The sequence below is a fragment of the Scyliorhinus torazame genome, chromosome 24, assembly GCF_047496885.1.
Source record: "Scyliorhinus torazame isolate Kashiwa2021f chromosome 24, sScyTor2.1, whole genome shotgun sequence".
NCBI lineage: Eukaryota > Metazoa > Chordata > Chondrichthyes > Carcharhiniformes > Scyliorhinidae > Scyliorhinus > Scyliorhinus torazame.
This window is the reverse complement of record NC_092730.1, coordinates 27331973-27402933: the sequence shown is the minus strand read 5'-3', so window position 1 is coordinate 27402933 and position 70961 is coordinate 27331973.

Sequence of the window (70961 nt, the reverse complement as noted above, 5' to 3'; positions counted from 1 at the left end):
AGTGTTTGATGGGGACAGTGTAGAGGGAGCATTACTCTGTATCCAACCCCGTGCTGTACCTGTCCTGGGAGTGTTTGATGGGGACAGTGTAGTGGGAGCTTTGTTCTGTATCTAACCCCGTGCTGTACCTATCCTGGGAGTGTTTGATCGGGAAAGTGTAGAGGGAGCTTTGTTCTGTATCTAACCCCGTGCTGTACCTATCCTGGGAGTGTTTAATGGAGACAGTGTAGAGGGAGCTTTACTCTGTATCTACCCCGTGCTGTACCTGTCCTGGGAGTGTTTGATGGGGGACAGTGTCGAGGGAGCTTTGCTCTGTATGTAACCCAGTGCTGTACCGTCCTGGGAGTGTTTGATGGGGACAGTGTAGAGGGAGCTTTACTCTGTATCTAATCCCGTGCTGTTTCTGTCCCAGGAGTGTTTGATGGGGACAGTGTAGAGGCAGCTTTACTCTGTATCTAACCCCGTGCTGGACCTGTCCTGGGAGTGTCTGATGGGGGACAGCGTAGAGGGAGCTTTACTCTGTATCTAACCCAGTGCTGTACCTATCCTGGGAGTGTTTGATGGGGACAGTGTAGAGGGAGCTTTACTCTGTATCTAACCCCGTGCTGTGACTGTCCCAGGAGTGTTTGAATGGGCAGTGTAGAGGGAGCTTTACTCTGTATCTAACCCAGTGCTGTACCTGTCCTGAGAGTGTTTGATGGGGACAGTGCAGAGGGAGCTTTACTCTGTATCTAACCCCGTGCTGTACCTGTCCTGGGAGTGTCTGATGGGGGACAGCACAGAGTGAGCTTTACTCTGTATCTAACCCCATGCTGTACCTGCCTTGGAGTGTTTGATGGGGCAGTGTCGAGGGAGCTTTATTCTGTATCGAACCCTGTGCTGTACCTGTCCTGGGAGTGTTTGATGGGGACAGGTTAGAGGGAGCTTTAATCTGTATCGAACCCTGTGCTGTACCTGTCCTGGGAGTGTTTGATGGGGAGAGTGTAGAGGGAGCTTTATTCTGTCTCGAACCCTGTGCTGTACCTGTCCTGGGAGTGTTTGATGGGGACAGTGTAGAGGGAGCTTTACTCTGTATCTACTCCCGTGCTGTACCTGTCCTGGGAGTGTTAGATGGGGACAGTGTAGTAGGTGCTTTACTCTGTATCTAACCCCTTGCTGTACCTGCCCTGGGAGTGTTTGATGGGGACAGTGTAGAGGGAGCATTACTCTGTATCTAACCCCGTGCTGTACCTGTCCTGGGAGTGTTTAATGGAGACAGTGTAGAGGGAGCTTTGCTCTGTATCTAACCCAGTGCTGTACCGTCCTGGGAGTGTTTGATGCGGACAGTGTAGAGGGAGCTTTACTCTGTATCTAACCCCTTGCTGTCACTGTCCCAGGAGTGTTTGATGGGGACAGTGTAGTGGGAGCTTTGTTCTGTATGTAACCCCGTGCTGTACCTATCCTGGGAGTGTTTGATCGGGATAGTGTAGAGGGAGCTTGACTCTGTATCTAACCCCGTGCTGTAACTGTCCTGGGAGTGTTTAATGGAGACAGTGTAGAGGGAGCTTTACTCTGTATCTACCCCCGTGCTGTACCTGTCCTGTGAGTGTTTGATGGGGGACAGTGTAGAGGGAGCTTTGCTCTGTATCTAACCCAGTGTTGTACCTGTCCTGGGAGTGTTTGATGGAGACAGTGTAGAGGGAGCTTTACTCTGTATCTACCCCCGTGCTGTACCTGTCCTGGGAGTGTTTGATGGGGGACAGTGTAGAGGAAGCTTTGCTCTGTATCTAACCCCGTGCTGTGACTGTCCCAGGAGTGTTTAATGGATACAGTGTAGAGGGAGCTTTACTCTGTATCTACCCCCGTGCTGTACCTGTCCTGGGAGTGTTTGATGGGGACAGTGTAGAGGGGGCTTTGCTCTGTATCTAAGCCAGTGCTGTACCGTCCTGGGAGTGTTTGATGCGGACAGTGTAGAGGGAGCTTTACTCTGTATCTAACCCCGTGCTGTCACTGTCCCAGGAGTGTTTGATGGGGACAGTGTAGTGGGAACTTTACTCTGTGTCTAACCCCGTGCTGTACCTGTCCTGGGAGTGTTTGATGGGGACAGTGTAGAGGGAGCTTCACTCTGTATCTAACCCCATGCTGTACCTGTCGATGGAGTGTTTGATGGGGCAGTGTAGAGCGAGCTTTATTCTGTATCGAACCCTGTGCTGTACCTGTCCTGGGAGTGTTTGATGGGGACAGTGTAGAGGGAGCTTTATTCTGTATCGAAGCCTGTGCTGTACCTGTCCTGGGAATGTTTGATGGGGACAGTGTAGAGGGAGCTTTATTCTGTATCTAACCCCGTGCTGTACCTGTCCTGGGAGTGTTTGATGGGGACAGTGTAGAGGGAGCTTTACTCTGTATCTACCCCCGTGCTGTACCTGTCCTGGGAGTGTTTGATGGGGACAGTGTAGAGGGGGCATTGCTCTGTATCTAACCCAGTGCTGTACCGTGCTGGGAGTGTTTGATGGGGACAGTGTAGAGGGAGCTTTACTCTGTATCTAACCCCGTGCTGTACCTATCCTGGGAGTGTTTGATCGGGACAGTGTAGAGGGAGCTTTACTCTGTATCTAACCCCGTGCAGTAACTGCCCTGAGAGTGTTTAATGGAGACAGTGTGGAGGGAGCTTTACTCTGTATCTACCCCCGTGCTGTACCTGTCCTGGGAGTGTTTGATGGGGGACAGTGTAGAATGAGCTATGCTCTGCATCTAACCCAGTGCTGTACCGTCCTGGGAGTGTTTGATGCGGACAGTGTAGAGGGAGCTTTACTCTGTATCTAACCCCGTGCTGTCACTGTCCCAGGAGTGTTTGATGGGGACAGTGTAGTGGGAGCTTTACTCTGTTTCCATCCCCGTGCTGTACCTGTCCTGGGAGTGTTTGATGGGGACAGTGTAGAGGGAGTTTTATTCTGTATCGAACCCTGTGCTGTACCTGTCCTGGGAGTGTTTGATGGGGACAGTGTAGAGGGAGCTTTATTCTGTATCGAACCCTGTGCTGTACCTGTCCTGGGAGTGTTTGATGGGGACAGTGTAGAGGGAGCTTTACTCTGTATCTAACCCCGTGCTGTAACTGTCCTGGGAGTGTTTAATGGAGACAGTGTAGAGGGAGCTTTACTCTGTATCTACCCCCGTGCTGTACCTGTCCTGTGAGTGTTTGATGGGGGACAGTGTAGAGGGAGCTTTGCTCTGTATCTAACCCAGTGCTGTACCTGTCCTGGGAGTGTTTGATGGAGACAGTGTAGAGGGAGCTTTACTCTGAATCTACTCCCGTGCTGTACCTGTCCTGGGAGTGTTAGATGGGGACAGTGTAGAGGGAGCTTTACTCTGTATCTAACCCCGTGCTGTACCTGCCCTGGGAGTGTTTGATGGGGACAGTGTTGAGGCAGCTTTACTCTGTATCTAACCCAGTGCTGTACCTGTCCTGGGAGTGTTTGATGGGGACAGTGTAGAGGGAGCATTACTCTGTATCCAACCCCGTGCTGTACCTGTCCTGGGAGTGTTTGATGGGGACAGTGTAGTGGGAGCTTTGTTCTGTATCTAACCCCGTGCTGTACCTATCCTGGGAGTGTTTGATCGGGAAAGTGTAGAGGGAGCTTTGTTCTGTATCTAACCCCGTGCTGTACCTATCCTGGGAGTGTTTAATGGAGACAGTGTAGAGGGAGCTTTACTCTGTATCTACCCCGTGCTGTACCTGTCCTGGGAGTGTTTGATGGGGGACAGTGTCGAGGGAGCTTTGCTCTGTATGTAACCCAGTGCTGTACCGTCCTGGGAGTGTTTGATGGGGACAGTGTAGAGGGAGCTTTACTCTGTATCTAACCCCGTGCTGTTTCTGTCCCAGGAGTGTTTGATGGGGACAGTGTAGAGGCAGCTTTACTCTGTATCTAACCCCGTGCTGTACCTGTCCTGGGAGTGTCTGATGGGGGACAGCGTAGAGGGAGCTTTACTCTGTATCTAACCCAGTGCTGTACCTATCCTGGGAGTGTTTGATGGGGACAGTGTAGAGGGAGCTTTACTCTGTATCTAACCCCGTGCTGTGACTGTCCCAGGAGTGTTTGAATGGGCAGTGTAGAGGGAGCTTTACTCTGTATCTAACCCAGTGCTGTACCTGTCCTGAGAGTGTTTGATGGGGACAGTGCAGAGGGAGCTTTACTCTGTATCTAACCCCGTGCTGTACCTGTCCTGGGAGTGTCTGATGGGGGACAGCACAGAGTGAGCTTTACTCTGTATCTAACCCCATGCTGTACCTGCCTTGGAGTGTTTGATGGGGCAGTGTCGAGGGAGCTTTATTCTGTATCGAACCCTGTGCTGTACCTGTCCTGGGAGTGTTTGATGGGGACAGGTTAGAGGGAGCTTTAATCTGTATCGAACCCTGTGCTGTACCTGTCCTGGGAGTGTTTGATGGGGAGAGTGTAGAGGGAGCTTTATTCTGTCTCGAACCCTGTGCTGTACCTGTCCTGGGAGTGTTTGATGGGGACAGTGTAGAGGGAGCTTTACTCTGTATCTACTCCCGTGCTGTACCTGTCCTGGGAGTGTTAGATGGGGACAGTGTAGTAGGTGCTTTACTCTGTATCTAACCCCTTGCTGTACCTGCCCTGGGAGTGTTTGATGGGGACAGTGTAGAGGGAGCATTACTCTGTATCTAACCCCGTGCTGTACCTGTCCTGGGAGTGTTTAATGGAGACAGTGTAGAGGGAGCTTTGCTCTGTATCTAACCCAGTGCTGTACCGTCCTGGGAGTGTTTGATGCGGACAGTGTAGAGGGAGCTTTACTCTGTATCTAACCCCTTGCTGTCACTGTCCCAGGAGTGTTTGATGGGGACAGTGTAGTGGGAGCTTTGTTCTGTATGTAACCCCGTGCTGTACCTATCCTGGGAGTGTTTGATCGGGATAGTGTAGAGGGAGCTTGACTCTGTATCTAACCCCGTGCTGTAACTGTCCTGTGAGTGTTTGATGGGGGACAGTGTAGAGGGAGCTTTGCTCTGTATCTAACCCAGTGTTGTACCTGTCCTGGGAGTGTTTGATGGAGACAGTGTAGAGGGAGCTTTACTCTGTATCTACCCCCGTGCTGTACCTGTCCTGGGAGTGTTTGATGGGGGACAGTGTAGAGGAAGCTTTGCTCTGTATCTAACCCCGTGCTGTGACTGTCCCAGGAGTGTTTAATGGATACAGTGTAGAGGGAGCTTTACTCTGTATCTACCCCCGTGCTGTACCTGTCCTGGGAGTGTTTGATGGGGACAGTGTAGAGGGGGCTTTGCTCTGTATCTAAGCCAGTGCTGTACCGTCCTGGGAGTGTTTGATGCGGACAGTGTAGAGGGAGCTTTACTCTGTATCTAACCCCGTGCTGTCACTGTCCCAGGTGTGTTTGATGGGGACAGTGTAGTGGGAACTTTACTCTGTGTCTAACCCCGTGCTGTACCTGTCCTGGGAGTGTTTGATGGGGACAGTGTAGAGGGAGCTTCACTCTGTATCTAACCCCATGCTGTACCTGTCGATGGAGTGTTTGATGGGGCAGTGTAGAGCGAGCTTTATTCTGTATCGAACCCTGTGCTGTACCTGTCCTGGGAGTGTTTGATGGGGACAGTGTAGAGGGAGCTTTATTCTGTATCGAAGCCTGTGCTGTACCTGTCCTGGGAGTGTTTGATGGGGACAGTGTAGAGGGAGCTTTATTCTGTATCTAACCCCGTGCTGTACCTGTCCTGGGAGTGTTTGATGGGGACAGTGTAGAGGGAGCTTTACTCTGTATCTACCCCCGTGCTGTACCTGTCCTGGGAGTGTTTGATGGGGACAGTGTAGAGGGGGCATTGCTCTGTATCTAACCCAGTGCTGTACCGTGCTGGGAGTGTTTGATGGGGACAGTGTAGAGGGAGCTTTACTCTGTATCTAACCCCGTGCTGTACCTATCCTGGGAGTGTTTGATCGGGACAGTGTAGAGGGAGCTTTACTCTGTATCTAACCCCGTGCAGTAACTGCCCTGAGAGTGTTTAATGGAGACAGTGTGGAGGGAGCTTTACTCTGTATCTACCCCCGTGCTGTACCTGTCCTGGGAGTGTTTGATGGGGGACAGTGTAGAATGAGCTATGCTCTGCATCTAACCCAGTGCTGTACCGTCCTGGGAGTGTTTGATGCGGACAGTGTAGAGGGAGCTTTACTCTGTATCTAACGCCGTGCTGTCACTGTCCCAGGAGTGTTTGATGGGGACAGTGTAGTGGGAGCTTTACTCTGTGTCTAACCACGTGCTGTACCTGTCCTGGGAGTGTTTGATGGGGACAGTGTAGAGGGAGCTTCACTCTGTATCTAACCCCATGCTGTACCTGTCCCTGGAGTGTTTGATGGGGCAGTGTAGAGGGAGTTTTATTCTGTATCGAACCCTGTGCTGTACCTGTCCTGGGAGTGTTTGATGGGGACAGTGTAGAGGGAGCTTTATTCTGTATCGAACCCTGTGCTGTACCTGTCCTGGGAGTGTTTGATGGGGACAGTGTAGAGGGAGCTTTATTCTGTATCGAACCCTGTGCTGTACCTGTCCTGGGAGTGTTTGATGGGGGCAGTGTAGAGGGAGCTTTACTCTGTATCTAACCCAGTGCTGTACCTGTCCTGAGAGTGTTTGATGGGGACAGTGCAGAGGGAGCTTTACTCTGTATCTAACCCCGTGCTGTACCTGTCCTGGGAGTGTCTGATGGGGGACAGCACAGAGTGAGCTTTACTCTGTATCTAACCCCATGCTGTACCTGCCTTGGAGTGTTTGATGGGGCAGTGTCGAGGGAGCTTTATTCTGTATCGAACCCTGTGCTGTACCTGTCCTGGGAGTGTTTGATGGGGAGAGTGTAGAAGGAGCTTTATTCTGTCTCGAACCCTGTGCTGTACCTGTCCTGGGAGTGTTTGATGGGGACAGTGTAGAGGGAGCTTTACTCTGTATCTCCTCCCGTGCTGTACCTGTCCTGGGAGTGTTGGATGGGGACAGTGTAGTAGGTGCTTTACTCTGTATCTAACCCCGTGCTGTACCTGCCCTGGGAGTGTTTGATGGGGACAGTGTAGAGGGAGCATTACTCTGTCTCTAACCCCGTGCTGTACCTGTCCTGGGAGTGTTTAATGGAGACAGTGTAGAGGGAGCTTTGCTCTGTATCTAACCCAGTGCTGTACCGTCCTGGGAGTGTTTGATGCGGACAGTGTAGAGGGAGCTTTACTCTGTATCTAACCCCTTGCTGTCACTGTCCCAGGAGTGTTTGATGGGGACAGTGTAGTGGGAGCTTTGTTCTGTATGTAACCCCGTGCGGTACCTATCCTGGGAGTGTTTGATCGGGATAGTGTAGAGGGAGCTTGACTCTGTATCTAACCCCGTGCTGTAACTGTCCTGGGAGTGTTTAATGGAGACAGTGTAGAGGGAGCTTTACTCTGTATCTACCCCCGTGCTGTACCTGTCCTGTGAGTGTTTGATGGGGGACAGTGTAGAGGGAGCTTTGCTCTGTATCTAACCCAGTGTTGTACCTGTCCTGGGAGTGTTTGATGGAGACAGTGTAGAGGGAGCTTTACTCTGTATCTACCCCCGTGCTGTACCTGTCCTGGGAGTGTTTGATGGGGGACAGTGTAGAGGAAGCTTTGCTCTGTATCTAACCCCGTGCTGTGACTGTCCCAGGAGTGTTTAATGGATACAGTGTAGTGGGAGCTTTACTCTGTATCTACCCCCGTGCTGTACCTGTCCTGGGAGTGTTTGATGGGGACAGTGTAGAGGGGGCTTTGCTCTGTATCTAACCCAGTGCTGTACCGTCCTGGGAGTGTTTGATGCGGACAGTGTAGAGGGAGCTTTACTCGGTATCTAACCCCGTGCTGTACCTGTCGATGGAGTGTTTGATGGGGCAGTGTAGAGCGAGCTTTATTCTGTATCGAACCCTGTGCTGTACCTGTCCTGGGAGTGTTTGATGGGGACAGTGTAGAGGGAGCTTTATTCTGTATCGAAGCCTGTGCTGTACCTGTCCTGGGAGTGTTTGATGGGGACAGTGTAGAGGGAGCTTTATTCTGTATCTAACCCCGTGCTGTACCTGTCCTGGGAGTGTTTGATGGGGACAGTGTAGAGGGAGCTTTACTCTGTATCTACCCCCGTGCTGTACCTGTCCTGGGAGTGTTTGATGGGGACAGTGTAGAGGGGGCTTTGCTCTGTATCTAACCCAGTGCTGTACCGTGCTGGGAGTGTTTGATGGGGACAGTGTAGAGGGAGCTTTACTCTGTATCTAACCCCGTGCTGTACCTATCCTGGGAGTGTTTGATCGGGACAGTGTAGAGGGAGCTTTACTCTGTATCTAACCCCGTGCAGTAACTGTCCTGAGAGTGTTTAATGGAGACAGTGTAGAGGGAGCTTTACTCTGTATCTACCCCCGTGCTGTACCTGTCCTGGGAGTGTTTGATGGGGGACAGTGTAGAATGAGCTATGCTCTGCATCTAACCCAGTGCTGTACCGTCCTGGGAGTGTTTGATGCGGACAGTGTAGAGGGAGCTTTACTCTGTATCTAACCCCGTGCTGTAACTGTCCTGGGAGTGTTTAATGGAGACAGTGTAGAGGGAACTTTACTCTGTATCTACCCCCGTGCTGTACCTGTCCTGTGAGTGTTTGATGGGGGACAGTGTAGAGGGAGCTTTGCTCTGTATCTAACCCAGTGCTGTACCTGTCCTGGGAGTGTTTGATGGGGACAGTGTAGAGGGAGCTTTACTCTGTATCTAACCCCGTGCTGTAACTGTCCTGGGAGTGTTTAATGGAGACAGTGTAGAGGGAACTTTACTCTGTATCTACCCCCGTGCTGTACCTGTCCTGTGAGTGTTTGATGGGGGACAGTGTAGAGGGAGCTTTGCTCTGTATCTAACCCCGTGCTGTAACTGTCCTGGGAGTGTTTAATGGAGACAGTGTAGAGGGAACTTTACTCTGTATCTACCCCCGTGCTGTACCTGTCCTGTGAGTGTTTGATGGGGGACAGTGTAGAGGGAGCTTTGCTCTGTATCTAACCCAGTGCTGTACCTGTCCTGGGAGTGTTTGATGGAGACAGTGTAGAGGGAGCTTTACTCTGAATCTACTCCCGTGCTGTACCTGTCCTGGGAGTGTTAGATGGGGACAGTGTAGAGGGAGCTTTACTCTGTATCTAACCCCGTGCTGTACCTGCCCTGGGAGTGTTTGATGGGGACAGTGTTGAGGCAGCTTTACTCTGTATCTAACCCAGTGCTGTACCTGTCCTGGGAGTGTTTGATGGGGACAGTGTAGAGGGAGCATTACTCTGTATCTAACCCCGTGCTGTACCTGTCCTGGGAGTGTTTGATGGGGACAGTGTAGTGGGAGCTTTGTTCCGTATCTAACCCCGTGCTGTACCTATCCTGGGAGTGTTTGATCGGGAAAGTGTAGAGGGAGCTTTGTTCTGTATCTAACCCCGTGCTGTACCTATCCTGGGAGTGTTTGATCGGGACAGTGTAGAGGGAGCTTTACTCTGTTTCTAACCCCGTGCTGTAACTGTCCTGGGAGTGTTTAATGGAGACAGTGTAGAGGGAGCTTTACTCTGTATCTACCCCGTGCTGTACCTGTCCTGGGAGTGTTTGATGGGGGACAGTGTCGAGGGAGCTTTGCTCTGTATGTAACCCAGTGCTGTACCGTCCTGGGAGTGTTTGATGGGGACAGTGTAGAGGGAGCTTTACTCTGTATCTAACCCCGTGCTGCTTCTGTCCCAGGAGTGTTTGATGGGGACAGTGTAGAGGCAGCTTTACTCTGTATCTAACCCCGTGCTGTACCTGTCCTGGGAGTGTCTGATGGGGGACAGCGTAGAGGGAGCTTTACTCTGTCTCTAACCCAGTGCTGTACCTATCCTGGGAGTGTTTGATGGGGACAGTGTAGAGGGAGATTTACTCTGTATCTAACCCCGTGCTGTGACTGTCCCAGGAGTGTTTGAATGGGCAGTGTAGAGGGAGCTTTACTCTGTATCTAACCCAGTGCTGTACCTGTCCTGAGAGTGTTTGATGGGGACAGTGCAGAGGGAGCTTTACTCTGTATCTAACCCCGTGCTGTACCTGTCCTGGGAGTGTCTGATGGGGGACAGCACAGAGTGAGCTTTACTCTGTATCTAACCCCATGCTGTACCTGCCTTGGAGTGTTTGATGGGGCAGTGTCGAGGGAGCTTTATTCTGTATCGAACCCTGTGCTGTACCTGTCCTGGGAGTGTTTGATGGGGACAGTGTAGAGGGAGCTTTAATCTGTATCGAACCCTGTGCTGTACCTGTCCTGGGAGTGTTTGATGGGGAGAGTGTAGAGGGAGCTTTATTCTGTCTCGAACCCTGTGCTGTACCTGTCCTGGGAGTGTTTGATGGGGACAGTGTAGAGGGAGCTTTACTCTGTATCTACTCCCGTGCTGTACCTGTCCTGGGAGTGTTAGATGGGGACAGTGTAGTAGGTGCTTTACTCTGTATCTAACCCCTTGCTGTACCTGCCCTGGGAGTGTTTGATGGGGACAGTGTAGAGGGAGCATTACTCTGTATCTAACCCCGTGCTGTACCTGTCCTGGGAGTGTTTAATGGAGACAGTGTAGAGGGAGCTTTGCTCTGTATCTAACCCAGTGTTGTACCGTCCTGGGAGTGTTTGATGCGGACAGTGTAGAGGGAGCTTTACTCTGTATCTAACCCCTTGCTGTCACTGTCCCAGGAGTGTTTGATGGGGACAGTGTAGTGGGAGCTTTGTTCTGTATGTAACCCCGTGCTGTACCTATCCTGGGAGTGTTTGATCGGGATAGTGTAGAGGGAGCTTGACTCTGTATCTAACCCCGTGCTGTAACTGTCCTGGGAGTGTTTAATGGAGACAGTGTAGAGGGAGCTTTACTCTGTATCTACCCCCGTGCTGTACCTGTCCTGTGAGTGTTTGATGGGGGACAGTGTAGAGGGAGCTTTGCTCTGTATCTAACCCAGTGTTGTACCTGTCCTGGGAGTGTTTGATGGAGACAGTGTAGAGAGAGCTTTACTCTGTATCTACCCCCGTGCTTTACCTGTCCTGGGAGTGTTTGATGAGGGACAGTGTAGAGGAAGCTTTGCTCTGTATCTAACCCCGTGCTGTGACTGTCCCAGGAGTGTTTAATGGATACAGTGTAGAGGGAGCTTTACTCTGTATCTACCCCCGTGCTGTACCTGTCCTGGGAGTGTTTGATGGGGACAGTGTAGAGGGGGCTTTGCTCTGTATCTAACCCAGTGCTGTACCGTCCTGGGAGTGTTTGATGCGGACAGTGTAGAGGGAGCTTTACTCTGTATCTAACCCCGTGCTGTCACTGTCCCAGGAGTGTTTGATGGGGACAGTGTAGTGGGAACTTTACTCTGTGTCTAACCCCGTGCTGTACCTGTCCTGGGAGTGTTTGATGGGGACAGTGTAGAGGGAGCTTCACTCTGTATCTAACCCCATGCTGTACCTGTCGATGGAGTGTTTGATGGGGCAGTGTAGAGCGAGCTTTATTCTGTATCGAACCCTGTGCTGTACCTGTCCTGGGAGTGTTTGATGGGGACAGTGTAGAGGGAGCTTTATTCTGTATCGAAGCCTGTGCTGTACCTGTCCTGGGAGTGTTTGATGGGGACAGTGTAGAGGGAGCTTTATTCTGTATCTAACCCCGTGCTGTACCTGTCCTGGGAGTGTTTGATGGGGACAGTGTAGAGGGAGCTTTACTCTGTATCTACCCCCGTGCTGTACCTGTCCTGGGAGTGTTTGATGGGGACAGTGTAGAGGGGGCTTTGCTCTGTATCTAACCCAGTGCTGTACCGTGCTGGGACTGTTTGATGGGGACAGTGTAGAGGGAGCTTTACTCTGTATCTAACCCCGTGCTGTACCTATCCTGGGAGTGTTTGATCGGGACAGTGTAGAGGGAGCTTTACTCTGTATCTAACCCCGTGCAGTAACTGTCCTGAGAGTGTTTAATGGAGACAGTGTGGAGGGAGCTTTACTCTGTATCTACCCCCGTGCTGTACCTGTCCTGGGAGTGTTTGATGGGGGACAGTGTAGAATGAGCTATGCTCTGCATCTAACCCAGTGCTGTACCGTCCTGGGAGTGTTTGATGCGGACAGTGTAGAGGGAGCTTTACTCTGTATCTAACCCCGTGCTGTCACTGTCCCAGGACTGTTTGATGGGGACAGTGTAGTGGGAGCTTTACTCTGTGTCTAACCCCGTGCTGTACCTGTCCTGGGAGTGTTTGATGGGGACAGTGTAGAGGGAGCTTCACTCTAAATCTAACCTCATGCTGTACCTGTCCCTGGAGTGTTTGATGGGGCAGTGTAGAGGGAGTTTTATTCTGTATCGAACCCTGTGCTGTACCTGTCCTGGGAGTGTTTGATGGGGACAGTGTAGAGGGAGCTTTATTCTGTATCGAACCCTGTGCTGTACCTGTCCTGGGAGTGTTTGATGGGGGCAGTGTAGAGGGAGCTTTACTCTGTATCTAACCCAGTGCTGTACCTGTCCTGAGAGTGTTTGATGGGGACAGTGCAGAGGGAGCTTTACTCTGTATCTAACCCCGTGCTGTACCTGTCCTGGGAGTGTCTGATGGGGGACAGCACAGAGTGAGCTTTACTCTGTATCTAACCCCATGCTGTACCTGCCTTGGAGTGTTTGATGGGGCAGTGTCGAGGGAGCTTTATTCTGTATCGAACCCTGTGCTGTACCTGTCCTGGGAGTGTTTGATGGGGACAGTGTAGAGGGAGCTTTAATCTGTATCGAACCCTGTGCTGTACCTGTCCTGGGAGTGTTTGATGGGGACAGTGTAGAGGGAGCTTTACTCTGTAATTACTCCCGTGCTGTACCTGTCCTGGGAGTGTTAGATGGGGACAGTGTAGTAGTTGCTTTACTCTGTATCTAACCCCGTGCTGTACCTGCCCTGGGAGTGTTTGATGGGGACAGTGTAGAGGGAGCATTACTCTGTATCTAACCCCGTGCTGTACCTGTCCTGGGAGTGTTTAATGGAGACAGTGTAGAGGGAGCTTTGCTCTGTATCTAACCCAGTGCTGTACCGTCCTGGGAGTGTTTGATGCGGACAGTGTAGAGGGAGCTTTACTCTGTATCTAACCCCTTGCTGTCACTGTCCCAGGAGTGTTTGATGGGGACAGTGTAGTGGGAACTTTACTCTGTGTCTAACCCCGTGCTGTACCTGTCCTGGGAGTGTTTGATGGGGACAGTGTAGAGGGAGCTTCACTCTGTATCTAACCCCATGCTGTACCTGTCGATGGAGTGTTTGATGGGGCAGTGTAGAGCGAGCTTTATTCTGTATCGAACCCTGTGCTGTACCTGTCCTGGGAGTGTTTGATGGGGACAGTGTAGAGGGAGCTTTATTCTGTATCGAAGCCTGTGCTGTACCTGTCCTGGGAGTGTTTGATGGGGACAGTGTAGAGGGAGCTTTATTCTGTAACTAACCCCGTGCTGTACCTGTCCTGGGAGTGTTTGATGGGGACAGTGTAGAGGGAGCTTTACTCTGTATCTACCCCCGTGCTGTACCTGTCCTGGGAGTGTTTGATGGGGACAGTGTAGAGGGGGCTTTGCTCTGTATCTAACCCAGTGCTGTACCGTGCTGGGAGTGTTTGATGGGGACAGTGTAGAGGGAGCTTTACTCTGTATCTAACCCCGTGCTGTACCTATCCTGGGAGTGTTTGATCGGGACAGTGTAGAGGGAGCTTTACTCTGTATCTAACCCCGTGCAGTAACTGTCCTGAGAGTGTTTAATGGAGACAGTGTGGAGGGAGCTTTACTCTGTATCTACCCCCGTGCTGTACCTGTCCTGGGAGTGTTTGATGGGGGACAGTGTAGAATGAGCTATGCTCTGCATCTAACCCAGTGCTGTACCGTCCTGGGAGTGTTTGATGCGGACAGTGTAGAGGGAGCTTTACTCTGTATCTAACCCCGTGCTGTCACTGTCCCAGGAGTGTTTGATGGGGACAGTGTAGTGGGAGCTTTACTCTGTGTCTAACCCCGTGCTGTACCTGTCCTGGGAGTGTTTGATGGGGACAGTGTAGAGGGAGTTTTATTCTGTATCGAACCCTGTGCTGTACCTGTCCTGGGAGTGTTTGATGGGGACAGTGTAGAGGGAGCTTTATTCTGTATCGAACCCTGTGCTGTACCTGTCCTGGGAGTGTTTGATGGGGACAGTGTAGAGGGAGCTTTATTCTGTATCGAACCCTGTGCTGTACCTGTCCTGGGAGTGTTTGATGGGGGCAGTGTAGAGGGAGCTTTACTCTGTATCTAACCCAGTGCTGTACCTGTCCTGAGAGTGTTTGATGGGGACAGTGCAGAGGGAGCTTTACTCTGTATCTAACCCCGTGCTGTACCTGTCCTGGGAGTGTCTGATGGGGGACAGCACAGAGTGAGCTTTACTCTGTATCTAACCCCATGCTGTACCTGCCTTGGAGTGTTTGATGGGGCAGTGTCGAGGGAGCTTTATTCTGTATCGAACCCTGTGCTGTACCTGTCCTGGGAGTGTTTGATGGGGACAGTGTAGAGGGAGCTTTAATCTGTATCGAACCCTGTGCTGTACCTGTCCTGGGAGTGTTTGATGGGGAGAGTGTAGAAGGAGCTTTATTCTGTCTAGAACCCTGTGCTGTACCTGTCCTGGGAGTGTTTGATGGGGACAGTGTAGAGGGAGCTTTACTCTGTATCTACTCCCGTGCTGTACCTGTCCTGGGAGTGTTAGATGGGGACAGTGTAGTCGGTGCTTTACTCTGTATCTAACCCCGTGCTGTACCTGCCCTGGGAGTGTTTGATGGGGACAGTGTAGAGGGAGCATTACTCTGTATCTAACCCCGTGCTGTACCTGTCCTGGGAGTGTTTAATGGAGACAGTGTAGAGGGAGCTTTGCTCTGTATCTAACCCAGTGCTGTACCGTCCTGGGAGTGTTTGATGCGGACAGTGTAGAGGGAGCTTTACTCTGTATCTAACCCCTTGCTGTCACTGTCCCAGGAGTGTTTGATGGGGACAGTGTAGTGGGAGCTTTGTTCTGTATGTAACCCCGTGCTGTACCTATCCTGGGAGTGTTTGATCGGGATAGTGTAGAGGGAGCTTGACTCTGTATCTAACCCCGTGCTGTAACTGTCCTGGGAGTGTTTAATGGAGACAGTGTAGAGGGAGCTTTACTCTGTATCTACCCCCGTGCTGTACCTGTCCTGTGAGTGTTTGATGGGGGACAGTGTAGAGGGAGCTTTGCTCTGTATCTAACCCAGTGTTGTACCTGTCCTGGGAGTGTTTGATGGAGACAGTGTAGAGGGAGCTTTACTCTGTATCTACCCCCGTGCTGTACCTGTCCTGGGAGTGTTTGATGGGGACAGTGTAGAGGGGGCTTTGCTCTGTATCTAACCCAGTGCTGTACCGTCCTGGGAGTGTTTGATGCGGACAGTGTAGAGCGAGCTTTATTCTGTATCGAACCCTGTGCTGTACCTGTCCTGGGAGTGTTTGATGGGGACAGTGTAGAGGGAGCTTTATTCTGTCTCGAACCCTGTGCTGTACCTGTCCTGGGATTGTTTGATGGGGACAGTGTAGAGGGAGCTTTACTCTGTATCTACTCCCGTGCTGTACCTGTCCTGGGAGTGTTAGATGGGGACAGTGTAGAGGGAGCTTTACTCTGTATCTACCCCCGTGCTGTACCTGTCCTGGGAGTGTTTGATGGGGGACTGTGTAGAGGGAGCTTTCCTCTGTATCTAACCCAGTGCTGTACCGTCCTGGGAGTGTTTGATGCGGACAGTGTAGAGGGAGCTTTACTCTGTATCTAACCCCGTGCTGTCACTGTCCCAGGTGTGTTTGATGGGGACAGCGTAGAGGGAGCTTTACTCTGTATCTAACCCCGTGCTGTACCTATCCTGGGAGTGTTTGATCGGGACAGTGTAGAGGGAGCTTTACTCTCTATCTAACCCCGTGCTGTAACTGTCCTGGGAGTGTTTAATGGAGACAGTGTAGAGGGAGCTTTACTCTGTATCTACCCCCGTGCTGTACCTGTCCTGGGAGTGTTTGATGGGGACAGTGTAGAGGGAGCTTTATTCTGTATCGAACCCTGTGCTGTACCTGTCCTGGGAGTGTTTGATGGGGGCAGTGTAGAGGGAGCTTTACTCTGTATCTAACCCAGTGCTGTACCTGTCCTGAGAGTGTTTGATGGGGACAGTGCAGAGGGAGCTTTACTCTGTATCTAACCCCGTGCTGTACCTGTCCTGGGAGTGTCTGATGGGGGACAGCACAGAGTGAGCTTTACTCTGTATCTAACCCCATGCTGTACCTGCCTTGGAGTGTTTGATGGGGCAGTGTCGAGGGAGCTTTATTCTGTATCGAACCCTGTGCTGTACCTGTCCTGGGAGTGTTTGATGGGGACAGTGTAGAGGGAGCTTTAATCTGTATCGAACCCTGTGCTGTACCTGTCCTGGGAGTGTTTGATGGGGACAGTGTAGAGGGAGCTTTACTCTGTAATTACTCCCGTGCTGTACCTGTCCTGGGAGTGTTAGATGGGGACAGTGTAGTAGGTGCTTTACTCTGTATCTAACCCCGTGCTGTACCTGCCCTGGGAGTGTTTGATGGGGACAGTGTAGAGGGAGCATTACTCTGTATCTAACCCCGTGCTGTACCTGTCCTGGGAGTGTTTAATGGAGACAGTGTAGAGGGAGCTTTACTCTGTATCTAACCCCTTGCTGTCACTGTCCCAGGAGTGTTTGATGGGGACAGTGTAGTGGGAACTTTACTCTGTGTCTAACCCCGTGCTGTACCTGTCCTGGGAGTGTTTGATGGGGACAGTGTAGAGGGAGCTTCACTCTGTATCTAACCCCATGCTGTACCTGTCGATGGAGTGTTTGATGGGGCAGTGTAGAGCGAGCTTTATTCTGTATCGAACCCTGTGCTGTACCTGTCCTGGGAGTGTTTGATGGGGACAGTGTAGAGGGAGCTTTATTCTGTATCGAAGCCTGTGCTGTACCTGTCCTGGGAGTGTTTGATGGGGACAGTGTAGAGGGAGCTTTATTCTGTAACTAACCCCGTGCTGTACCTGTCCTGGGAGTGTTTGATGGGGACAGTGTAGAGGGAGCTTTACTCTGTATCTACCCCCGTGCTGTACCTGTCCTGGGAGTGTTTGATGGGGACAGTGTAGAGGGGGCTTTGCTCTGTATCTAACCCAGTGCTGTACCGTGCTGGGAGTGTTTGATGGGGACAGTGTAGAGGGAGCTTTACTCTGTATCTAACCCCGTGCTGTACCTATCCTGGGAGTGTTTGATCGGGACAGTGTAGAGGGAGCTTTACTCTGTATCTAACCCCGTGCAGTAACTGTCCTGAGAGTGTTTAATGGAGACAGTGTGGAGGGAGCTTTACTCTGTATCTACCCCCGTGCTGTACCTGTCCTGGGAGTGTTTGATGGGGGACAGTGTAGAATGAGCTATGCTCTGCATCTAACCCAGTGCTGTACCGTCCTGGGAGTGTTTGATGCGGACAGTGTAGAGGGAGCTTTACTCTGTATCTAACCCCGTGCTGTCACTGTCCCAGGAGTGTTTGATGGGGCAGTGTAGAGGGAGTTTTATTCTGTATCGAACCCTGTGCTGTACCTGTCCTGGGAGTGTTTGATGGGGACAGTGTAGAGGGAGCTTTACTCTGTATCTAACCCTGTGCTGTACCTGTCCTGGGAGTGTTTGATGGGGACAGTGTAGAGGGAGCTTTACTCTGTATCGAACCCTGTGCTGTACCTGTCCCTGGAGTGTTTGATGGGGCAGTGTAGAGGGAGTTTTATTCTGTATCGAACCCTGTGCTGTACCTGTCCTGGGAGTGTTTGATGGGGACAGTGTAGAGGGAGCTTTATTCTGTATCGAACCCTGTGCTGTACCTGTCCTGGGAGTGTTTGATGGGGGCAGTGTAGAGGGAGCTTTACTCTGTATCTAACCCCGTGCTGGACCTGTCCTGGGAGTGTTTGATGGGGACAGTGCAGAGGGAGCTTTACTCTGTATCTAACCCCGTGCTGTACCTGTCCTGGGAGTGTTTGATGGGGACAGTGCAGAGGGAGCTTTACTCTGTATCTAACCCCGTGCTGTACCTGTCCTGGGAGTGTCTGATGGGGGACAGCACAGAGTGAGCTTTACTCTGTATCTAACCCCATGCTGTACCTGCCTTGGAGTGTTTGATGGGGCAGTGTCGAGGGAGCTTTATTCTGTATCGAACCCTGTGCTGTACCTGTCCTGGGAGTGTTTGATGGGGACAGTGTAGAGGGAGCTTTAATCTGTATCGAACCCTGTGCTGTACCTGTCCTGGGAGTGTTTGATGGGGAGAGTGTAGAAGGAGCTTTATTCTGTCTAGAACCCTGTGCTGTACCTGTCCTGGGAGTGTTTGATGGGGACAGTGTAGAGGGAGCTTTACTCTGTATCTACTCCCGTGCTGTACCTGTCCTGGGAGTGTTAGATGGGGACAGTGTAGTCGGTGCTTTACTCTGTATCTAACCCCGTGCTGTACCTGCCCTGGGAGTGTTTGATGGGGACAGTGTAGAGGGAGCATTACTCTGTATCTAACCCCGTGCTGTACCTGTCCTGGGAGTGTTTAATGGAGACAGTGTAGAGGGAGCTTTGCTCTGTATCTAACCCAGTGCTGTACCTGTCCTGTGAGTGTTTGATGGGGGACAGTGTAGAGGGAGCTTTGCTCTGTATCTAACCCAGTGTTGTACCTGTCCTGGGAGTGTTTGATGGAGACAGTGTAGAGGGAGCTTTACTCTGTATCTACCCCCGTGCTGTACCTGTCCTGGGAGTGTTTGATGGGGACAGTGTAGAGGGGGCTTTGCTCTGTATCTAACCCAGTGCTGTACCGTCCTGGGAGTGTTTGATGCGGACAGTGTAGAGCGAGCTTTATTCTGTATCGAACCCTGTGCTGTACCTGTCCTGGGAGTGTTTGATGGGGACAGTGTAGAGGGAGCTTTATTCTGTATCGAACCCTGTGCTGTACCTGTCCTGGGAGTGTTTGATGGGGAGAGTGTAGAGGGAGCTTTATTCTGTCTCGAACCCTGTGCTGTACCTGTCCTGGGAGTGTTTGATGGGGACAGTGTAGAGGGAGCTTTACTCTGTATCTACTCCCGTGCTGTACCTGTCCTGGGAGTGTTATATGGGGACAGTGTAGAGGGAGCTTTACTCTGTATCTACCCCCGTGCTGTACCTGTCCTGGGAGTGTTTGATGGGGGACTGTGTAGAGGGAGCTTTCCTCTGTATCTAACCCAGTGCTGTACCGTCCTGGGAGTGTTTGATGCGGACAGTGTAGAGGGAGCTTTACTCTGTATCTAACCCCGTGCTGTCACTGTCCCAGGTGTGTTTGATGGGGACAGCGTAGAGGGAGCTTTACTCTGTATCTAACCCCGTGCTGTACCTATCCTGGGAGTGTTTGATCGGGACAGTGTAGAGGGAGCTTTACTCTCTATCTAACCCCGTGCTGTAACTGTCCTGGGAGTGTTTAATGGAGACAGTGTAGAGGGAGCTTTACTCTGTATCTACCCCCGTGCTGTACCTGTCCTGGGAGTGTTTGATGGGGGACAGTTTAGAGGGAGCTTTGCTCTGTATCTAACCCAGTGCTGTACCTTTCCTGGGAGTGTTTGATGGGAACAGTGTAGAGGGAGCATTACTCTGTATCAAAGCCCGTGCTCTACCTGTCCTGCGAGTGTTTAATGGAGAAAGTGTAGAGGGAGCTTTACTCTGTATCTACCCCCGTGCTGTACCTGTCCTGGGAGTGTTTGATGGGGGACAGTGTAGAGGGAGCATTCCTCTGTATCGAACCCTGTGCTGTATCTGTCCTGGGAGTGTTTGATGGGGAGAGTGTAGAGGGAGCTTTATTCTGTCTTGAACCCTGTGCTGTACCTATCCTGGGAGTGTTTGATGGGGACAGTGTAGAGGGAGCTTTACTCTGTATCTACTCCCGTGCTGTACTGTCCTGGGAGTTTTAGATGGGGACAGTGTAGTGGGAACTTTACTCTGTATCCAACCCCGTGCTGTACCTGCCCTGGGAGTGTTTGATGGGGACAGTGTTGAGGCAGCTTTACACTGTATCTAACCCAGTGCTGTACCTGTCCTGGGAGTGTTTGATGGGGACAGTGTAGAGGGAGCACTACTCTGTATCTAACCCTGTGCTGTACCTGTCCTGGGAGTGTTTAATGTAGACAGTGTAGAGGGAGCTTTACTCTGTATCTACCCGCGTGCTGTACCTGTCCTGGGAGTGTTTGATGGGGGACAGTGTAGCGTGAGCTTTGCTCTGTATCTAACCCAGTGCTGTACCGTCCTGGGAGTGTTTGATGCGGACAGTGTAGAGGGAGCTTTACTCTGTATCTAACCCCGTGCTGTCACTGTCCCAGGAGTGTTTGATGTGGACAGTGTAGTGGGAGCTTTGTCCTGTATCTAACCCCGTGCTGTACCTATCCTGGGAGTGTTTGATCGGGACAGTGTAGAGGGAGCTTCACTCTGAATCTAACCCCATGCTGTACCTGTCCCTGGAGTGTTTGATGGGGCAGTGTAGAGGGAGTTTTATTCTGTTACGAACCCTGTGCTGTACCTGTCCTGGGAGTGTTTGATGGGGACAGTGTAGAGGGAGCTTTATTCTGTATCGAACTCTGTGCTGTACCTGTCCTGGGAGTGTTTGATGGGGACAGTGTTGAGGGAGCTTTATTCTGTATCGAACCCTGTGCTGTACCTGTCCTGGGAGTGTTTGATGGGGACAGTGTAGAGGGAGCTTTACTCTGTATCCACTCCCGTGCTGTACCTGTCCTGGGAGTGTTAGATGGGGACAGTGTAGAGGGAGCCTTACTCTGTATCTAACCCCGTGCTGTACCTGCCCTGGGAGTGTTTGATGGGGACAGTGTAGAGGGAGCATTACTCTGTATCTAACCCCGTGCTGTACCTGTCCTGGGAGTGTTTGATGGGGACAGTGTAGAGGGAGCTTTACTCTGTATCTAACCCCGTGCTGTACCTGTCCTGGGAGAGTCTGATGGGGGACAGCATAGAGTGAGCTTTACTCTGTATCTAACCCCATGCTGTACCTGTCCTTGGAGTGTTTGATGGGGCAGTGTAGAGGGAGCTTTATTCTGTATCGAACCCAGTGCTGTACATGTCCTGGGAGTATTTGATGGGGACAGTGTAGAGGGAGCTTTATTCTGTATCGAACCCTTAGCTGTACCTGTCCTGGGAGTGTTTGATGGGGAGAGTGTAGAGGGAGCTTTATTCTGTCTCGAACCCTGTGCTGTACCTGTCCTGGGAGTGTTTGATGGGGACAGTGTAGAGGGAGCTTTACTCTGTATCTACTCCCGTGCTGTACCTGTCCTGGGAGTGTTAGATGGGGACAGTGTAGAGGGAGCTTTACTCTGTATCTACCCCCGTGCTGTACCTCTCCTGGGAGTGTTTGATGGGGGACTGTGTAGAGGGAGCTTTGCTCTGTATCTAACCCAGTGCTGTACCGTCCTGGGAGTGTTTGATGCGGACAGTGTAGAGGGAGCTTTACTCTGTATCTAACCCCGTGCTGTACCTGTCCCAGGTGTGTTTGATGGGGAGAGTGTAGTGGGAGCTTTGTTCTGTATCTAACCCCGTGCTGTACCTATCCTGGGAGTGTTTGATCGGGACAGTGTAGAGGGAGCTTTACTCTCTATCTAACCCCGTGCTGTAACTGTCCTGGGAGTGTTTAATGGAGACAGTGTAGAGGGAGCTTTACTCTGTATCTACCCCCGTGCTGTACCTGTCCTGGGAGTGTTTGATGGGGGACAGTGTAGAGGGAGCTTTGTTCTGTATCTAACCCCGTGCTGTACCTATCTTGGGAGTGTTTGATCGGGACAGTGTAGAGCGAGCTTTACTCTGTATCTACCCCCGTTCTGTACCTGTCCTGGGAGTGTTTGATGGGGACAGTGTAGAGGGAGCTTTATTCTGTATCGAACCCTGTGCTGTATCTGTCCTGGGAGTGTTTGATGGGGAGAGTGTAGAGGGAGCTTTATTCTGTCTTGAACCCTGTGCTGTACCTATCCTGGGAGTGTTTGATGGGGACAGTGTAGAGGGAGCTTTACTCTGTATCTACTCCCGTGCTGTACTGTCCTGGGAGTGTTAGATGGGGACAGTGTAGAGGGAGCTTTACTCTGTATCCAACCCCGTGCTGTACCTGCCCTGGGAGTGTTTGATGGGGACAGTGTTGAGGCAGCTTTACTCTGTAACTAACCCAGTGCTGTACCTGTCCTGGGAGTGTTTGATGGGGACAGTGTAGAGGGCGCACTACTCTGTATCTAACCCTGTGCTGTACCTGTCCTGGGAGTGTTTAATGGAGACAGTGTAGAGGGAGCTTTACTCTGTATCTACCCGCGTGCTGTACCTGTCCTGGGAGTGTTTGATGGGGGACAGTGTAGAGGGAGCTTTGCTCTGTATCTAACCCAGTGCTGTACCGTCCTGGGAGTGTTTGATGCGGACAGTGTAGAGGGAGCTTTACTCTGTATCTAACCCCATGCTGTCACTGTCCCAGGAGTGTTTGATGGGGACAGTGTAGTGGGAGCTTTGTCCTGTATCTAACCCCGTGCTGTACCTATCCTGGGAGTGTTTGATCGGGACAGTGTAGAGGGAGCTTTACTCTCTATCTAACCCCGTGCTGTAACTGTTCTGGGAGTGTTTATTGGAGACGGTGGAGAGGGAGCTTTATTCTGTATCTACCCCCGTGCTGTACCTGTCCTGGGAGTGTTTGATGGGGGACAGTGTAGAGGGAGCTTTGCTCTGTATCTAACCCAGTGCTGTACCAGTCCTGGGAGTGTTTGATGGGGACAGTGTAGAGGGAGCATTACTCTGTGTCTAACCCCGTGCTGTACCTGTCCTGGGAGTGTTTAATGGAGACAGTGTAGAGGGAGCTTTACTCTGTATCTACCCCCGTGCTGTACCTGTCCTGGGAGTGTTTGATGGGGGACAGTGTAGAGGGAGCATTACTCTGTATCTAACCCCGTGCTGTACCTGTCCTGGGAGTGTTTGATGGAGACAGTGTAGAGGGAGCTTTGTTCTGTATCTAACCCCGTGCTGTACCTGTCCTGGGAGTGTTTGATGGGGACAGTGTAGAGGGAGCTTTACTCTGTATCTAACCCCGTCCTGTACCTGTCCTGGGAGTATTTGATGGGGACAGTGTAGATGGAGCTTTTCTCTGTGTCTAACCCCGTACTGTATCTGTCCTGGGAGTGTTTGTTGGGTAGAGTGTAGAGGCAGCTTTACTCTGTATCTAACCGTGTGCTGTACCTGTCCTGGGAGTGTTTGATGGGGACAGTGTAGAGGGAGCTTTACTCTGTATCTTATCCCGTGCTGTACCTGTCCTGGGAGTGTTTGATGGGGACAGTGTAGAGGGAGCTTTACTCTGTATCTAACCCCGTGCTGTACCTGTCCTGGGAGTGTTTGATGGGGACAGTGTAGAGGGAGCTTTACTCTGTATCTAATCCCGTGCTGTACCTGTCCTGGGAGTGTTTGACGGGGACAGTGTAGAGGGAGCTTTACTATGTATCTAACCCCGTGCTGTACCTGTCCTGGGAGTGTTTGCTGGGGACAGTGTAGAGGGAGCTTTACTGTGTATCTAACCCCGTGCTGTAACTGTCCTGGGAGTGTTTGATGGGGACAGTGTAGAGGGAGCTTTACTCGGTATCTAACCGTGTGCTGTACCTGTCCTGGGAGTGTTTGATGGGGAAAGTGTAGAGGGAGCTTTACTCCGTATCTAACCCCATGCTGTACCTGTCCTGGGAATGTTTGATGGGGACAGTGTAGAGCGAGGTTTACTCTGTATCTAACCCCGTGCTGTATTTGTCCTGGGAGTGTTTGATGGGGAGAGTGTAGAGGCAGCTTTACTCTGTATCTAACCGTGTGCTGTACTTGTCCTGGGAGTGTTTGATGGGGACAGTGTAGAGGGAGCTTTACTCTGTATCTAACCCCATGCTGTACCTGTCCTGTGAATGTTTGATGGGGACAGTGTACAGGCAGCTTTACTCTGTATCTAACCCCGTGCTGTACTTGTCCTGGGAGTGTTTAATGGGGGACAGTGTAGAGGGTGCTTTACCCTGTATCTAACCCTGTGCTGTACCTGTCCTGGGAGTGTTTGATGGGGACAGTGTAGAGGGAGCTTTACTCTGTATCTAACCCCGTGCTGTACCTGTCCTGGGAGTGTTTGATGGGGACAGTGTAGAGGGAGCTTTACTCTGTATCTAATCCCGTGCTGTGCCTGTCCTGGGAGTGTTTGACGGGGACAGTGTAGAGGGAGCTTTACTCTGTATCTAACCCCGTGCTGTACCTGTCCTGGGAGTGTTTGCTGGGGACAGTGTAGAGGGAGCTTTACTCTGTATCTAACCCCGTGCTTTACCTGTCCTGGGAGTGTTTGATGGGCACAGTGTAGAGGGAGCTTTACTCTGTATCTTACCCCGTGCTGTACCTGTCCTGGGAGTGTTTGATGGGGACAGTGTAGAGGGAGCTTCACTCTGTATCTAACCCCGTGCAGTACCTGTCCTGGGAGTGTTTGACGGGGACAGTGTAGAGGGAGCTTTACTCTGTATCTAACCCCGTGCTGTACCTGTCCTGGGAGTGTTTGATGGGGACAGTGTAGAGGGAGCTTTACTCTGTATCTAACCCCGTGCTGTACCTGTCCTGGGAGTGTTTGATGGGGACAGTGTAGAGGGAGCTTTACTCTGTATCTAACCCCGTGCTGTATCTGTCCTGGGAGTGTTTGATGGGACAGTGTAGAGGCAGCTTTACGCTGTATCTAACCCTGTGCTGTACCTGTCCTGGGAGTGTTTGATGGGGACAGTGTAGAGGGAGCTTTACTCTGTATCTAACCCTGTGCTGCACCTGTCCTGGGAGTGTTTGATGGGGACAGTGTAGAGGGAGCTTTACTCTGTATTTAACCCGGTGCTGTACCTGTCCTGGGAGTGTTTGATGGGGACAGTGCAGAGGGAGCTTTACTCTTTATCTAACCCCGTGCTGTACCTGTCCTGGGAGTGTTTGATGGGGACAGTGTTGAGGGAGCTTTACTCTGTATCTAACCGTGTGCTGTACCTGTCCTGGGAGTGTTTGATGGGGGACTGTGTAGAGGGAGCTTTGCTCTGTATCTAACCCAGTGCTGTACCGTCCTGGGAGTGTTTGATGCGGACAGTGTAGAGGGAGCTTTACTCTGTATCTAACCCCGTGCTGTACCTGTCCCAGGTGTGTTTGATGGGGAGAGTGTAGTGGGAGCTTTGTTCTGTATCTAACCCCGTGCTGTACCTATCCTGGGAGTGTTTGATCGGGACAGTGTAGAGGGAGCTTTACTCTCTATCTAACCCCGTGCTGTAACTGTCCTGGGAGTGTTTAATGGAGACAGTGTAGAGGGAGCTTTACTCTGTATCTACCCCCGTGCTGTACCTGTCCTGGGAGTGTTTGATGGGGGACAGTGTAGAGGGAGCTTTGTTCTGTATCTAACCCCGTGCTGTACCTATCTTGGGAGTGTTTGATCGGGACAGTGTAGAGCGAGCTTTACTCTGTATCTACCCCCGTTCTGTACCTGTCCTGGGAGTGTTTGATGGGGACAGTGTAGAGGGAGCTTTATTCTGTATCGAACCCTGTGCTGTATCTGTCCTGGGAGTGTTTGATGGGGAGAGTGTAGAGGGAGCTTTATTCTGTCTTGAACCCTGTGCTGTACCTATCCTGGGAGTGTTTGATGGGGACAGTGTAGAGGGAGCTTTACTCTGTATCTACTCCCGTGCTGTACTGTCCTGGGAGTGTTAGATGGGGACAGTGTAGAGGGAGCTTTACTCTGTATCCAACCCCGTGCTGTACCTGCCCTGGGAGTGTTTGATGGGGACAGTGTTGAGGCAGCTTTACTCTGTAACTAACCCAGTGCTGTACCTGTCCTGGGAGTGTTTGATGGGGACAGTGTAGAGGGCGCACTACTCTGTATCTAACCCTGTGCTGTACCTGTCCTGGGAGTGTTTAATGGAGACAGTGTAGAGGGAGCTTTACTCTGTATCTACCCGCGTGCTGTACCTGTCCTGGGAGTGTTTGATGGGGGACAGTGTAGAGGGAGCTTTGCTCTGTATCTAACCCAGTGCTGTACCGTCCTGGGAGTGTTTGATGCGGACAGTGTAGAGGGAGCTTTACTCTGTATCTAACCCCATGCTGTCACTGTCCCAGGAGTGTTTGATGGGGACAGTGTAGTGGGAGCTTTGTCCTGTATCTAACCCCGTGCTGTACCTATCCTGGGAGTGTTTGATCGGGACAGTGTAGAGGGAGCTTTACTCTCTATCTAACCCCGTGCTGTAACTGTTCTGGGAGTGTTTATTGGAGACGGTGGAGAGGGAGCTTTATTCTGTATCTACCCCCGTGCTGTACCTGTCCTGGGAGTGTTTGATGGGGGACAGTGTAGAGGGAGCTTTGCTCTGTATCTAACCCAGTGCTGTACCAGTCCTGGGAGTGTTTGATGGGGACAGTGTAGAGGGAGCATTACTCTGTGTCTAACCCCGTGCTGTACCTGTCCTGGGAGTGTTTAATGGAGACAGTGTAGAGGGAGCTTTACTCTGTATCTACCCCCGTGCTGTACCTGTCCTGGGAGTGTTTGATGGGGGACAGTGTAGAGGGAGCATTACTCTGTATCTAACCCCGTGCTGTACCTGTCCTGGGAGTGTTTGATGGAGACAGTGTAGAGGGAGCTTTGTTCTGTATCTAACCCCGTGCTGTACCTGTCCTGGGAGTGTTTGATGGGGACAGTGTAGAGGGAGCTTTACTCTGTATCTAACCCCGTCCTGTACCTGTCCTGGGAGTATTTGATGGGGACAGTGTAGATGGAGCTTTTCTCTGTGTCTAACCCCGTACTGTATCTGTCCTGGGAGTGTTTGTTGGGTAGAGTGTAGAGGCAGCTTTACTCTGTATCTAACCGTGTGCTGTACCTGTCCTGGGAGTGTTTGATGGGGACAGTGTAGAGGGAGCTTTACTCTGTATCTTATCCCGTGCTGTACCTGTCCTGGGAGTGTTTGATGGGGACAGTGTAGAGGGAGCTTTACTCTGTATCTAACCCCGTGCTGTACCTGTCCTGGGAGTGTTTGATGGGGACAGTGTAGAGGGAGCTTTACTCTGTATCTAATCCCGTGCTGTACCTGTCCTGGGAGTGTTTGACGGGGACAGTGTAGAGGGAGCTTTACTATGTATCTAACCCCGTGCTGTACCTGTCCTGGGAGTGTTTGCTGGGGACAGTGTAGAGGGAGCTTTACTGTGTATCTAACCCCGTGCTGTAACTGTCCTGGGAGTGTTTGATGGGGACAGTGTAGAGGGAGCTTTACTCGGTATCTAACCGTGTGCTGTACCTGTCCTGGGAGTGTTTGATGGGGAAAGTGTAGAGGGAGCTTTACTCCGTATCTAACCCCATGCTGTACCTGTCCTGGGAATGTTTGATGGGGACAGTGTAGAGCGAGGTTTACTCTGTATCTAACCCCGTGCTGTATTTGTCCTGGGAGTGTTTGATGGGGAGAGTGTAGAGGCAGCTTTACTCTGTATCTAACCGTGTGCTGTACTTGTCCTGGGAGTGTTTGATGGGGACAGTGTAGAGGGAGCTTTACTCTGTATCTAACCCCATGCTGTACCTGTCCTGGGAATGTTTGATGGGGACAGTGTACAGGCAGCTTTACTCTGTATCTAACCCCGTGCTGTACTTGTCCTGGGAGTGTTTAATGGGGGACAGTGTAGAGGGTGCTTTACCCTGTATCTAACCCTGTGCTGTACCTGTCCTGGGAGTGTTTGATGGGGACAGTGTAGAGGGAGCTTTACTCTGTATCTAACCCCGTGCTGTACCTGTCCTGGGAGTGTTTGATGGGGACAGTGTAGAGGGAGCTTTACTCTGTATCTAATCCCGTGCTGTGCCTGTCCTGGGAGTGTTTGACGGGGACAGTGTAGAGGGAGCTTTACTCTGTATCTAACCCCGTGCTGTACCTGTCCTGGGAGTGTTTGCTGGGGACAGTGTAGAGGGAGCTTTACTCTGTATCTAACCCCGTGCTGTACCTGTCCTGGGAGTGTTTGATGGGCACAGTGTAGAGGGAGCTTTACTCTGTATCTTACCCCGTGCTGTACCTGTCCTGGGAGTGTTTGATGGGGACAGTGTAGAGGGAGCTTCACTCTGTATCTAACCCCGTGCAGTACCTGTCCTGGGAGTGTTTGACGGGGACAGTGTAGAGGGAGCTTTACTCTGTATCTAACCCCGTGCTGTACCTGTCCTGGGAGTGTTTGATGGGGACAGTGTAGAGGGAGCTTTACTCTGTATCTAACCCCGTGCTGTACCTGTCCTGGGAGTGTTTGATGGGGACAGTGTAGAGGGAGCTTTACTCTGTATCTAACCCCGTGCTGTATCTGTCCTGGGAGTGTTTGATGGGACAGTGTAGAGGCAGCTTTACGCTGTATCTAACCCTGTGCTGTACCTGTCCTGGGAGTGTTTGATGGGGACAGTGTAGAGGGAGCTTTACTCTGTATCTAACCCTGTGCTGCACCTGTCCTGGGAGTGTTTGATGGGGACAGTGTAGAGGGAGCTTTACTCTGTATTTAACCCGGTGCTGTACCTGTCCTGGGAGTGTTTGATGGGGACAGTGCAGAGGGAGCTTTACTCTTTATCTAACCCCGTGCTGTACCTGTCCTGGGAGTGTTTGATGGGGACAGTGTTGAGGGAGCTTTACTCTGTATCTAACCGTGTGCTGTACCTGTCCTGGGAGTGTTTGATGGGGACAGTGTAGAGGGAGCTTTACTCTGTATCTAACCCCGTCCTGTACCTATCCTGGGAGTATTTGATGGGGACAGTGTAGATGGAGCTTTTCTCTGTGTCTAACCCCGTGCTGTATCTGTCCTGGGAGTGTTTGTTGGGTAGCGTGTAGAGGCAGCTTTACTCTGTATCTCACCGTGTGCTGTACCAGTCCTGGGAGTGTTTGATGGGGACAGTGTAGAGGGAGCTTTACTCTGTATCTAACCCCATGCTGTACCTGTCCTGGGAATGTTTGATGGGGACAGTGTACAGCGAGCTTTACTCTGTATCTAACCCCGTCCTGTACCTGTCCTGGGAGTGTTTGATGGGGACAGTGTAGATGGAGCTTTACTCTGTGTCTAACCCCGTGCTGTATCTGTCCTGGGAGTGTTTGATGGGGAGAGTGTAGAGGGAGCTTTACTCTGTATCTAATCGTGTGCTGTATCTGTCCTGGGAGTGTTTGATGGGGACAGTGTAGAGGGAGCTTTACTCTGTATCTAACCCCGTCCTGTACCTGTCCTGGGAGTGTTTGATGGAGGCAGTGTAGAGGGAGCTTTACTCTGCATCTAATCCCGTGCTGTACCTGTCCTGGGAGTGTTTGATGGGGGCAGTGTAGAGGGAGCTTTACTCTGTATCTAACCCCGTGCTGTACTTGTCCTGGGAGTGTTTAATGGAGGACAGTGTAGAGGGTGCTTTACCCTGTATCTAATCCCATGCTGTACGTGTCCTGGGAGTGTTTGATGGGTGCATTGTAGAGGGAGCATTACGCTGTATCTAACCCCGTGCTGTACCTGTGCTGGGAGTGTTTGATGGGGACAGTGTAGAGGGAGCTTTACTCTGTATCTAACCCCGTGCTGTACCTGTCCTGGGAGTGTTTGATGGGGACAGTGTAGAGGGAGCTTTAGTCTGTATCTAATCCCGTGCTGTACATGTCCTGGGAGTGTTTGATGGGGGCATTGTAGAGGTAGCATTACGCTGTATCTAACCCCGTGCTGTACCTGTCCTGGGAGTGCTTGATGGGGACAGTGTAGAGGGAGCTTTACTCTGAATCTAACCCCGTGCTGTATCTGTCCTGGGAGTGTTTGATGGGGACAGTGTAGAGGGAGCTTTACTCTGTATGTAACCCCATGCTATACCTGTCCTGGGAATGTTTGATGGGGACAGTGCAGAGCGAGCTTTACTCTGTATCTAACCCCGTCCTGTACCTGTCCTGGGAGTGTTTGATGGGGACAGTGTAGATGGAGCTTTACTCTGTGTCTAACCCCGTGCTGTATCTGTCCTGGGAGTGTTTGATGGGGAGAGTGTAGAGGGAGCTTTACTCTGTATCTAACCGTGTGCTGTACCTGTCCTGGGAGTGTTTGATGGGGACAGTGTAGAGGGAGCTTTACTCTGTATCTAACCCCGTCCTGTACCTGTCCTGGGAGTATTTGATGGGGACAGTGTAGATGGAGCTTTACTCTGTGTCTAACCCCGTGCTGTATCTGTCCTGGGAGTGTTTGTTGGGGAGAGTGTAGAGGCAGCTTTACTCTGTATCTAACCCCGTGCTGTACTTGTCCTGGGAGTGTTTAATGGGGGACAGTGTAGAGGGTGCTTTACTCTGTATCTAACCCTGTGCTGTACCTGTCCTGGGAATGTCTGATGGGAACAGTGTAGAGGGAGCTTTACTCTGTATCTAACCCCGTGCTGTACCTGTCCTGGGAGTGTTTGATGGGGACAGTGTAGAGGGAGCTTTACTCTGTATCTAATCCCGTGCTGTACCTTTCCTGGGAGTGTTTGATGGGGGCAGTGTAGAGGGAGCATTACGCTGTATCTAACCCCGTGCTGTACCTGTCCTGGGAGTGTTTGATGGGGACAGTGTAGAGGGAGCTTTACTCTGTATCTAACCCCGTGCTGTACCTGTCCTGGGAGTGTTTGATGGGGACAGTGTAAAGGCAGCTTCACTCTGTATCTTACCCCGTGCTGTACCTGTCCTGGGAGTGTTTGACGGGGACAGTGTAGAGGGAGCTTTACTCTGTATCAAAGCCCGTGCTCTACCTGTCCTGGGAGTGTTTGCTGGGGACAGTGTAGAGGGAGCTTTACTCTGTATCTAACCGTGTGCTGTACCTTTCCTGGGAGTGTTTGATGGGGACAGTGTAGAGGGAGCTTTACTCTGTATCTAACCGTGTGCTGTACCTGTCCTGGGAGTGTTTGATGGAGACAGTGTAGAGGGAGCTTTACTCTGTATCTAACCCCGTGCTGTACCTGTCCTGGGAGTGTTTGATGGGGGCAGTGTAGAGGGAGCATTACGCTGTATCTAAACCCGTGCTGTACCTGTCCTGGGAATGTTTGATGGGTACAGTGTAGAGGGAGCTATACTCTGTATCTAACCCCGTGCTGGACCTGTCCTTGGAGTGTTTGATGGGGACAGTGTAGAGGGAGCTTTACTCTGTATCTAATCCCGTGCTGTACCTGTCCTGGGAGTGTTTGCTGGGGGCAGTGTAGAGGGAGCATTACGCTGTATCTAACCCCGTGCTGTACCTGTCCTGGGAGTGTTTGATGGGGACAGTGTAGAGGGAGCTTTACTCTGTATCTAACCCCGTGCTGTACCTGTCCTGGGAGTGTTTGATGGGGACAGTGTAGAGGGAGCTTTACTCTGTATCTAACCCCGTGCTGTACCTGTCCTGGGAGTGTTTGATGGGGACAGTGTAGTGGGAGCTTTACTCTGTATCTAACCCCGTGCTGTACCTGTCCTGGGAGTGTTTGATGGGGATAGTGTCGAGGGAGCTTTACTCTGTATCTGACCCCGTGCTGTACCTGTCCTGGGAGTGTTTGATGGGCACAGTGTAGAGGGAGCTTTACTCTGTATCTAACCCCGTGCTGTACCTGTCCTGGGAGTGTTTGATGGGGACAGTGTAGAGGGAGCTTTACTCTGTATCTAATCCCGTGCTGTACCTGTCCTGGGAGTGTTTGATGCAGGCAGTGTAGAGGCAGCATTACGCTGTATCTAACCCCGTGCTGTTCCTGTCCTGGGAGTGTTTGATGGGGACAGTGTTGAGGGAGCTTTACTCTGTATCTTACCCCGTGCTGTACCTGTCCTGGGAGTGTTTGATGGGGACAGTGTAGAGGGAGCTTTGCTCTGTATCTAACCCCGTGCTGTACCTGTCCTGGGAGTGTTTGACGGGAACAGTGTAGAGGGAGCTTTACTCTGTATCTAACCCCGTGCTGTACCTGTCCTGGGAGTGTTTGATGGGGACAGTGTAGAGGGAGCTTTACTCTGTATTCAACCCCGTGCTGTATCTGTCCTGGGAGTGTTTGATGGGGACAGTGTAGTGGGAGCTTTACTCTGTATCTAACCCCGTGCTGTACCTGTCCTGGGAGTGTTTGATGGGGACAGCGTCGAGGGAGCTTTACTCTGTATCTAACCCCGTGCTGTACCTGTCCTGGGAGTGTTTGATGGGGACAGTGTAGAGGGAGCTTTACTCTGTATCTAACCCCGTGCTGTATCTGTCCTGGGAGTGTTTGATGGGGACTGTGTAGAGGGAGCTTTACTCTGTATCTAACCCCGTGCTACACCTGTCCTGGGAGTGTTTGATGGGGACAGTGTAGAGGGAGCTTTACTCTGTATCTAACCCCGTGCTATACCTGTCCTGGGAGTGTTTGATGGGGACAATGTAGATGGAGCTTTACTCTGTATCTAACCCCGTGCTGTACCTGTCCTGGGAGTGTTTGATGGGGGACTGTGTAGAGGGAGCTTTACTCTGTATCTCACCCCGTGCTGTACCTGTCCTGGGAGTTTTTGATGGGGACAGTGTAGAGGGAGCCTTACCCTGTATCTAACCCCGTGCTGTACCTGTCCTGGGAGTGTGTGATGGGGACAGTGTAGAGGGAGCTTTACTCTGTTTCTAACCCCGTGCTGTACCTGTCCTGGGAATGTTTGATGGGGACAGTGTAGAGGGAGCTTTACTCTGTATCTAGTCCCGTGCTGTACCTGTCCTGGGAGTGTTTGATGGGGGCAATGTAGAGGAAGCTTTACGCTGTATCTAACCCTGTGCTATACCTGTCCTGGGAGTGTTTGATGGGGACAATGTAGATGGAGCTTTACTCTGTATCTAACCCCGTGCTGTATCTGTCCTGGGAGTGTTTGATGGGGACAGAGTAGAGGGAGCTTCACTCTCTATCTAGCCCCATGCTGTACCTGTCCTGAGAGTGTTTGATGGGGACAGTGTAGAGGGAGCTTTACTCTGTATCTAACCCGGTGCTGTACCTGTCCTCGGAGTGTGTGATGGGGACAGTGCAGAGGGAACTTTACTCTGTATCTAACCCCGTGCTGTACCTGTCCTGGGAGTGTTTGATGGGGACAGTGTAGAGGGAGCTTTACTCAGTATCTAACCGTGTGCTGTCCTTGTTCTGGGAGTGTTTGATGATGACAGTGTAGAGGGAGCTTTACTCTGTACCTCACCCCATGCTGTACCTGGCCTGGGAATGTTTGATGGGGACAGTGTAGAGTGAGCTTTACTCTGTATCTAACCCCGTCCAGTACCTGTCCTGGGAGTATTTGATGGGGACAGTGTAGATGGAGCTTTACTCTGTGTCTCACCCCATGCTGTATCTGTCCTGGGAGTGTTTGATGGGGAGAGTGTAGAGGCAGTTACTCTGTATCTAACCCCGTGCTGTACTTGTCCTGTGAGTGTTTAATGGGGGACAGTGTAGAGGGTGCTTTACCCTGTATCTAACCCCGTGCTTTACCTGTCCTGGGAGTGTTTGATGGGGACAGTGTAGAGGGTGCTATACTCTGTATCTAACCCCGTGCTGTACCTGCCCTGGGAGTGTTTGATGGGGACAGTGTTGAGGGAGCTTCACTCTGTATCTAGCCCCATGCGGTACCTGTCCTGGGAGTGTTTGATGGGGACAGTGTAGATGGAGCTTTACTCTGTATCTAACCCCGTGCTGTACCTGTCCTGGGAGTGTTTGATGGGGACAGTGTAGAGGGAGCCTTACCCTGTATCTAACCCCGTGCTGTACCTGTCCTGGGAGTGTGTGATGGGGACAGTGTAGAGGGAGCTTTACTCTGTTTCTAACCCCGTGCTGTACCTGTCCTGGGAATGTTTGATGGGGACAGTGTAGAGGGAGCTTTACTCTGTATCTAATCCCGTGCTGTACCTGTCCTGGGAGTGTTTGATGGGGGCAATGTAGAGGAAGCTTTACGCTGTATCTAACCCTGTGCTATACCTGTCCTGGGAGTGTTTGATGGGGACAATGTAGATGGAGCTTTACTCTGTATCTAACCCCGTGCTGTATCTGTCCTGGGAGTGTTTGATGGGGACAGAGTAGAGGGAGCTTCACTCTGTATCTAGCCCCATGCTGTACCTGTCCTGAGAGTGTTTGATGGGGACAGTGTAGAGGGAGCTTTACTCTGTATCTAACCCGGTGCTGTACCTGTCCTCGGAGTGTTTGATGGGGACAGTGCAGAGGGAACTTTACTCTGTATCTAACCCCGTGCTGTACCTGTCCTGGGAGTGTTTGATGGGGACAGTGTGGAGGGAGCTTTACTCAGTATCTAACCGTGTGCTGTCCTTGTTCTGGGAGTGTTTGATGATGACAGTGTAGAGGGAGCTTTACTCTGTATCTCACCCCGTCCAGTACCTGTCCTGGGAGTATTTGATGGGGACAGTGTAGATGGAGCTTTACTCTGTGTCTCACCCCATGCTGTATCTGTCCTGGGAGTGTTTGATGGGGAGAGTGTAGAGGCAGTTACTCTGTATCTAACCCCGTGCTGTACTTGTCCTGTGAGTGTTTAATGGGGGACAGTGTAGAGGGTGCTTTACCCTGTATCTAACCCCGTGCTTTACCTGTCCTGGGAGTGTTTGATGGGGACAGTGTAGAGGGAGCTATACTCTGTATCTAACCCCGTGCTGTACCTGCCCTGGGAGTGTTTGATGGGGACAGTGTTGAGGGAGCTTCACTCTGTATCTAGCCCCATGCGGTACCTGTCCTGGGAGTGTTTGATGGGGACAGTGTAGATGGAGCTTTACTCTGTATCTAACCCCGTGCTGTACTTGTCCTGGGAGTGTTTAATGGAGGACAGTGTAGAGGGTGATTTACCCTGTATCTAACCCCGTGCTGTACCTGTCATGGGAGTGTTTGATGGGGACAGTGTAGAGGGAGCTTTACTCTGTATCTAACCCCGTGCTGTACCTGTCCTGGGAGTGTTTGATGTGGACAGTGTAGAGGGAGCTTTACTCTGTATCTAATCCCGTGCTGTACCTGTCCTGGGAGTGTTTGATGGGGGCAGTGTAGAGGGAGCATTACGCTGTATCTAACCCCGTGCTGTACCTGTCCTGGGAGTGTTTGATGGGGACTGTGTAGAGGGAGCTTTACTCTGTATCTAACCCCGTGCTGTACCTGTCCTGGGAGTGTTTGATGGGGACAGTGTAGAGGGAGCTTTAGTCTGTATCTAATCCCGTGCTGTACGTGTCCTGGGAGTGTTTGATGGGGGCATTGTAGAGGGAGCATTACGCTGTATCTAACCCCGTGCTGTACCTGTCCTGGGAGTGCTTGATGGGGACAGTGTAGAGGGAGCTTTACTCTGAATCTAACCCCGTGCTGGACCTGTCCTGGGAGTGTTTGATGGGGACAGTGTAGAGGGAGCTTTACTCTGTATCTTACCCCGTGCTGTACCTGTCCTGGGAGTGTTTGACGGGGACAGTGTAGAGGGAGCTTTACTCTGTATCTAACCCCGTGCTGTACCTGTCCTGGGAGTGTTTGATGGGGACAGTGTAGAGGGAGCTTTACTCTGTATCTAACCCCATGCTGTACCTGTCCTGGGAGTGTTTGATGGGGACAGTGTAGAGGGAGCTTTACTCTGTATCTAACCCCGTGCTGTACCTGTCCTGGGAGTGTTTGATGGGGACAGTGTAGTGGGAGCTTTACTCTGTATCTAACTCCGTGCTGTACTTATCCTGGGAGTGTTTGGTGGGGACAGTGTAGAGGGAGCTTTACTCTGTATCTAACATCGTGCTGTACCTGTCCTGGGAGTGTTTGATGGGTACAGTGTAGAGGGAGCTTTACTCTGTATCTAACCGTGTGCTGTCCCTGTTCTGGGAGTGTTTGATGATGACAGTGTAGAGGGAGCTTTACTCTGTATCTAACCCCATGCTGTACCTGGCCTGGGAATGTTTGATGGGGACAGTGTAGAGTGAGCTTTACTCTGTATCTAACCCCGTCCTGTACCTGTCCTGGGAGTATTTGATGGGGACAGTGTAGATGGAGCTTTACTCTGTGTCTAACCCCATGCTGTATCTGTCCTGGGAGTGTTTGATGGGGAGAGTGTAGAGGCAGCTTTACTCTGTATCTAACCCCGTGCTGTACTTGTCCTGGGAGTGTTTAATGGGGGACAGTGTAGAGGGTGCTTTACTCTGTATCTAACCCTGTGCTGTACCTGTCCTGGGAATGTTTGATGGGAACAGTGTAGAGGGAGCTTTACTCTGTATCTAACCCCGTGCTGTACCTGTCCTGGGAGTGTTTGATGGGGACAGTGTAGAGGGAGCTTTACTCTGTATCTAATCCCGTGCTGTACCTTTCCTGGGAGTGTTTGATGGGGGCAGTGTAGAGGGAGCATTACGCTGTATCTAACCCCGTGCTGTACCTGTCCTGGGAGTGTTTGATGGGGACAGTGCAGAGGGAGCTTTACTCTGTATCTAACCCCGTGCTGTACCTGTCCTGGGAGTGTTTGATGGGGACAGTGTAAAGGTAGCTTCACTCTGTATCTTACCCCGTGCTGTACCTGTCCTGGGAGTGTTTGATGGGGACAGTGTAGAGGGAGCTTTACTCTGTATCTAACCCCGTGCTGTACCTGTCCTGGGAGTGTTTGCTGGGGACAGTGTAGAGGGAGCTTTACTCTGTATCTAACCCCGTGCTGTACCTGTCCTGGGAGTGTTTGATGGGGGCAGTGTAGAGGGAGCATTACGCTGTATCTAACCCCGTGCTGTACCTGTCCTGGGAATGTTTGATGGGTACAGTGTTGAGGGAGCTATACTCTGTGTCTAACCCCGTGCTGGACCTGTCCTGGGAGTGTTTGATGGGGACAGTGTAGAGGGAGCTTTACTCTGTATCTAATCCCGTGCTGTACCTGTCCTGGGAGTGTTTGCTGGGGGCAGTGTAGAGGGAGCATTACGCTGTATCTAACCCCGTGCTGTACCTGTCCTGGGAGTGTTTGATGGGGACAGTGTAGAGGGAGCTTTACTCTGTATCTAACCCCGTGCTGTACCTGTCCTGGGAGTGTTTGATGGGGACAGTGTAGAGGGAGCTTTACTCTGTATCTAACCCCGTGCTGTACCTGTCCTGGGAGTGTTTGATGGGGACAGTGTAGTGGGAGCTTTACTCTGTATCTAACCCCGTGCTGTACCTGTCCTGGGAGTGTTTGATGGGGATAGTGTCGAGGGAGCTTTACTCTGTATCTGACCCCGTGCTGTACCTGTCCTGGGAGTGTTTGATGGGCACAGTGTAGAGGGAGCTTTACTCTGTATCTAACCCCGTGCTGTACCTGTCCTGGGAGTGTTTGATGGGGACAGTGTAGAGGGAGCTTTACTCTGTATCTAATCCCGTGCTGTACCTGTCCTGGGAGTGTTTGATGCAGGCAGTGTAGAGGCAGCATTACGCTGTATCTAACCCCGTGCTGTTCCTGTCCTGGGAGTGTTTGATGGGGACAGTGTAGAGGGAGCTTTACTCTGTATCTTACCCCGTGCTGTACCTGTCCTGGGAGTGTTTGATGGGGACAGTGTAGAGGGAGCTTTGCTCTGTATCTAACCCCGTGCTGTACCTGTCCTGGGAGTGTTTGACGGGAACAGTGTAGAGGGAGCTTTACTCTGTATCTAACCCCGTGCTGTACCTGTCCTGGGAGTGTTTGATGGGGACAGTGTAGAGGGAGCTTTACTCTGTATTCAACCCCGTGCTGTATCTGTCCTGGGAGTGTTTGATGGGGACAGTGTAGTGGGAGCTTTACTCTGTATCTAACCCCGTGCTGTACCTGTCCTGGGAGTGTTTGATGGGGACAGCGTCGAGGGAGCTTTACTCTGTATCTAACCCCGTGCTGTACCTGTCCTGGGAGTGTTTGATGGGGACAGTGTAGAGGGAGCTTTACTCTGTATCTAACCCCGTGCTGTACCTGTCCTGGGAGTGTTTGATGGGGACTGTGTAGAGGGAGCTTTACTCTGTATCTAACCCCGTGCTACACCTGTCCTGGGAGTGTTTGATGGGGACAGTGTAGAGGGAGCTTTACTCTGTATCTAACCCCGTGCTATACCTGTCCTGGGAGTGTTTGATGGGGACAATGTAGATGGAGCTTTACTCTGTATCTAACCCCGTGCTGTACCTGTCCTGGGAGTGTTTGATGGGGGACTGTGTAGAGGGAGCTTTACTCTGTATCTCACCCCGTGCTGTACCTGTCCTGGGAGTGTTTTATGGGGACAGTGTAGAGGGAGCCTTACCCTGTATCTAACCCCGTGCTGTACCTGTCCTGGGAGTGTGTGATGGGGACAGTGTAGAGGGAGCTTTACTCTGTTTCTAACCCCGTGCTGTACCTGTCCTGGGAATGTTTGATGGGGACAGTGTAGAGGGAGCTTTACTCTGTATCTAATCCCGTGCTGTACCTGTCCTGGGAGTGTTTGATGGGGGCAATGTAGAGGAAGCTTTACGCTGTATCTAACCCTGTGCTATACCTGTCCTGGGAGTGTTTGATGGGGACAATGTAGATGGAGCTTTACTCTGTATCTAACCCCGTGCTGTATCTGTCCTGGGAGTGTTTGATGGGGACAGAGTAGAGGGAGCTTCACTCTGTATCTAGCCCCATGCTGTACCTGTCCTGAGAGTGTTTGATGGGGACAGTGTAGAGGGAGCTTTACTCTGTATCTAACCCGGTGCTGTACCTGCCCTGAGAGTGTTTGATGGGGACAGTGTTGAGGGAGCTTCACTCTGTATCTAGCCCCATGCGGTACCTGTCCTAGGAGTGTTTGATGGGGACAGTGTAGAGTGAGCTTTACTCTGTATCTAACCCCGTCCTGTACCTGTCCTGGGAGTATTTGATGGGGACAATGTAGATGGAGCTTTACTCTGTGTCTCACCCCGTGCTTTACCTGTCCTGGGAGTGTTTGATGGGGACAGTGTAGAGGGAGCTTCACTCTGTATCTAGCCCCATGCGGTACCTGTCCTGGGAGTGTTTGATGGGGACAGTGTAGATGGAGCTTTACTCTGTATCTGACCCCGTGCTGTACCTGTCCTGGGAGTGTTTGATGGGCACAGTGTAGAGGGAGCTTTACTCTGTATCTAACCCCGTGCTGTACCTGTCCTGGGAGTGTTTGATGGGGACAGTGTAGAGGGAGCTTTACTCTGTATCTAATCCCGTGCTGTACCTGTCCTGGGAGTGTTTGATGCAGGCAGTGTAGAGGGAGCATTACGATGTATCTAACCCCGTGCTGTTCCTGTCCTGGGAGTGTTTGATGGGGACAGTGTAGAGGGAGCTTTACTCTGTATCTTACCCCGTGCTGTACCTGTCCTGGGAGTGTTTGATGGGGACAGTGTAGAGGCAGTTACTCTGTATCTAACCCCGTGCTGTACTTGTCCTGTGAGTGTTTAATGGGGGACAGTGTAGAGGGTGCTTTACCCTGTATCTAACCCCGTGCTTTACCTGTCCTGGGAGTGTTTGATGGGGACAGTGTAGAGGGAGCTATACTCTGTATCTAACCCCGTGCTGTACCTGCCCTGGGAGTGTTTGATGGGGACAGTGTTGAGGGAGCTTCACTCTGTATCTAGCCCCATGCGGTACCTGTCCTGGGAGTGTTTGATGGGGACAGTGTAGATGGAGCTTTACTCTGTATCTAACCCCGTGCTGTACCTGTCCTGGGAGTGTTTAATGGAGGACAGTGTAGAGGGAGCTTTACTCTGTACCTAACCCCGTGCTGTACCTGTCCTGGGAGTGTTTGATGTGGACAGTGTAGAGGGAGCTTTACTCTGTATCTAATCCCGTGCTGTACCTGTCCTGGGAGTGTTTGATGGGGACAGTGTAGAGGGAGCTTTACTCTGTATCTAACCGTGTGCTGTACCTGTCCTGGGAGTGTTTGATGGAGACAGTGTAGAGGGAGCTTTACTCTGTATCTCACCCCGTGCTGTACCTGTCCTGGGAGTGTTTGATGGGGACAGTGTAGAGGGAGCTTTACTCTGTATCTAACCCCGTGCTGTACCTGTCCTGGGAGTGTTTGATGGGGACAGTGTAAAGGGAGCTTTACTCTGTATCTTACCCCGTGCTGTACCTGTCCTGGGAGTGTTTGACGGGGACAGTGTAGAGGGAGCTTTACTCTGTATCTAACCCCGTGCTGTACCTGTCCTGGGAGTGTTTGCTGGGGACAGTGTAGAGGGAGCTTTACTCTGTATCTAACCGTGTGCTGTACCTGTCCTGGGAGTGTTTGATGGGGACAGTGTAGAGGGAGCTTTACTCTGTATCTAACCGTGTGCTGTACCTGTCCTGGGAGTGTTTGATGGAGACAGTGTAGAGGGAGGTTTACTCTGTATCTAACCCCGTGCTGTACCTGTCCTGGGAGTGTTTGATGGGGGCAGTGTAGAGGGAGCATTACGCTGTATCTAACCCCGTGCTGTAGCTGTCCTGGGAATGTTTGATGGGTCCAGTGTGGAGGGAGCTATGCTCTGTATCTAACCCCGTGCTGGACCTGTCCTGGGAGTGTTTGATGGGGACAGTGTAGAGGGAGCTTTACTCTGTATCTAATCCCGTGCTGTACCTGTCCTGGGAGTGTTTGCTGGGGGCAGTGTAGAGGGAGCATTACGCTGTATCTAACCCCGTGCTGTACCTGGCCTGGGAGTGTTTGATGGGGACAGTGTAGAGGGAGCTTTACTCTGTATCTAACCCCGTGCTGTACCTGTCCTGGGAGTGTTTGATGGGGACAGTGTAGAGGGAGCTTTACTCTGTATCTAACCCCGTGCTGTACCTGTCCTGGGAGTGTTTGATGGGGACAGTGTAGTGGGAGCTTTACTCTGTATCTAACCCCGTGCTGTACCTGTCCTGGGAGTGTTTGATGGGGATAGTGTCGAGGGAGCTTTACTCTGTATCTGACCCCGTGCTGTACCTGTCCTGGGAGTGTTTGATGGGCACAGTGTAGAGGGAGCTTTACTCTGTATCTAACCCCGTGCTGCACCTGTCCTGGGAGTGTTTGATGGGGACAGTGTAGAGGGAGCTTTACTCTGTATCTAATCCCGTGCTGTACCTGTCCTGGGAGTGTTTGATGCAGGCAGTGGAGAGGGAGCATTACGCTGTATCTAACCCCGTGCTGTTCCTGTCCTGGGAGTGTTTGATGGGGACAGTGTAGAGGGAGCTTTACTCTGTATCTTACCCCGTGCTGTACCTGTCCTGGGAGTGTTTGATGGGGAAAGTGTAGAGGGAGCTTTGCTCTGTATCTAACCCCGTGCTGTACCTGTCCTCGGAGTGTTTGATGGGGACAGTGCAGAGGGAACTTTACTCTGTATCTAACCCCGTGCTGTACCTGTCCTGGGAGTGTTTGATGGGGACAGTGTAGAGGGAGCTTTACTCAGTATCTAACCGTGTGCTGTCCTTGTTCTGGGAGTGTTTGATGATGACAGTGTAGAGGGAGCTTTACTCTGTATCTAACCCCATGCTGTACCTGGCCTGGGAATGTTTGATGGGGACAGTGTAGAGTGAGCTTTACTCTGTATCTAACCCCGTCCAGTACCTGTCCTGGGAGTATTTGATGGGGACAGTGTAGATGGAGCTTTACTCTGTGTCTCACCCCATGCTGTATCTGTCCTGGGAGTGTTTGATGGGGAGAGTGTAGAGGCAGTTACTCTGTATCTAACCCCGTGCTGTACTTGTCCTGTGAGTGTTTAATGGGGGACAGTGTAGAGGGTGCTTTACCCTGTATCTAACCCCGTGCTGTACCTGTCCTGGGAGTGTTTGATGGGGACAGTGTAGAGGGAGCTATACTCTGTATCTAACCCCGTGCTGTACCTGCCCTGGGAGTGTTTGATGGGGACAGTGTTGAGGGAGCTTCACTCTGTATCTAGCCCCATGCGGTACCTGTCCTGGGAGTGTTTGATGGGGACAGTGTAGATGGAGCTTTACTCTGTATCTAACCCCGTGCTGTACTTGTCCTGGGAGTGTTTAATGGAGGACAGTGTAGAGGGTGATTTACCCTGTATCTAACCCCGTGCTGTACCTGTCATGGGAGTGTTTGATGGGGACAGTGTAGAGGGAGCTTTACTCTGTATCTAACCCCGTGCTGTACCTGTCCTGGGAGTGTTTGATGTGGACAGTGTAGAGGGAGCTTTACTCTGTATCTAATCCCGTGCTGTACCTGTCCTGGGAGTGTTTGATGGGGGCAGTGTAGAGGGAGCATTACGCTGTATCTAACCCCGTGCTGTACCTGTCCTGGGAGTGTTTGATGGGGACTGTGTAGAGGGAGCTTTACTCTGTATCTAACCCCGTGCTGTACCTGTCCTGGGAGTGTTTGATGGGGACAGTGTAGAGGGAGCTTTAGTCTGTATCTAATCCCGTGCTGTACGTGTCCTGGGAGTGTTTGATGGGGACAGTGTAGAGGGAGCTTTACTCTGTATCTAATCCCGTGCTGTACCTGTCCTGGGAGTGTATGATGCAGGCAGTGTAGAGGGAGCATTACGCTGTATCTAACCCCGTGCTGTTCCTGTCCTGGGAGTGTTTGATGGGGACAGTGTAGAGGGAGCTTTACTCTGTATCTTACCCCGTGCTGTACCTGTCCTGGGAGTGTTTGATGGGGACAGTGTAGAGGGAGCTTTGCTCTGTATCTAACCCCGTGCTGTACCTGTCCTCGGAGTGTTTGATGGGGACAGTGCAGAGGGAACTTTACTCTGTATCTAACCCCGTGCTGTACCTGTCCTGGGAGTGTTTGATGGGGACAGTGTAGAGGGAGCTTTACTCAGTATCTAACCGTGTGCTGTCCTTGTTCTCGGAGTGTTTGATGATGACAGTGTAGAGGGAGCTTTACTCTGTATCTAACCCCATGCTGTACCTGGCCTGGGAATGTTTGATGGGGACAGTGTAGAGTGAGCTTTACTCTGTATCTAACCCCGTCCAGTACCTGTCCTGGGAGTATTTGATGGGGACAGTGTAGATGGAGCTTTTCTCTGTGTCTCACCCCATGCTGTATCTGTCCTGGGAGTGTTTGATGGGGAGAGTGTAGAGGCAGTTACTCTGTATCTAACCCTGTGCTGTACCTGTCCTGGGAGTGTTTGATGTGGATGTCATGATATTCAAACACACACATCATGATGGACACACTAACAGGCAAATCAGAGTACACAACACCACAACCAATCACAGACAAGAACACCAACCACATAAAAAGCACGAGCACGACACCTGGAGGTCAGTAGGTCTGGGGAGAAGGAAGCATGAAAGAGCTGTTGAAACACCACAAGCAGGGAGCCCCCCACGTGCAGAGTGCAAAGACCAAGTTGTAAATAGTGAGTTTAAATAAACAAGCGTTGTACCATATGCAACTGTGTTGGCTCTTCTGTGTGTTAGAACACCCAACACCACATGGTACAGGAGTGGATCGATACCTGCCTACCAACCTGCCATTCTGGACATGGACCACACCGGCAAACCGCAGCCGATGCAAGTCACGGGGAACCTAGGCACCAACTGGAAGCTCTACAGGCAGCGATTTGACCTGTACATCCGTGCCACCGAAAAACAGAATGTCTCGGATGATTCGAAGATTGCAATGCTCCTCTTCTACGCAGGCCCCCACCCAAATGATGTCTTTAATTCACTGGTGTTCGAGGAAGGCGAAAACCAGGCCAAATATGACACGGTCATCCTCAAAATGGACCAGCACTTTCAAACTGAAGTAAACGAAACTTTCGAAAGATACATCTTTCAGCAACGCCTGCAAGGTAAGGAGGAGCTTTTTCAACCCTTTTTGACGCACCTCCGGATTCTGGCGCAGTCCTGCGGTTACGGCACCACCACAGAGTCCATGATCAGGGACCAGATTGTTTTTGGCGTTGCCTCCAGTGGCCTACGCCAGCAGCTTCTTAAAATAAAGAGCCTCACCTTAGCGTCTGCTGTGGAAGCCTGTGTCCTCCATGAGAATGCTGCCTGCCGTTTTGCCCGATTTCAGGCGTCCGAGTTGGCACGGAGGGGGTCCCCAGCCGTCGAATCGGCAAGCCAGGCCGCCCACGACGTTGAACGCATCCAGGCCGTCGATTTCTTCCCGCCCCACGGCCCGGACGACAGCGGCCGCTTCCCGCGCTTTTCGCGGTCTCCCGCGCAGGTGCGCGCCAAGAATAACGGCCACAACGAGGGACGCACTGCGCAGGCGCGCCCACCGCAAGATCGCACTGCGCATGCGCAGTGGCGCAACGAACGCCGTGACGTCATGACGTGCAGCAAGTGTGGAGGTCTACACTTAAAAGGGCAATGTCCTGCAAAATACCAACAGTGCAACAGATGTGCCATGATAGGCCACTACGCAGCCCGCTGTCGTGCGGCTCAACCCATGGATCCGGCGCATCCTCGACAACCTCGCACACGAGTCAGGACCGTCCAGCCCACGCATCAAGACTTCCAGTTAAGTGATGCAGATGACCAGGATGACTTCAGAGTTGCCGTCATTGATGTCAACAAGGTCAATGCCATCAATCCAGACGATGAGTGGTGTGCCACCCTGACGGTCAACCGATCGCGCGTCGCCTTCCGTCTGGACACCGGCGCATCCGCCAACCTGATTGCTTACTCTGCAGTCCAGGCCATGAAGGTCAAACCACTCATCACACCATCCCGGCTTAAGATGGTTGACTATAACGGGAACGTTATCCCGTCCGTAGGATCTTGCCAGCTACAGGTGACTCACAAGAGGTACACGGCCACACTCCCCTTCGAAGTTGTGGGCTCATCAAAGGACTCGTTACTGGGCGCACAAGCGTGTAAGGTCCTTCACCTGGTACAGCGCATCATGTCTCTCTCTCCAGATGAGATATCCGACTTCCCGGATGCTGAGTTCCACGCGAATCTCCATTCCCTCCTCGCTCACAACCAGGAGGTTTTTGAAGGCATGGGGACATTGCCACACACGTACAAGATTCGACTCAGACCGGACGCCATCCCTGTCGTTCACGCACCTCGCAGGGTTCCTGCGCCTCTCAAAGACCGCCTCAAGGCACAACTGCAGATTCTTCAGGACCAAGGGGTCCTATCCAAGGTCACGGAGCCCACGCCATGGGTCAGCTCCATGGTCTGTGTAAAGAAGCCCTCTGGCGAGCTCCGTATATGTATAGATCCAAAAGATCTGAACAACAACATCATGCGGGAACACTATCCCATCCCGAAACGAGAAGACCTCACCAGCGAGATGGCGCGAGCCAACATATTCACTAAATTGGATGCGTCCAAAGGATTCTGGCAGATCCAACTGGACCCGGCCAGCCGAAGACTATGCACATTCAACACCCCTTTTGGCAGATTCTGCTACAACCGGATGCCATTCGGCATCATTTCGGCATCTGAAGTATTCCACCGCATTATGGAGCAGATGATGGAAGGCATCGAAGGGGTACGTGTATATGTGGACGATATCATCATTTGGTCCACCACTCCGCAGGAACACATGCATCGTCTTCGACGTGTCTTCACCCGCATACGGCAAAATGGCCTGCGTCTCAACCGTGCGAAGTGTGCTTTCGGCCAGACGGAGCTGAAATTCCTCGGGGACCACATCTCAAGGTCCGGGGTCCGTCCCGATGCAGACAAGGTTAGCGCCATCACAGCCATGCCACGACCGGCTGACAAGAAGGCTGTCTTAAGATTCCTGGGCATGGTCAACTTCCTTGGGAAGTTCATTCCCAACCTGGCTTCTCATACAACAAACATGCGCCATCTCGTAAAAAAATCGACGGAATTCAACTGGCACCAGTCGCATCAGCAGGAATGGGAGGAGCTCAAGCACAAACTGGTCACGGCACCAGTGCTGGCCTTCTTTGACGCGACTCGCCCTACAAAGATCTCAACAGACGCCAGCCAATCTGGTATTGGAGCGGTACTCCTGCAAAAAGACAGCACGTCATCATGGGCCCCGGTTGCGTATGCCTCACGAGCCATGACCCCTACCGAACAGCGCTACGCGCAAATCGAAAAAGAATGCCTGGGCTTGTTAACTGGACTGGACAAGTTCCACGACTATGTGTATGGCCTGCCACGATTCACGGTCGAAACTGACCACCGCCCCCTGGTCAACATCATTAACAAAGACCTGAACGACATGACTCCTCGCCTCCAGCGCATCTTACTCAAACTCAGGAGGTACGATTTTGAACTGATCTACACTCCGGGGAAGGAACTCATAGTGGCGGACACTCTTTCCCGAGCAGTGAGCACACCACCAGATGCGGAGGGGTTCGTGCGTCAAATTGAGGCACACGTGACTCTGACAGCAGCAAATATGCCAGCTGATGATCCTTGTCTGGCCCACATACGCGCAGAGACGGCGACTGACCCTCTGCTGCAGCGAGTGATGCGCCACATGACGGAAGGGTGGCTAAAAGGGCAGTGCCCCCAGTTTTATAATGTGCGAGATGATCTCACCAATATAGACGGGGTCCTTATGAAATCGCATAGGATCGTCATTCCACACAGTGTGCGCCAGATGATTCTTCGTCAACTACACGAAGGCCACTTGGGTGTCGAAAAATGCAGACGAAGGGCCCGGGCGGCGGTATATTGGCCGGGTATTAATGAAGACATAGCCAACATGGTGCTCAACTGCACAACCTGTCAGAGGTTTCAGCCGGCGCAACCTCCGGAAACACTTCTACCACACGAGATGGTGACGTCCCCCTGGGCGAAGGTGGGTGTTGACCTATTTCACGCGCTCGGCAGAGATTACATTGTTATTATAGACTACTTCTCAAACTACCCGGAAGTCATGCCTCTCCATGATCTGACGTCGTCCGCAGTCATTGGGGCCTGCAAGGAAACGTTTGCTCGCCATGGCATTCCAAGGACTGTCATGTCAGACAATGGACCTTGTTTTGCCAGCCGTGAATGGTCGTCCTTTGCCGCAGCATATGGTTTCACTCATGTGACATCCAGCCCTCTGCATCCACAATCGAACGGGAAGGCTGAAAAGGGTGTCCACATCGCAAAGCGGCTCCTGTGCAAGGCGGCTGATGCCGGATCGGACTTTAACCTTGCCTTGCTGGCCTATCGATCGGCCCCGTTATCCACGGGCCTCTCGCCAGCGCAGCTACTAATGGGTCGCTCCCTCAGGACGACGGTACCTTCCGTCCTGGCACCGACAACAGACCATGAGGCGGTTCTTCGGGACATGCAACTGCAGCGTGATCGCCAGAAAGGTCGGTACGACACACGAGCGACGGACCTGCCCCCCCTGTCCTCCGGAGACAAAGTACGCGTCCATCAACCGTATGGTGGCTGGTCAGCACCGGCCGAAGTCCTCCGACAAGTGGCTCCCCGCTCGTTCCTGGTTCGCATGCCGGATGGTTCCGTGCGTCGCCGCAATCGGCGCGCCCTTCGCCGACTTCCACGTTCACAGCCACACAACACGCCAGATCCTCAACAGGCTTCCGAGGATGACTTTGTGGAGCTGCCGCACATCACGCCCTTTCCATCGCCACCCATGGCCATGCCTGCACAGCAGCCGGTGGTTCTTGATCCACCCTTAAGGCGGTCAACCCGAATTCGTCGCAAACCCATTAGAATGGACTTATAATACAGTTCATATGTTTAATAAGTTGGACAATTTTACATGATAACCTGTTGTTGTTTATCGTTCCAGATGTCGTCTGACTGGACAACTGTTCAAAATTTTTTTTCTTCTTCTCTCGTTCGCATTTCTGTTATGTTATGGTACAACTGGATTCATGTGACGCACTCGACATCGCCCCATGTACATAGTTCCGTCATAGACACATGCTGCACACGACACACACACACTCTTAGATGCACTCACGTCACGATCATATTTATTACCACGTAGGCACATATCTTTGTAAAAAGGGGGGATGTCATGATATTCAAACACACACATCATGATGGACACACTAACAGGCAAATCAGAGTACACAACACCACAACCAATCACAGACAAGAACACCAACCACATAAAAAGCACGAGCACGACACCTGGAGGTCAGTAGGTCTGGGGAGAAGGAAGCATGAAAGAGCTGTTGAAACACCACAAGCAGGGAGCCCCCCACGTGCAGAGTGCAAAGACCAAGTTGTAAATAGTGAGTTTAAATAAACAAGCGTTGTACCATATGCAACTGTGTTGGCTCTTCTGTGTGTTAGAACACCCAACACCACAGTGGACAGTGTAGAGGGAGCTTTACTCTGTATCTAATCCCGTGCTGTACCTGTCCTGGGAGTGTTTGATGGGGGCAGTGTAGAGGGAGCATTACGCTGTATCTAACCCCGTGCTGTACCTGTCCTGGGAGTGTTTGATGGGGACAGTGTAGTGGGAGCTTTACTCTGTATCTAACCCCGTGCTGTACCTGTCCTGGGAGTGTTTGATGGGGATAGTGTCGAGGGAGCTTTACTCTGTATCTGACCCCGTGCTGTACCTGTCCTGGGAGTGTTTGATGGGCACAGTGTAGAGGGAGCTTTACTCTGTATCTAACCCCGTGCTGCACCTGTCCTGGGAGTGTTTGATGGGGACAGTGTAGAGGGAGCTTTACTCTGTATCTAATCCCGTGCTGTACCTGTCCTGGGAGTGTTTGATGCAGGCAGTGGAGAGGGAGCATTACGCTGTATCTAACCCCGTGCTGTTCCTGTCCTGGGAGTGTTTGATGGGGACAGTGTAGAGGGAGCTTTACTCTGTATCTTACCCCGTGCTGTACCTGTCCTGGGAGTGTTTGATGGGGAAAGTGTAGAGGGAGCTTTGCTCTGTATCTAACCCCGTGCTGTACCTGTCCTCGGAGTGTTTGATGGGGACAGTGCAGAGGGAACTTTACTCTGTATCTAACCCCGTGCTGTACCTGTCCTGGGAGTGTTTGATGGGGACAGTGTAGAGGGAGCTTTACTCAGTATCTAACCGTGTGCTGTCCTTGTTCTGGGAGTGTTTGATGATGACAGTGTAGAGGGAGCTTTACTCTGTATCTAACCCCATGCTGTACCTGGCCTGGGAATGTTTGATGGGGACAGTGTAGAGTGAGCTTTACTCTGTATCTAACCCCGTCCAGTACCTGTCCTGGGAGTATTTGATGGGGACAGTGTAGATGGAGCTTTACTCTGTGTCTCACCCCATGCTGTATCTGTCCTGGGAGTGTTTGATGGGGAGAGTGTAGAGGCAGTTACTCTGTATCTAACCCCGTGCTGTACTTGTCCTGTGAGTGTTTAATGGGGGACAGTGTAGAGGGTGCTTTACCCTGTATCTAACCCCGTGCTGTACCTGTCCTGGGAGTGTTTGATGGGGACAGTGTAGAGGGAGCTATACTCTGTATCTAACCCCGTGCTGTACCTGCCCTGGGAGTGTTTGATGGGGACAGTGTTGAGGGAGCTTCACTCTGTATCTAGCCCCATGCGGTACCTGTCCTGGGAGTGTTTGATGGGGACAGTGTAGATGGAGCTTTACTCTGTATCTAACCCCGTGCTGTACTTGTCCTGGGAGTGTTTAATGGAGGACAGTGTAGAGGGTGATTTACCCTGTATCTAACCCCGTGCTGTACCTGTCATGGGAGTGTTTGATGGGGACAGTGTAGAGGGAGCTTTACTCTGTATCTAACCCCGTGCTGTACCTGTCCTGGGAGTGTTTGATGTGGACAGTGTAGAGGGAGCTTTACTCTGTATCTAATCCCGTGCTGTACCTGTCCTGGGAGTGTTTGATGGGGGCAGTGTCGAGGGAGCATTACGCTGTATCTAACCCCGTGCTGTACCTGTCCTGGGAGTGTTTGATGGGGACTGTGTAGAGGGAGCTTTACTCTGTATCTAACCCCGTGCTGTACCTGTCCTGGGAGTGTTTGATGGGGACAGTGTAGAGGGAGCTTTAGTCTGTATCTAATCCCGTGCTGTACGTGTCCTGGGAGTGTTTGATGGGGACAGTGTAGAGGGAGCTTTACTCTGTATCTAATCCCGTGCTGTACCTGTCCTGGGAGTGTATGATGCAGGCAGTGTAGAGGGAGCATTACGCTGTATCTAACCCCGTGCTGTTCCTGTCCTGGGAGTGTTTGATGGGGACAGTGTAGAGGGAGCTTTACTCTGTATCTTACCCCGTGCTGTACCTGTCCTGGGAGTGTTTGATGGGGACAGTGTAGAGGGAGCTTTGCTCTGTATCTAACCCCGTGCTGTACCTGTCCTCGGAGTGTTTGATGGGGACAGTGCAGAGGGAACTTTACTCTGTATCTAACCCCGTGCTGTACCTGTCCTGGGAGTGTTTGATGGGGACAGTGTAGAGGGAGCTTTACTCAGTATCTAACCGTGTGCTGTCCTTGTTCTCGGAGTGTTTGATGATGACAGTGTAGAGGGAGCTTTACTCTGTATCTAACCCCATGCTGTACCTGGCCTGGGAATGTTTGATGGGGACAGTGTAGAGTGAGCTTTACTCTGTATCTAACCCCGTCCAGTACCTGTCCTGGGAGTATTTGATGGGGACAGTGTAGATGGAGCTTTTCTCTGTGTCTCACCCCATGCTGTATCTGTCCTGGGAGTGTTTGATGGGGAGAGTGTAGAGGCAGTTACTCTGTATCTAACCCTGTGCTGTACCTGTCCTGGGAGTGTTTGATGTGGACAGTGTAGAGGGAGCTTTACTCTGTATCTAATCCCGTGCTGTACCTGTCCTGGGAGTGTTTGATGGGGGCAGTGTAGAGGGAGCATTACGCTGTATCTAACCCCGTGCTGTACCTGTCCTGGGAGTGTTTGATGGGGACTGTGTAGAGGGAGCTTTACTCTGTATCTAACCCCGTGCTGTACCTGTCCTGGGAGTGTTTGATGGGGACAGTGTAGAGGGAGCTTTAGTCTGTATCTAATCCCGTGCTGTACGTGTCCTGGGAGTGTTTGATGGGGGCATTGTAGAGGGAGCATTACGCTGTATCTAACCCCGTGCTGTACCTGTCCTGGGAGTGCTTGATGGGGACAGTGTAGAGGGAGCTTTACTCTGAATCTAACCCCGTGCTGGACCTGTCCTGGGAGTGTTTGATGGGGACAGTGTAGAGGGAGCTTTACTCTGTATCTTACCCCGTGCTGTACCTGTCCTGGGAGTGTTTGACGGGGACAGTGTAGAGGGAGCTTTACTCTGTATCTAACCCCGTGCTGTACCTGTCCTGGGAGTGTTTGATGGGGACAGTGTAGAGGGACCTTTACTCTGCATCTAACCCCGTGCTGTACCTGTCCTGGGAGTGTTTGATGGGGACAGTGTAGAGGGAGCTTTACTCTGTATCTAACCCCGTGCTGTACCTGTCCTGGGAGTGTTTGATGGGGACAGTGTAGTGGGAGCTTTACTCTGTATCTAACTCCGTGCTGTACTTGTCCTGGGAGTGTTTGGTGGGGACAGTGTAGAGGGAGCTTTACTCTGTATCTAACATCGTGCTGTACCTGTCCTGGGAGTGTTTGATGGGTACAGTGTAGAGGGAGCTTTACTCTGTATCTAACCGTGTGCTGTCCCTGTTCTGGGAGTGTTTGATGATGACAGTGTAGAGGGAGCTTTACTCTGTATCTAACCCCATGCTGTACCTGGCCTGGGAATGTTTGATGGGGACAGTGTAGAGTGAGCTTTACTCTGTATCTAACCCCGTCCTGTACCTGTCCTGGGAGTATTTGATGGGGACAGTGTAGATGGAGCTTTACTCTGTGTCTAACCCCATGCTGTATCTGTCCTGGGAGTGTTTGATGGGGAGAGTGTAGAGGCAGCTTTACTCTGTATCTAACCCCGTGCTGTACTTGTCCTGGGAGTGTTTAATGGGGGACAGTGTAGAGGGTGCTTTACTCTGTATCTAACCCTGTGCTGTACCTGTCCTGGGAATGTTTGATGGGAACAGTGTAGAGGGAGCTTTACTCTGTATCTAACCCCGTGCTGTACCTGTCCTGGGAGTGTTTGATGGGGACAGTGTAGAGGGAGCTTTACTCTGTATCTAATCCCGTGCTGTACCTTTCCTGGGAGTGTTTGATGGGGGCAGTGTAGAGGGAGCATTACGCTGTATCTAACCCCGTGCTGTACCTGTCCTGGGAGTGTTTGATGGGGACAGTGCAGAGGGAGCTTTACTCTGTATCTAACCCCGTGCTGTACCTGTCCTGGGAGTGTTTGATGGGGACAGTGTAAAGGTAGCTTCACTCTGTATCTTACCCCGTGCTGTACCTGTCCTGGGAGTGTTTGATGGGGACAGTGTAGAGGGAGCTTTACTCTGTATCTAACCCCGTGCTGTACCTGTCCTGGGAGTGTTTGCTGGGGACAGTGTAGAGGGAGCTTTACTCTGTATCTAACCCCGTGCTGTACCTGTCCTGGGAGTGTTTGATGGGGGCAGTGTAGAGGGAGCATTACGCTGTATCTAACCCCGTGCTGTACCTGTCCTGGGAATGTTTGATGGGTACAGTGTAGAGGGAGCTATACTCTGTGTCTAACCCCGTGCTGGACCTGTCCTGGGAGTGTTTGATGGGGACAGTGTAGAGGGAGCTTTACTCTGTATCTAATCCCGTGCTGTACCTGTCCTGGGAGTGTTTGCTGGGGGCAGTGTAGAGGGAGCATTACGCTGTATCTAACCCCGTGCTGTACCTGTCCTGGGAGTGTTTGATGGGGACAGTGTAGAGGGAGCTTTACTCTGTATCTAACCCCGTGCTGTACCTGTCCTGGGAGTGTTTGATGGGGACAGTGTAGAGGGAGCTTTACTCTGTATCTAACCCCGTGCTGTACCTGTCCTGGGAGTGTTTGATGGGGACAGTGTAGTGGGAGCTTTACTCTGTATCTAACCCCGTGCTGTACCTGTCCTGGGAGTGTTTGATGGGGATAGTGTCGAGGGAGCTTTACTCTGTATCTGACCCCGTGCTGTACCTGTCCTGGGAGTGTTTGATGGGCACAGTGTAGAGGGAGCTTTACTCTGTATCTAACCCCGTGCTGTACCTGTCCTGGGAGTGTTTGATGGGGACAGTGTAGAGGGAGCTTTACTCTGTATCTAATCCCGTGCTGTACCTGTCCTGGGAGTGTTTGATGCAGGCAGTGTAGAGGCAGCATTACGCTGTATCTAACCCCGTGCTGTTCCTGTCCTGGGAGTGTTTGATGGGGACAGTGTAGAGGGAGCTTTACTCTGTATCTTACCCCGTGCTGTACCTGTCCTGGGAGTGTTTGATGGGGACAGTGTAGAGGGAGCTTTGCTCTGTATCTAACCCCGTGCTGTACCTGTCCTGGGAGTGTTTGACGGGAACAGTGTAGAGGGAGCTTTACTCTGTATCTAACCCCGTGCTGTACCTGTCCTGGGAGTGTTTGATGGGGACAGTGTAGAGGGAGCTTTACTCTGTATTCAACCCCGTGCTGTATCTGTCCTGGGAGTGTTTGATGGGGACAGTGTAGAGGGAGCTTTACTCTGTATTCAACCCCGTGCTGTATCTGTCCTGGGAGTGTTTGATGGGGACAGTGTAGTGGGAGCTTTACTCTGTATCTAACCCCGTGCTGTACCTGTCCTGGGAGTGTTTGATGGGGACAGCGTCGAGGAAGCTTTACTCTGTATCTAACCCCGTGCTGTACCTGTCCTGGGAGTGTTTGATGGGGACAGTGTAGAGGGAGCTTTACTCTGTATCTAACCCCGTTCTGTACCTGTCCTGGGAGTGTTTGATGGGGACTGTGTAGAGGGAGCTTTACTCTGTATCTAACCCCGTGCTACACCTGTCCTGGGAGTGTTTGATGGGGACAGTGTAGAGGGAGCTTTACTCTGTATCTAACCCCGTGCTATACCTGTCCTGGGAGTGTTTGATGGGGACAATGTAGATGGAGCTTTACTCTGTATCTAACCCCGTGCTGTACCTGTCCTGGGAGTGTTTGATGGGGGACTGTGTAGAGGGAGCTTTACTCTGTATCTCACCCCGTGCTGTACCTGTCCTGGGAGTGTTTTATGGGGACAGTGTAGAGGGAGCCTTACCCTGTATCTAACCCCGTGCTGTACCTGTCCTGGGAGTGTGTGATGGGGACAGTGTAGAGGGAGCTTTACTCTGTTTCTAACCCCGTGCTGTACCTGTCCTGGGAATGTTTGATGGGGACAGTGTAGAGGGAGTTTTACTCTGTATCTAATCCCGTGCTGTACCTGTCCTGGGAGTGTTTGATGGGGGCAATGTAGAGGAAGCTTTACGCTGTATCTAACCCTGTGCTATACCTGTCCTGGGAGTGTTTGATGGGGACAATGTAGATGGAGCTTTACTCTGTATCTAACCCCGTGCTGTATCTGTCCTGGGAGTGTTTGATGGGGACAGAGTAGAGGGAGCTTCACTCTGTATCTAGCCCCATGCTGTACCTGTCCTGAGAGTGTTTGATGGGGACAGTGTAGAGGGAGCTTTACTCTGTATCTAACCCGGTGCTGTACCTGCCCTGGGAGTGTTTGATGGGGACAGTGTTGAGGGAGCTTCACTCTGGATCTAGCCCCATGCGGTACCTGTCCTGGGAGTGTTTGATTTGGACAGTGTAGAGGGAGCTTTACTCTGTATCTAATCCCGTGCTGTACCTGTCCTTGGAGTGTTTGATGGGGGCAGTGTAGAGGGAGCATTACGCTGTATCTAACCCCGTGCTGTACCTGTCCTGGGAGTGTTTGATGGGGACTGTGTAGAGGGAGCTTTACTCTGTATCTAACCCCGTGCTGGACCTGTCCTGGGAGTGTTTGATGGGGACAGTGTAGAGGGAGCTTTACTCTGTATCTTACCCCGTGCTGTACCTGTCCTGGGAGTGTTTGACGGGGACAGTGTAGAGGGTGCTTTACTCTGTATCTAACCCCGTGCTGTACCTGTCCTGGGAGTGTTTGATGGGGACAGTGTAGAGGGAGCTTTACTCTGTATCTAACCCCGTGCTGTACCTGTCCTGGGAGTGTTTGATGGGGACAGTGTAGAGGGAGCTTTACTCTGTATCTAACCCCGTGCTGTACCTGTCCTGGGAGTGTTTGATGGGGACAGTGTAGTGGGAGCTTTACTCTGTATCTAACTCCGTGCTGTACTTGTCCTGGGAGTGTTTGGTGGGGACAGTGTAGAGGGAGCTTTACTCTGTATCTAACATCGTGCTGTACCTGTCCTGGGAGTGTTTGATGGGTACAGTGTAGAGGGAGCTTTACTCTGTATCTAACCGTGTGCTGTCCCTGTTCTGGGAGTGTTTGATGATGACAGTGTAGAGGAAGCTTTACTCTGTATCTAACCCCATGCTGTACCTGGCCTGGGAATGTTTGATGGGGACAGTGTAGAGTGAGCTTTACTCTGTATCTAACCCCGTCCTGTACCTGTCCTGGGAGTATTTGATGGGGACAGTGTAGATGGAGCTTTACTCTGTATCTAACCCCATGCTGTATCTGTCCTGGGAGTGTTTGATGGGGAGAGTGTAGAGGCAGTTACTCTGTATCTAACCCCGTGCTGTACTTGTCTTGTGAGTGTTTTAATGGGGGACAGTGTAGAGGGTGCTTTACCCTGTATCTAACCCCGTGCTGTACCTGTCCTGGGAGTGTTTGATGGGGACAGTGTAGAGGGAGCTATACTCTGTATCTAACCCCGTGCTGTACCTGCCCTGGGAGTGTTTGATGGGGACAGTGTAGAGGGAGCTTCACTCTGTATCTAGCCCCAAGCGGTACCTGTCCTGGGAGTGTTTGATGGGGACAGTGTAGATGGAGCTTTACTCTGTATCTAACCCCGTGCTGTACTTGTCCTGGGAGTGTTTAATGGAGGACAGTGTAGAGGGTGCTTTACCCTGTATCTAACCCCTTGCGGTACCTGTCCTAGGAGTGTTTGATGGGGACAGTGTAGAGTGAGCTTTACTCTGTATCTAACCCCGTCCTGTACCTGTCCTGGGAGTATTTGATGGGGACAGTGTAGATGGAGCTTTACTCTGTGTCTCACCCCGTGCTTTACCTGTCCTGGGAGTGTTTGATGGGGACAGTGTAGAGGGAGCTTCACTCTGTATCTAGCCCCATGCGGTACCTGTCCTGGGAGTGTTTGATGGGGACAGTGTAGATGGAGCTTTACTCTGTATCTGACCCCGTGCTGTACCTGTCCTGGGAGTGTTTGATGGGCACAGTGTAGAGGGAGCTTTACTCTGTATCTAACCCCGTGCTGTACCTGTCCTGGGAGTGTTTGATGGGGACAGTGTAGAGGGAGCTTTACTCTGTATCTAATCCCGTGCTGTACCTGTCCTGGGAGTGTTTGATGCAGGCAGTGTAGAGGGAGCATTACGCTGTATCTAACCCCGTGCTGTTCCTGTCCTGGGAGTGTTTGATGGGGACAGTGTAGAGGGAGCTTTACTCTGTATCTTACCCCGTGCTGTACCTGTCCTGGGAGTGTTTGATGGGGACAGTGTAGAGGCAGTTACTCTGTATCTAACCCCGTGCTGTACTTGTCCTGTGAGTGTTTAATGGGGGACAGTGTAGAGGGTGCTTTACCCTGTATCTAACCCCGTGCTTTACCTGTCCTGGGAGTGTTTGATGGGGACAGTGTAGAGGCAGCTTTACTCTGTATCTAACCCTGTGCTGTACCTGCCCTGGGAGTGTTTGATGGGGACAGTGTTGAGGGAGCTTCACTCTGTATCTAGCCCCATGCGGTACCTGTCCTGGGAGTGTTTGATGGGGACAGTGTAGATGGAGCTTTACTCTGTATCTAACCCCGTGCTGTACTTGTCCTGGGAGTGTTTAATGGAGGACAGTGTAGAGGGAGCTTTACTCTGTACCTAACCCCGTGCTGTACCTGTCCTGGGAGTGTTTGATGTGGACAGTGTAGAGGGAGCTTTACTCTGTATCTAATCCCGTGCTGTACCTGTCCTGGGAGTGTTTGCTGGGGACAGTGTAGAGGGAGCTTTACTCTGTATCTAACCGTGTGCTGTACCTGTCCTGGGAGTGTTTGATGGGGACAGTGTAGAGGGAGCTTTACTCTGTATCTAACCGTGTGCTGTACCTGTCCTGGGAGTGTTTGATGGAGACAGTGTAGAGGGAGCTTTACTCTGTATCTCACCCCGTGCTGTACCTGTCCTGGGAGTGTTTGATGGGGACAGTGTAGAGGGAGCTTTACTCTGTATCTAACCCCGTGCTGTACCTGTCCTGGGAGTGTTTGATGGGGACAGTGTAAAGGGAGCTTTACTCTGTATCTTACCCCGTGCTGTACCTGTCCTGGGAGTGTTTGACGGGGACAGTGTAGAGGGAGCTTTACTCTGTATCTAACCCCGTGCTGTATCTGTCCTGGGAGTGTTTGCTGGGGACAGTGTAGAGGGAGCTTTACTCTGTATCTAACCGTGTGCTGTACCTGTCCTGGGAGTGTTTGATGGGGACAGTGTAGAGGGAGCTTTACTCTGTATCTAACCGTGTGCTGTACCTGTCCTGGGAGTGTTTGATGGAGACAGTGTAGAGGGAGCTTTACTCTGTATCTAACCCCGTGCTGTACCTGTCCTGGGAGTGTTTGATGGGGGCAGTGTAGAGGGAGCATTACGCTGTATCTAACCCCGTGCTGTACCTGTCCTGGGAATGTTTGATGGGTCCAGTGTGGAGGGAGCTATACTCTGTATCTAACCCCGTGCTGGACCTGTCCTGGGAGTGTTTGATGGGGACAGTGTAGAGGGAGCTTTACTCTGTATCTAATCCCGTGCTGTACCTGTCCTGGGAGTGTTTGCTGGGGGCAGTGTAGAGGGAGCATTACGCTGTATCTAACCCCGTGCTGTACCTGTCCTGGGAGTGTTTGATGGGGACAGTGTAGAGGGAGCTTTACTCTGTATCTAACCCCGTGCTGTACCTGTCCTGGGAGTGTTTGATGGGGACAGTGTAGAGGGAGCTTTACTCTGTATCTAACCCCGTGCTGTACCTGTCCTGGGAGTGTTTGATGGGGACAGTGTAGTGGGAGCTTTACTCTGTATCTAACCCCGTGCTGTACCTGTCCTGGGAGTGTTTGATGGGGATAGTGTCGAGGGAGCTTTACTCTGTATCTGACCCCGTGCTGTACCTGTCCTGGGAGTGTTTGATGGGCACAGTGTAGAGGGAGCTTTACTCTGTATCTAACCCCGTGCTGCACCTGTCCTGGGAGTGTTTGATGGGGACAGTGTAGAGGGAGCTTTACTCTGTATCTAATCCCGTGCTGTACCTGTCCTGGGAGTGTTTGATGCAGGCAGTGTAGAGGGAGCATTACGCTGTATCTAACCCCGTGCTGTTCCTGTCCTGGGAGTGTTTGATGGGGACAGTGTAGAGGGAGCTTTACTCTGTATCTTACCCCGTGCTGTACCTGTCCTGGGAGTGTTTGATGGGGACAGTGTAGAGGGAGCTTTGCTCTGTATCTAACCCCGTGCTGTACCTGTCCTGGGAGTGTTTGACGGGAAGAGTGTAGAGGGAGCTTTACTCTGTATCTAACCCCGTGCTGTACCTGTCCTGGGAGTGTTTGATGGGGACAGTGTAGAGGGAGCTTTACTCTGTATTCAACCCCGTGCTGTATCTGTCCTGGGAGTGTTTGATGGGGACAGTGTAGTGGGAGCTTTACTCTGTATCTAACCCCGTGCTGTACCTGTCCTGGGAGTGTTTGATGGGGACAGCGTCGAGGGAGCTTTACTCTGTATCTAACCCCGTGCTGTACCTGTCCTGGGAGTGTTTAATGGAGGACAGTGTAGAGGGAGCTTTACTCTGCACCTAACCCCGTGCTGTACCTGTCCTGGGAGTGTTTGATGGGGACAGTGTAGAGGGAGCTTTACTCTGTATCTAACCCCGTGCTGTACCTGTCCTGGGAGTGTTTGATGGGGACTGTGTAGAGGGAGCTTTACTCTGTATCTAACCCCGTGCTGCACCTGTCCTGGGAGTGTTTGATGGGGACGGTGTAGAGGGAGCTTTACTCTGTATCTAACCCCGTGCTATACCTGTCCTGGGAGTGTGTGATGGGGACAGTGTAGAGGGAGCTTTACTCTGTTTCTAACCCCGTGCTGTACCTGTCCTGGGAGTGTTTGATGGGGACAGTGTAGAGGGAGCTTTACTCTGTATCTACCCCCGTGCTGTACCTGCCCTGGCAGTGTTTGATGGGGACAGTATTGAGGGAGCTTCACTCTGTATCTAGCCCCATGCGGTACCTGTCCTGGGAGTGTTTGATGGGGACAGTGTAGATGGAGCTTTACTCTGTATCTAACCCCGTGCTGTACTTGTCCTGGGAGTGTTTAATGGAGGACAGTGTAGAGGGAGCTTTACTCTGTACCTAACCCCGTGCTGTACCTGTCCTGGGAGTGTTTGATGTGGACAGTGTAGAGGGAGCTTTACTCTGTATCTAATCCCGTGCTGTACCTGTCCTGGGAGTGTTTGCTGGGGACAGTGTAGAGGGAGCTTTACTCTGTATCTAACCGTGTGCTGTACCTGTCCTGGGAGTGTTTGATGGGGACAGTGTAGAGGGAGCTTTACTCTGTATCTAACCGTGTGCTGTACCTGTCCTGGGAGTGTTTGATGGGGACAGTGTAAAGGGAGCTTTACTCTGTATCTTACCCCGTGCTGTACCTGTCCTGGGAGTGTTTGACGGGGACAGTGTAGAGGGAGCTTTACTCTGTATCTAACCCCGTGATGTACCTGTCCTGGGAGTGTTTGCTGGGGACAGTGTAGAGGGAGCTTTACTCTGTATCTAACCGTGTGCTGTACCTGTCCTGGGAGTGTTTGATGGGGACAGTGTAGAGGGAGCTTTACTCTGTATCTAACCGTGTGCTGTATCTGTCCTGGGAGTGTTTGATGGAGACAGTGTAGAGGGAGCTTTACTCTGTATCTAACCCCGTGCTGTACCTGTCCTGGGAGTGTTTGATGGGGGCAGTGTAGAGGGAGCATTACGCTGTATCTAACCCCGTGCTGTACCTGTCCTGGGAATGTTTGATGGGTCCAGTGTGGAGGGAGCTATACTCTGTATCTAACCCCGTGCTGGACCTGTCCTGGGAGTGTTTGATGGGGACAGTGTAAAGGGAGCTTTACTCTGTATCTAATCCCGTGCTGTACCTGTCCTGGGAGTGTTTGCTGGGGGCAGTGTAGAGGGAGCATTACGCTGTATCTAACCCCGTGCTGTACCTGTCCTGGGAGTGTTTGATGGGGACAGTGTAGAGGGAGCTTTACTCTGTATCTAACCCCGTGCTGTACCTGTCCTGGGAGTGTTTGATGGGGACAGTGTAGTGGGAGCTTTACTCCGTATCTAACCCCGTGCTGTACCTGTCCTGGGAGTGTTTGATGGGGATAGTGTCGAGGGAGCTTTACTCTGTATCTGACCCCGTGCTGTACCTGTCCTGGGAGTGTTTGATGGGCACAGTGTAGAGGGAGCTTTACTCTGTATCTAACCCCGTGCTGTACCTGTCCTGGGAGTGTTTGATGGGGACAGTGTAGAGGGAGCTTTACTCTGTATCTAATCCCGTGCTGTACCTGTCCTGGGAGAGTTTGATGCAGGCAGTGTAGAGGGAGCATTACGCTGTATCTAACCCCGTGCTGTTCCTGTCCTGGGAGTGTTTGATGGGGACAGTGTAGAGGGAGCTTTACTCTGTATCTTACCCCGTGCCGTACCTGTCCTGGGAGTGTTTGATGGGGACAGTGTAGAGGGAGCTTTACGCAGTATCTAACCGTGTGCTGTCCTTGTTCTCGGAGTGTTTGATGATGACAGTGTAGAGGGAGCTTTACTCTGTATCTAACCCCATGCTGTACCTGGCCTGGGAATGTTTGATGGGGACAGTGTAGAGTGAGCTTTACTCTGTATCTAACCCCGTCCAGTTCCTGTCCTGGGAGTATTTGATGGGGACAGTGTAGATGGAGCTTTACTCTGTGTCTCACCCCATGCTGTATCTGTCCTGGGAGTGTTTGATGGGGAGAGTGTAGAGGCAGTTACTCTGTATCTAACCCTGTGCTGTACCTGTCCTGGGAGTGTTTGATGTGGACAGTGTAGAGGGAGCTTTACTCTGTATCTAATCCCGTGCTGTACCTGTCCTGGGAGTGTTTGATGGGGGCAGTGTAGAGGGAGCATTACGCTGTATCTAACCCCGTGCTGTACCTGTCCTGGGAGTGTTTGATGGGGACTGTGTAGAGGGAGCTTTACTCTGTATCTAACCCCGTGCTGTACCTGTCCTGGGAGTGTTTGATGGGGACAGTGTAGAGGGAGCTTTAGTCTGTATCTAATCCCGTGCTGTACGTGTCCTGGGAGTGTTTGATGGGGGCATTGTAGAGGGAGCATTACGCTGTATCTAACCCCGTGCTGTACCTGTCCTGGGAGTGCTTGATGGGGACAGTGTAGAGGGAGCTTTACTCTGAATCTAACCCCGTGCTGGACCTGTCCTGGGAGTGTTTGATGGGGACAGTGTAGAGGGAGCTTTACTCTGTATCTTACCCCGTGCTGTACCTGTCCTGGGAGTGTTTGACGGGGACAGTGTAGAGGGAGCTTTACTCTGTATCTAACCCCGTGCTGTACCTGTCCTGGGAGTGTTTGATGGGGACAGTGTAGAGGGAGCTTTACTCTGTATCTAACCCCGTGCTGTACCTGTCCTGGGAGTGTTTGATGGGGACAGTGTAGAGGGAGCTTTACTCTGTATCTAACCCCGTGCTGTACCTGTCCTGGGAGTGTTTGATGGGGACAGTGTAGTGGGAGCTTTACTCTGTATCTAACTCCGTGCTGTACTTGTCCTGGGAGTGTTTGGTGGGGACAGTGTAGAGGGAGCTTTACTCTGTATCTAACATCGTGCTGTACCTGTCCTGGGAGTGTTTGATGGGTACAGTGTAGAGGGAGCTTTACTCTGTATCTAACCGTGTGCTGTCCCTGTTCTGGGAGTGTTTGATGATGACAGTGTAGAGGGAGCTTTACTCTGTATCTAACCCCATGCTGTACCTGGCCTGGGAATGTTTGATGGGGACAGTGTAGAGTGAGCTTTACTCTGTATCTAACCCCGTCCTGTACCTGTCCTGGGAGTATTTGATGGGGACAGTGTAGATGGAGCTTTACTCTGTGTCTAACCCCATGCTGTATCTGTCCTGGGAGTGTTTGATGGGGAGAGTGTAGAGGCAGCTTTACTCTGTATCTAACCCCGTGCTGTACTTGTCCTGGGAGTGTTTAATGGGGGACAGTGTAGAGGGTGCTTTACTCTGTATCTAACCCTGTGCTGTACCTGTCCTGGGAATGTTTGATGGGAACAGTGTAGAGGGAGCTTTACTCTGTATCTAACCCCGTGCTGTACCTGTCCTGGGAGTGTTTGATGGGGACAGTGTAGAGGGAGCTTTACTCTGTATCTAATCCCGTGCTGTACCTTTCCTGGGAGTGTTTGATGGGGGCAGTGTAGAGGGAGCATTACGCTGTATCTAACCCCGTGCTGTACCTGTCCTGGGAGTGTTTGATGGGGACAGTGCAGAGGGAGCTTTACTCTGTATCTAACCCCGTGCTGTACCTGTCCTGGGAGTGTTTGATGGGGACAGTGTAAAGGTAGCTTCACTCTGTATCTTACCCCGTGCTGTACCTGTCCTGGGAGTGTTTGATGGGGACAGTGTAGAGGGAGCTTTACTCTGTATCTAACCCCGTGCTGTATCTGTCCTGGGAGTGTTTGCTGGGGACAGTGTAGAGGGAGCTTTACTCTGTATCTAACCCCGTGCTGTACCTGTCCTGGGAGTGTTTGATGGGGGCAGTGTAGAGGGAGCATTACGCTGTATCTAACCCCGTGCTGTACCTGTCCTGGGAATGTTTGATGGGTACAGTGTAGAGGGAGCTATACTCTGTGTCTAACCCCGTGCTGGACCTGTCCTGGGAGTGTTTGATGGGGACAGTGTAGAGGGAGCTTTACTCTGTATCTAATCCCGTGCTGTACCTGTCCTGGGAGTGTTTGCTGGGGGCAGTGTAGAGGGAGCATTACGCTGTATCTAACCCCGTGCTGTACCTGTCCTGGGAGTGTTTGATGGGGACAGTGTAGAGGGAGCTTTACTCTGTATCTAACCCCGTGCTGTACCTGTCCTGGGAGTGTTTGATGGGGACAGTGTAGAGGGAGCTTTACTCTGTATCTAACCCCGTGCTGTACCTGTCCTGGGAGTGTTTGATGGGGACAGTGTAGTGGGAGCTTTACTCTGTATCTAACCCCGTGCTGTACCTGTCCTGGGAGTGTTTGATGGGGATAGTGTCGAGGGAGCTTTACTCTGTATCTGACCCCGTGCTGTACCTGTCCTGGGAGTGTTTGATGGGCACAGTGTAGAGGGAGCTTTACTCTGTATCTAACCCCGTGCTGTACCTGTCCTGGGAGTGTTTGATGGGGACAGTGTAGAGGGAGCTTTACTCTGTATCTAATCCCGTGCTGTACCTGTCCTGGGAGTGTTTGATGCAGGCAGTGTAGAGGCAGCATTACGCTGTATCTAACCCCGTGCTGTTCCTGTCCTGGGAGTGTTTGATGGGGACAGTGTAGAGGGAGCTTTACTCTGTATCTTACCCCGTGCTGTACCTGTCCTGGGAGTGTTTGATGGGGACAGTGTAGAGGGAGCTTTGCTCTGTATCTAACCCCGTGCTGTACCTGTCCTGGGAGTGTTTGACGGGAACAGTGTAGAGGGAGCTTTACTCTGTATCTAACCCCGTGCTGTACCTGTCCTGGGAGTGTTTGATGGGGACAGTGTAGAGGGAGCTTTACTCTGTATTCAACCCCGTGCTGTATCTGTCCTGGGAGTGTTTGATGGGGACAGTGTAGAGGGAGCTTTACTCTGTATTCAACCCCGTGCTGTATCTGTCCTGGGAGTGTTTGATGGGGACAGTGTAGTGGGAGCTTTACTCTGTATCTAACCCCGTGCTGTACCTGTCCTGGGAGTGTTTGATGGGGACAGCGTCGAGGGAGCTTTACTCTGTATCTAACCCCGTGCTGTACCTGTCCTGGGAGTGTTTGATGGGGACAGTGTAGAGGGAGCTTTACTCTGTATCTAACCCCGTGCTGTACCTGTCCTGGGAGTGTTTGATGGGGACTGTGTAGAGGGAGCTTTACTCTGTATCTAACCCCGTGCTACACCTGTCCTGGGAGTGTTTGATGGGGACAGTGTAGAGGGAGCTTTACTCTGTATCTAACCCCGTGCTATACCTGTCCTGGGAGTGTTTGATGGGGACAATGTAGATGGAGCTTTACTCTGTATCTAACCCCGTGCTGTACCTGTCCTGGGAGTGTTTGATGGGGGACTGTGTAGAGGGAGCTTTACTCTGTATCTCACCCCGTGCTGTACCTGTCCTGGGAGTGTTTTATGGGGACAGTGTAGAGGGAGCCCTACCCTGTATCTAACCCCGTGCTGTACCTGTCCTGGGAGTGTGTGATGGGGACAGTGTAGAGGGAGCTTTACTCTGTTTCTAACCCCGTGCTGTACCTCTCCTGGGAATGTTTGATGGGGACAGTGTAGAGGGAGTTTTACTCTGTATCTAATCCCGTGCTGTACCTGTCCTGGGAGTGTTTGATGGGGGCAATGTAGAGGAAGCTTTACGCTGTATCTAACCCTGTGCTATACCTGTCCTGGGAGTGTTTGATGGGGACAATGTAGATGGAGCTTTACTCTGTATCTAACCCCGTGCTGTATCTGTCCTGGGAGTGTTTGATGGGGACAGAGTAGAGGGAGCTTCACTCTGTATCTAGCCCCATGCTGTACCTGTCCTGAGAGTGTTTGATGGGGACAGTGTAGAGGGAGCTTTACTCTGTATCTAACCCGGTGCTGTACCTGCCCTGGGAGTGTTTGATGGGGACAGTGTTGAGGGAGCTTCACTCTGTATCTAGCCCCATGCGGTACCTGTCCTGGGAGTGTTTGATTTGGACAGTGTAGAGGGAGCTTTACTCTGTATCTAATCCCGTGCTGTACCTGTCCTGGGAGTGTTTGATGGGGGCAGTGTAGAGGGAGCATTACGCTGTATCTAACCCCGTGCTGTACCTGTCCTGGGAGTGTTTGATGGGGACTGTGTAGAGGGAGCTTTACTCTGTATCTAACCCCGTGCTGGACCTGTCCTGGGAGTGTTTGATGGGGACAGTGTAGAGGGAGCTTTACTCTGTATCTTACCCCGTGCTGTACCTGTCCTGGGAGTGTTTGACGGGGACAGTGTAGAGGGAGCTTTACTCTGTATCTAACCCCGTGCTGTACCTGTCCTGGGAGTGTTTGATGGGGACAGTGTAGAGGGAGCTTTACTCTGTATCTAACCCCGTGCTGTACCTGTCCTGGGAGTGTTTGATGGGGACAGTGTAGAGGGAGCTTTACTCTGTATCTAACCCCGTGCTGTACCTGTCCTGGGAGTGTTTGATGGGGACAGTGTAGTGGGAGCTTTACTCTGTATCTAACTCCGTGCTGTACTTGTCCTGGGAGTGTTTGGTGGGGACAGTGTAGAGGGAGCTTTACTCTGTATCTAACATCGTGCTGTACCTGTCCTGGGAGTGTTTGATGGGTACAGTGTAGAGGGAGCTTTACTCTGTATCTAACCGTGTGCTGTCCCTGTTCTGGGAGTGTTTGATGATGACAGTGTAGAGGGAGCTTTACTCTGTATCTAACCCCATGCTGTACCTGGCCTGGGAATGTTTGATGGGGACAGTGTAGAGTGAGCTTTACTCTGTATCTAACCCCGTCCTGTACCTGTCCTGGGAGTATTTGATGGGGACAGTGTAGATGGAGCTTTACTCTGTATCTAACCCCATGCTGTATCTGTCCTGGGAGTGTTTGATGGGGAGAGTGTAGAGGCAGTTACTCTGTATCTAACCCCGTGCTGTACTTGTCTTGTGAGTGTTTTAATGGGGGACAGTGTAGAGGGTGCTTTACCCTTTATCTAACCCCGTGCTGTACCTGTCCTGGGAGTGTTTGATGGGGACAGTGTAGAGGGAGCTATACTCTGTATCTAACCCCGTGCTGTACCTGCCCTGGGAGTGTTTGATGGGGACAGTGTAGAGGGAGCTTCACTCTGTATCTAGCCCCAAGCGGTACCTGTCCTGGGAGTGTTTGATGGGGACAGTGTAGATGGAGCTTTACTCTGTATCTAACCCCGTGCTGTACTTGTCCTGGGAGTGTTTAATGGAGGACAGTGTAGAGGGTGCTTTACCCTGTATCTAACCCCTTGCGGTACCTGTCCTAGGAGTGTTTGATGGGGACAGTGTAGAGTGAGCTTTACTCTGTATCTAACCCCGTCCTGTACCTGTCCTGGGAGTATTTGATGGGGACAGTGTAGATGGAGCTTTACTCTGTGTCTCACCCCGTGCTTTACCTGTCCTGGGAGTGTTTGATGGGGACAGTGTAGAGGGAGCTTCACTCTGTATCTAGCCCCATGCGGTACCTGTCCTGGGAGTGTTTGATGGGGACAGTGTAGATGGAGCTTTACTCTGTATCTGACCCCGTGCTGTACCTGTCCTGGGAGTGTTTGATGGGCACAGTGTAGAGGGAGCTTTACTCTGTATCTAACCCCGTGCTGTACCTGTCCTGGGAGTGTTTGATGGGGACAGTGTAGAGGGAGCTTTACTCTGTATCTAATCCCGTGCTGTACCTGTCCTGGGAGTGTTTGATGGGGACAGTGTAGAGGCAGTTACTCTGTATCTAACCCCGTGCTGTACTTGTCCTGTGAGTGTTTAATGGGGGACAGTGTAAGAGGGTGCTTTACCCTGTATCTAACCCCGTGCTTTACCTGTCCTGGGAGTGTTTGATGGGGACAGTGTAGAGGCAGCTTTACTCTGTATCTAACCCTGTGCTGTACCTGCCCTGGGAGTGTTTGATGGGGACAGTGTTGAGGGAGCTTCACTCTGTATCTAGCCCCATGCGGTACCTGTCCTGGGAGTGTTTGATGGGGACAGTGTAGATGGAGCTTTACTCTGTATCTAACCCCGTGCTGTACTTGTCCTGGGAGTGTTTAATGGAGGACAGTGTAGAGGGAGCTTTACTCTGTACCTAACCCCGTGCTGTACCTGTCCTGGGAGTGTTTGATGTGGACAGTGTAGAGGGAGCTTTACTCTGTATCTAACCCCGTGCTGTACCTGTCCTGGGAGTGTTTGATGGGGACAGTGTAGAGGGAGCTTTACTCTGTATCTAACCCCGTGCTGTACCTGTCCTGGGAGTGTTTGATGGGGACAGTGTAGAGGGAGCTTTACTCTGTATCTAACCCCGTGCTGTACCTGTCCTGGGAGTGTTTGATGGGGACAGTGTAGTGGGAGCTTTACTCTGTATCTAACTCCGTGCTGTACTTGTCCTGGGAGTGTTTGGTGGGGACAGTGTAGAGGGAGCTTTACTCTGTATCTAACATCGTGCTGTACCTGTCCTGGGAGTGTTTGATGGGTACAGTGTAGAGGGAGCTTTACTCTGTATCTAACCGTGTGCTGTCCCTGTTCTGGGAGTGTTTGATGATGACAGTGTAGAGGGAGCTTTACTCTGTATCTAACCCCATGCTGTACCTGGCCTGGGAATGTTTGATGGGGACAGTGTAGAGTGAGCTTTACTCTGTATCTAACCCCGTCCTGTACCTGTCCTGGGAGTATTTGATGGGGACAGTGTAGATGGAGCTTTACTCTGTATCTAACCCCATGCTGTATCTGTCCTGGGAGTGTTTGATGGGGAGAGTGTAGAGGCAGTTACTCTGTATCTAACCCCGTGCTGTACTTGTCTTGTGAGTGTTTTAATGGGGGACAGTGTAGAGGGTGCTTTACCCTTTATCTAACCCCGTGCTGTACCTGTCCTGGGAGTGTTTGATGGGGACAGTGTAGAGGGAGCTATACTCTGTATCTAACCCCGTGCTGTACCTGCCCTGGGAGTGTTTGATGGGGACAGTGTAGAGGGAGCTTCACTCTGTATCTAGCCCCAAGCGGTACCTGTCCTGGGAGTGTTTGATGGGGACAGTGTAGATGGAGCTTTACTCTGTATCTAACCCCGTGCTGTACTTGTCCTGGGAGTGTTTAATGGAGGACAGTGTAGAGGGTGCTTTACCCTGTATCTAACCCCTTGCGGTACCTGTCCTAGGAGTGTTTGATGGGGACAGTGTAGAGTGAGCTTTACTCTGTATCTAACCCCGTCCTGTACCTGTCCTGGGAGTATTTGATGGGGACAGTGTAGATGGAGCTTTACTCTGTGTCTCACCCCGTGCTTTACCTGTCCTGGGAGTGTTTGATGGGGACAGTGTAGAGGGAGCTTCACTCTGTATCTAGCCCCATGCGGTACCTGTCCTGGGAGTGTTTGATGGGGACAGTGTAGATGGAGCTTTACTCTGTATCTGACCCCGTGCTGTACCTGTCCTGGGAGTGTTTGATGGGCACAGTGTAGAGGGAGCTTTACTCTGTATCTAACCCCGTGCTGTACCTGTCCTGGGAGTGTTTGATGGGGACAGTGTAGAGGGAGCTTTACTCTGTATCTAATCCCGTGCTGTACCTGTCCTGGGAGTGTTTGATGGGGACAGTGTAGAGGCAGTTACTCTGTATCTAACCCCGTGCTGTACTTGTCCTGTGAGTGTTTAATGGGGGACAGTGTAAGAGGGTGCTTTACCCTGTATCTAACCCCGTGCTTTACCTGTCCTGGGAGTGTTTGATGGGGACAGTGTAGAGGCAGCTTTACTCTGTATCTAACCCTGTGCTGTACCTGCCCTGGGAGTGTTTGATGGGGACAGTGTTGAGGGAGCTTCACTCTGTATCTAGCCCCATGCGGTACCTGTCCTGGGAGTGTTTGATGGGGACAGTGTAGATGGAGCTTTACTCTGTATCTAACCCCGTGCTGTACTTGTCCTGGGAGTGTTTAATGGAGGACAGTGTAGAGGGAGCTTTACTCTGTACCTAACCCCGTGCTGTACCTGTCCTGGGAGTGTTTGATGTGGACAGTGTAGAGGGAGCTTTACTCTGTATCTAATCCCGTGCTGTACCTGTCCTGGGAGTGTTTGCTGGGGACAGTGTAGAGGGAGCTTTACTCTGTATCTAACCGTGTGCTGTACCTGTCCTGGGAGTGTTTGATGGGGACAGTGTAGAGGGAGCTTTACTCTGTATCTAACCGTGTGCTGTACCTGTCCTGGGAGTGTTTGATGGAGACAGTGTAGAGGGAGCTTTACTCTGTATCTCACCCCGTGCTGTACCTGTCCTGGGAGTGTTTGATGGGGACAGTGTAGAGGGAGCTTTACTCTGTATCTAACCCCGTGCTGTACCTGTCCTGGGAGTGTTTGATGGGGACAGTGTAAAGGGAGCTTTACTCTGTATCTTACCCCGTGCTGTACCTGTCCTGGGAGTGTTTGACGGGGACAGTGTAGAGGGAGCTTTACTCTGTATCTAACCCCGTGCTGTATATGTCCTGGGAGTGTTTGCTGGGGACAGTGTAGAGGGAGCTTTACTCTGTATCTAACCGTGTGCTGTACCTGTCCTGGGAGTGTTTGATGGGGACAGTGTAGAGGGAGCTTTACTCTGTATCTAACCGTGTGCTGTACCTGTCCTGGGAGTGTTTGATGGAGACAGTGTAGAGGGAGCTTTACTCTGTATCTAACCCCGTGCTGTACCTGTCCTGGGAGTGTTTGATGGGGGCAGTGTAGAGGGAGCATTACGCTGTATCTAACCCCGTGCTGTACCTGTCCTGGGAATGTTTGATGGGTCCAGTGTGGAGGGAGCTATACTCTGTATCTAACCCCGTGCTGGACCTGTCCTGGGAGTGTTTGATGGGGACAGTGTAGAGGGAGCTTTACTCTGTATCTAATCCCGTGCTGTACCTGTCCTGGGAGTGTTTGCTGGGGGCAGTGTAGAGGGAGCATTACGCTGTATCTAACCCCGTGCTGTACCTGTCCTGGGAGTGTTTGATGGGGACAGTGTAGAGGGAGCTTTACTCTGTATCTAACCCCGTGCTGTACCTGTCCTGGGAGTGTTTGATGGGGACAGTGTAGAGGGAGCTTTACTCTGTATCTAACCCCGTGCTGTACCTGTCCTGGGAGTGTTTGATGGGGACAGTGTAGTGGGAGGTTTACTCTGTATCTAACCCCGTGCTGTACCTGTCCTGGGAGTGTTTGATGGGGATAGTGTCGAGGGAGCTTTACTCTGTATCTGACCCCGTGCTGTACCTGTCCTGGGAGTGTTTGATGGGCACAGTGTAGAGGGAGCTTTACTCTGTATCTAACCCCGTGCTGCACCTGTCCTGGGAGTGTTTGATGGGGACAGTGTAGATGGAGCTTTACTCTGTGTCTCACCCCGTGCTTTACCTGTCCTGGGAGTGTTTGATGGGGACAGTGTAGAGGGAGCTTCACTCTGTATCTAGCCCCATGCGGTACCTGTCCTGGGAGTGTTTGATGGGGACAGTGTAGATGGAGCTTTACTCTGTATCTGACCCCGTGCTGTACCTGTCCTGGGAGTGTTTGATGGGCACAGTGTAGAGGGAGCTTTACTCTGTATCTAACCCCGTGCTGTACCTGTCCTGGGAGTGTTTGATGGGGACAGTGTAGAGGGAGCTTTACTCTGTATCTAATCCCGTGCTGTACCTGTCCTGGGAGTGTTTGATGGGGACAGTGTAGAGGCAGTTACTCTGTATCTAACCCCGTGCTGTACTTGTCCTTTGAGTGTTTAATGGGGGACAGTGTAAGAGGGTGCTTTACCCTGTATCTAACCCCGTGCTTTACCTGTCCTGGGAGTGTTTGATGGGGACAGTGTAGAGGCAGCTTTACTCTGTATCTAACCCTGTGCTGTACCTGCCCTGGGAGTGTTTGATGGGGACAGTGTTGAGGGAGCTTCACTCTGTATCTAGCCCCATGCGGTACCTGTCCTGGGAGTGTTTGATGGGGACAGTGTAGATGGAGCTTTACTCTGTATCTAACCCCGTGCTGTACTTGTCCTGGGAGTGTTTAATGGAGGACAGTGTAGAGGGAGCTTTACTCTGTACCTAACCCCGTGCTGTACCTGTCCTGGGAGTGTTTGATGTGGACAGTGTAGAGGGAGCTTTACTCTGTATCTAATCCCGTGCTGTACCTGTCCTGGGAGTGTTTGCTGGGGACAGTGTAGAGGGAGCTTTACTCTGTATCTAACCGTGTGCTGTACCTGTCCTGGGAGTGTTTGATGGGGACAGTGTAGAGGGAGCTTTACTCTGTATCTAACCGTGTGCTGTACCTGTCCTGGGAGTGTTTGATGGAGACAGTGTAGAGGGAGCTTTACTCTGTATCTCACCCCGTGCT